Genomic DNA, 72,089 nt, shown 5'->3' with positions numbered 1-72,089 from the left:
CGTCGCTTTCAGATCCGCCTCCTTAGCTGGCTCACACCCATCTACTCGTCAGAGCCACGACGACTCGATCAGCTCACTGATCCATCCGAGGGCGCCCCCGGGGCCAGGGTACGTCATCGTACTCGTCCTACATTTATTTCATTGTTCTGCTATTATTCGATTGCTTATATATTTATGGGACCCACCTCGAGCATCGGGGTACCAAGAACCGAGGCAACCCTGTCGTTGGCTACAAGTACTGCTGACCAGAGGACTTCTGACGACTTGGTCAACACAGAAGACAGCTCACCATCCGGGTCATGGAGATGCGGTCAACATTCCAGACACATCGTTCCGATAATTCCGTCTCCTCAGATTCCTGACAGGAACATAATTGGCGAACCCTAATTTGATTGGGATTTAGCATCAAAACACAGAGTTAAGATTCCGTGGTTATATAGCAAAGGAATTAAGTTTCCGCCACTATTTTAGTTACAGAAATAAATATTCATCACTATTTTAGCGATGAAATTTAAATTTCCAACGCTAGCTAGCGATGGAATATAATATTTGTAGCTAATTAACAATGGAAATGAATATCCGTCGCTAATTCCTTTACTAAATACTGATTTCCTTGTAGTGTTAGCAACAGAGTCATTTTTGTTATGACCGAAAAGTAGCTAGAGGGGGGGTGAATAGCTCTTCGCGTGATCGTCGTGTGCTTGTCGTTGCTTGTCGTTGCTTGTTTCTTCAAGAATGCGCAGCGAAAATACAAAGAAACAACATACAACGCTAACACGGTTGGTTTACTTGGTATCTACCTCACAAGAGGTGACTAGTCCAAGGATCCACACCTACACACACACCCTCCACTAATAAAACTCTCCTTTATAGTAACTACCAAGGGCGAAGAAGCCCTACAAGACTCAATACAAGAAAAAGGGGAAAGGTGATGAAATACAAGCTTACAATGAGTGCAAAACCCTAACCCTAGTTTCTTCTCCTTGCTTTGATCCGCCTCTTGACTTAGAAGAACCTCCAAGAACCTTCAAGAACTGGCGATCTCGAGCTTGAGAAGAGCTGTGGAGGAGCTGGTGAAGATTTGAAATGAATCGGTGAAGAGATGCCAAAGACAACGCTCGCCTGCGGCTCAAATACGACGCAACGGTCGAATCCCAATCGATTCCATTATTCCCAATCGATCGGGGAGGCTTTGGATCGATCCAAGGATCGATCCAGAGCGCCTCTGTGCTCTGGAAAAATGCCTGGATCGATCCACGGATCGATCCAGGGCTTATCGCGCGAAGCAGCAGCGTCCCAATCGATCCACTGATCGATTGGGACCTCTGGATCGATCCACTGATCGATCCAGAGGCTCTCTGTTCGCTGGGAAAGGCCTGGATCGATCCACTGATCGATCCAGCTCTTGGTTTTTACCCAAAACCAAGTCCCAAGCCTCTCAAACCAACATCCGGTCAATCTTGACCTGTTGGTACATCATGCCTAGCATCTGGTCACTCCCTTGACCTGCCAGGACTCCCCACCAACTGTCCGGTCAATCCCTTTGACCCACTTGGACTTTTCTCTTCGTGTCAAGTATCCGGTCACTCACTTGACCTACTTGAACTTCGACCAGATATCTGGTCAACCTTGACCCATCTGGATTTCCTCGTGCCAAGTATCCAGTCAATCCTTTGACCTACTTGGACTTCCCAACACCAGATGTCCGATCATCCTTGATCCATCTGGATTTTCCCTTGCCTGGCTTCACTCACCAGGACTTTCACCTAGCTTCACTCACTAGGATTTTCCATCTGCCTAGCTTCACCCACTAGGACTTTCACCTAGCTTCACTCACTAGGGTTTTCCATCTGCCTAGCTTCACTCACTAGGACTTTCACCTGGCTTCACTCACCAGGATTTCCTTCTGCCTAGCTTCACTCACCAGGACTTTCACCTAGCTTCACTCACTAGGATTTTCCACTCTGCCTAACCTTCCAGTTAGGACTTCCCAGTCAGGTATCGGGTCACTCTTGACCTACTTGACTCTTCTTCATTCACACTGATCAAACCCTGATCAGAATCTTCCCACATGAACAACTGCACCTGCATTGTCCATGTGTCTGCATGTATTGTCAAACATCGAAACCATGACCAAGACTCAAGCTTGGTCAAACCAGTCAATCCTTGACCTAAGGGATATTGCACCAACAATCTCCCTCTTTTGATGTTTGACAATACCTTTAAGTTAGGACTACTCTGAGTTAAGCTAATCTCATAGCCTTAACTCTCTTCATGCCAAAGTATGAATGTTGGTTCCCTTCATCCTCCCCCTATGACCTCCCCCATAGGTAATGAAGGCCTAACTTAAACCACACATTCTCCCCCTATTGGCACACATCAAACAAACACTATCTCTCCCCCTGAAGAGATACTCATCATTGGTTACAACTGCACTCGTTGAACCTTTATCCCTTTTTAAAACTCTCCCCCTGAAGAGTTTCTCAAGGTTGTAATCAACATCATAATGAAGGTCTCATACCCTTCATTTCCCCTACATTCTCCTGCAATGTAGACAAATGTCCAACCTTGAGTATTTTTCAACCACTTGAAATAATGAGGATATCCACTCCCCATATCAAGTTCAAATGGTCACCCATGAGCATTTTCTCTAAAGAAGGTTAACTACCCTCCGAGGTTCATGAAAAATAATGTTTCATGTCTTTAACGAGTCCCTCCCCCTGAAGACATGGTGGTAACTTCTGTCATTGCACCAACAATGACTTGGAATCCCTAAACTTTTAGGAAATCCAAATTTAGAAGTTTTGAGGTTCAAATGTTCAAAATTTGAAACAAACCTCAACCTAAACTTCAATTTAGTCTTCCTTAACCAATCCATCCTTGTTTTCAACATGAAAATACCCTTTTTATGTATACAAATGTATTTTGAGAGGTTTGGAATGGTTACATAGACTAAACAAGGTTCAAAACACTGAAATCAGGCTTTCTCAGCCAAAATCAGCATCCTGGATCGATTGGAGTTGGGTTCCAATCGATTGACCCTGCTGAATCGATCCACTGATCGATTCAGGATGTATAGATCGATCGGCTGATCGATCCAGCGAGCTTCTGCTTGCGAGAATGTCCTTCCGAATCGATCCACTGATCGATTTAGACACTCCAATCGATCCATGGATCGATCGGAGCTCTGATAGTTGCTGAATTTCAAATTCAACCAACTTCAGAAACCCCTAGAAAATTCTACAAAAATTCAAAAATCATGAAATTTCGTGTAGACATTATTTAGGGCATACTTTATCATGGAAAAATAGTTTTATATGAAAATACATAATATTTTCAAAGATTGACATAAGCTTGAAAACTTGCTAAGACTTTAGCATTTTCTTCAAGTTTGTGTCTAACTATTCAATGGTGATTACTATCAAAAGATAGTCTTCACCAAGGTTTGCCAAAAACATTTTAAAATAATTTTCAAAACCAATATCCCATCACATTCCTTGGGCTTAATGCACATGACTTGTACATTAGCTTTCCCAATGATGGGAAAACACATAACTGTGTTCTGATGAACCTAACACTCAAAAGAATGCACTAAGTCAACATCTTGAGTTTTGTTCATCTTCCTAACATCTCACTTGTATCTAATGTACACTAAAACACAGACAAGTCATCTTATAGTCCTTGTGAGATGTGAGATTTTGGTTTTGCCCTATTCTAGGGATCATGCATATCTATCTAGGCATTTTAGAGATATTAGACATCCACTTAGGATGTCACTTGTTCATAAGTGTTGTTAAATGTCATTTGTCCTTAATTACAAGGAATTAAACTTAATGCATGATTATGTTATGGCATACATCAAAAGGAAATAATTTTCAAAAGAAAATATCCTATAACTACATGATGTATGAATGTCATGACATGGTGTCTTTGGATTTTTCATAATAAATCATGAGTGTAAAAATAGACATGATGTCATGGCATATGATGGGCAAACAATCATGGCAAGGTTAGCTAAATAAAATATACCTAGATTACCTATCTAAGTATCCTTAACCACTTAGCTAACTCAACATATACCACTTGTTTTAACTTAAAAACGTTAAACCTAGATTGCCCTAAATGCTTCAAAGAAATGCCAAAACCTAAGTTGACATTTCTATTTCTCTTGATTTGTTTGTGCCTCTTAAGAATTAAGCATATCCTCAAATGTTGGCATATTTCATTTTTCTTCAAGAGCAATCACATAAATCAAGGCCCGAATTGCCTTAAATTTCTAAGAAAATACCAAAATCCCAACTTGGTATTTCTCTAGGTTTTCCCAATTTATGTCATTTTAAGATAAAATCAATTTTTCCACCATTAGGCACATTTTACTCTTTCAAGGAGTAAATAATAATTCCATTTCTTTTTCAAAGGTTAACAAAAACCTTGAAAATGCTCCTTGAGTGTCAATTTCCTCAAAGTTGGGTTAACTACCCTTCTAATCGGAGTTGACACTCTCTAACCCATCTATGGGGTAGAGAAGATGCTCCTAGGAACCCAACACCTATTGGTGCTCCTTGGATACTCTAGGTACTCACTAGGAATAACTTCCCTAGATACCCTCCTAGTGACCTTGTTGGGCTTCTTAGAAGCCTTAGTCACATTTTCTAGGTCAACTCTAGGGATAGCCTCCTTTGTGACCTTGTTAGTGACTTTCTTAGACTTCTTAGAAGTCTTAGTCACTTTGGTTGCAAAGATACTTCTAGGGATATCTTCCCTTGTATCCTTGACTTGACCTCTAGACTTAGAGTTTGTTCCATAACTATATGGAACCCTATGATAACTAGGCACATCCTTTTTAGCTTTGGGTTTGTATCTCAAACCTTTATGGCCATTGGATGACTTTTGTACCCCTAAACCTAGGTTATGCTCATTTTGCCCTAATAGGATATTTTCCAATCTTTTTAGGGTCTTTTCTAATTTATCAAGTCTTGACCTCAAGACTTGATTTTCCCTCACTAAGTCCTTAGTATTTGATTTTTCATTTGATCCATGAGCATTTTTATTCTTGGGCTTGTATCTATTATCCTTAGTGTTCTTGCCCAAATGTCTATCTACCTTCCTAATCTTAGGTTGGGTAGTCTTGGCATGTAGGGTCACATGCTTTTCCTTAATGCCCTCATGCTTTCTATTCTTATGGTAAATTGCATTAAAATGATAAAAATTTGAACTATCATACTTTTTACCATAACGTAAAGGGGTAGACTCAATAAATGTTACCTTCTTCTTTACCTTGGAGGCTCCCCCTTGACTAGTGCCTCCTTGAGCCTTGACCATCTTCTTCCCCTTGGGGCATTGACTTCGGTAATGCCCTTTTTGTTGACACAAGAAGCACACAATGTGCTCCTTGCTCTTCTTTGTCCCGGGAGTGATCTCCTTGGGCTTTTCCTTGCCCTTCCCTTTTGTGTCACTTGACCCTTCTTCTTGGCCAAGTTGGGACACTTACTCTTGTAGTGCCCACTTTCCCTACACTCAAAACATATTATGTGATTTTTATTTTTAATTGAAACATTTATACCTTCTTGTGTAGGGGTTGCACTTGCTCCTCCATTTGATTTGGAAGAAAAGGCTTCTTCTTGATCCGAAGATGATACTCCTCCATTTGATTTTACTCGACTTGTGGAGGTGGAAGCCTCTTCCTCCTCTTCTTCTCTTGACCCGGATGTAGAAGCTTCTCCTTCTTCTTGATCTGGTGTCACCAAGGATTGCTCCCCTTCAATCCTAGAGGTGGAGGCTTCATCATCTTGTACAGGAAACAAGGAGTATGCTCCCTCCTTGTTCCCTTCATTGCATTCCCTCGAAGATGAAGCTTCTTCTTGGACTTCTTCTTCGGAAGTTGAGCATCTCTCAACCTCGGAGTCCTCCTCTTGGTCTTGCTCCAAAGAGTCACCCTCTCTGAATCTCTCTTGCTCTTGTACAGTGGAGAGGATCTCTTCATGAAGCTTGGCCAATTTACTCCATAATTCCTTTGCATCTTCAAATTCTCCAATTTTGCAAAGGATGGTGCTTGGCACTAAATTGACCAAAAGCTTGGTCACTTTGTTATTGGCCTCGCACCTTTGGACTTGCTCTTGGCTCCACTTGCTCCTCTTGAGAACTTTGCCCTTTGAGTTTGTTAGAGTCTTGAAGCCTTCCATAAGAGCAAACCATTGCTCTATCTCCATCATAAGAAAATTTTTGATTCTTGATTTCCAAGAATCGAAGCTCGTGGAAGTGTATGGTGGAGCCACCCCGTGTCGAATCCGAGCCCATCTCGGAATTCCATTTGTAGAAGTTGAGCTTTTGAATTTCTTTGACTTTGATAATTTTGCTTCAACTTCTTCACCCTCTAGCTCTTCTTGTTATGCTTGACCCTTCCGGCGATGATTCCGATGAAGAGCGGCCTCGCTCTAATACCACTTGTTAGGACCGAAAAGTAGCTAGAGGGGGGGGGGTGAATAGCTCTTTGCGTGATCGTCGTGTGCTTTTCGTTGCTTGTCGTTGCTTGTTTCTTCAAGAATGCGCAGCGACAATACAAAGAAACAACATACAACGCTAACACGGTTGGTTTACTTGGTATCCACCTCACAAGAGGTGACTAGTCCAAGGATCCACACCTACACACACACCCTCCACTAATAAAACTCTCCTTTATGGTAACTACCAAGGGCGAAGAAGCCCTACAAGACTCAATACAAGAAAAAGGGGAAAGGTGATGAAATACAAGCTTACAATGAGTGCAAAACCCTAACCCTAGTTTCTTCTCCTTGCTTTGATCCGCCTCTTGACTTAGAAGAACCTCCAAGAACCTTCAAGAACTGGCGATCTCGAGCTTGAGAAGAGCTATGGAGGAGCTGGTGAAGATTTGAAATGAATCGGTGAAGAGATGCCGAAGACAACGCTCGCCTGCGGCTCAAATACGACGCAACGGTCGGATCCCAATCGATTCGATTATTCCCAATCGATCGGGGAGGCTTTGGATCGATCCACGGATCGATCTAGAGCGCCTCTGTGCTCTGGAAAAACGCTTGGATCAATCCACGGATCGATCCAGCGCTTATCGCGCGAAGCTACAGCGTCCCAATCGATCCACTGATCGATCCAGAGGCTCTCTGTTCGCTGGGAAAGGCCTGGATCGATCCACTGATCGATCCAGCTCTTGGTTTTTACCCAAAACCAAATCCCAAGCCTCTCAAACCAACATCCGGTCAATCTTGACCTGTTGGTACATCATGCCTAGCATCTGGTCACTCCCTTGACCTGCCAGGACTCCCCACCAACTGTCCGGTCAATCCCTTTGACCCACTTGGACTTTTCTCTTCGTGTCAAGTATCCGGTCACTCACTTGACCTACTTGAACTTCGACCAGATGTCTGGTCAACCTTGACCCATCTGGATTTCCTCGTGCCAAGTATCCAGTCAATCCTTTGATCTACTTGGACTTCCCAACACCAGATGTCCGATCATCCTTGATCCATCTGGATTTTCCCTTGCCTGGCTTCACTCACCAGGACTTTCACCTAGCTTCACTCACTAGGATTTTCCATCTGCCTAGCTTCACCCACTAGGACTTTCACCTAGCTTCACTCACTAGGGTTTTCCATCTGCCTAGCTTCACTCACTAGGACTTTCACCTGGCTTGACTCATCAGGATTTCCTTCTGCCTAGCTTCACTCACCAGGACTTTTACCTAGCTTCACTCACTAGGATTTTTCACTCTGCCTAACCTTCCAGTTAGGACTTCCCAGTCAGATATCGGGTCACTCTTGACCTACTTGACTCTTCTTCATTCACACTGATCAGACCCTGATCAGAATCTTCCCACATGAACAACTGCACCTGCATTGTCCATGTGTCTGCATGTATTGTCAAACATCGAAACCATGACCAAGACTCAAGCTTGGTCAAACCAGTCAATCCTTGACCTAAGGGATATTGCACCAATAATTTTTTCTATCACTAATTAGCGATAGAAAAAAAAACCGACACTAATTTCAGATTTTCTTGTAGTGTTAAATGTGACTCCAAGGGACTGTAACCTACTACCAAAATACATTTTAAATCATCAAAGAAATTCATTGATGGTTCCTTTTGAGTTAGGGCCACTCTAGAAGGCCGATAAGAGAAATGATTCCGAGGGGACCAAGAACGTAAATGAAAGATAGTTATGAATGTAAACATAAAGAGGAAATAGACTTCCCTATGCTTTTGAAAACAGAGAATGGTTTCAAGTTTTTCTATTATTGTTAATGAGATTATTCGCATGATCTATTATTTTTGAAGAAAAAAATGTAGAGGTAGGTTAAAGGAATGGAATGTGTGATAAATATTCAAACTTTAGAAACTTGCAATAAATATTCTCATTTTAATAGTATGACACAAATAGTGACTTATGATTAGCGGTAAGAATGCAAATTAACACATAAAATGAGAATTTTTTTAGATTGATAAACATATCTCACGTGGTTAAGTTTAATTCTTATATTAATAATTGTATGAAAAAAAAAGAGTAACCAGGGTGGGTAACCGGTCCAACCCAATCTACGAAAATTTTTTACCGATTAACAGGATAAATCAAGAAGTATTTTCGATTAATCATTGCATGAAAAGCTTATATTAGTTGCCATGATAATTAGTCAACCTAATTTATGGTTAAGGATCTAATTATGCTCGAAGATTATAGACCAACCTAATAACATTTATCTTTGCATCCTCACTATGAGTATGTCCAACTCCCATCATAATAAGCTAGGAACTTCACCTTCACTTTTACGAATATGCCAAATCCTCCACTTAGTGCATATTGCTTGTGCTAAAAAACTTATGTTATTTTTAGTCGAAATTAGGTTAAACATCAAACCCTCATGACACATATGCAAAGAAATATTCCTTCCATATATATATTCCCTTTGAAATGTCAATTTTTTGTCCTACAACTTAAGGTTTATTTACAAAGGACAAGGTGAGTAGGTGTAAATAAATTATTCCCCACATCCACCTAAGCCTAGCGCTGGCTAGGTTTCCTAATTGGCCATAGATTTTCTTTTAGTAAGCAAGCAAAACCTTTTTCCTTTAAAAGAAAAAAAAAACTTGGCTAATTAACTAATAATACACAAGTTGCCAATTTAAACAAAATTAGTAATACCCTTTTTGGGGGTCATATAATAATACATGCATGTATGTCTCATGCATGCACATGCATGCATCATGTCAAAATTTTGACGGCATCAGCAGTGCATCCAACCGCTATATTTCTTCGCAAAAGCCTAAATATCCGAGGACAATATCTTCATGCTTCATGATGATGCCATGCATGGTGATGGTGTCCATAGGAGGCGCCAAATGCCATTGGACCACCTCAAAAGGTCCAATCCCATGATGCTATGCCAGTGAGACCGCATGCATGGAGAAAATTTTCACTTAATCACTCATATTTTCATATATTTAAATAATACCCTCATAATTTATAAGATAAGAGGATCTCATTCACTTCCTTAAATTTTATATTTTACATAAAAAAAAAATTCTCATCGTCATCTATCATATTCATTTCCTAATTTAGATTTTTTTAATAAATAGTACTTCATTAAATTTAAGGAATAAAATATATTTCCTAATATTAAAATATCATATAATTAGGAAAGAGAAAAAATTAAGGAAATGATAATGAAAAATAGATATTATATAAAAAATATCAAGCTAAATAAATTATAGGAAAGTTGATATATTATATAGTAAAAATTGAATATCAAAATTTAATAAAGTAATTTTTTATTCTAAATTTTAAATTTTGGATACAGAATTTGATACGGATGTTTTAAAAGGAAAGACACAGCGTTGAAAAGGCAAGTTATATGGATAAAATCTCTGAGAGGGGTAAAGTGAAAAATTCTCCTAATATTCTTTTTCGAGTGAATCTACGTTGCATGCCATGCAAGTATCTTACAGGCTTTCTCCCTCTGATTTGCTGTCATGCCTCAATGAATAAATATCTCCGTGACTTAATTTCCTTTTTTTTTGTAATTCTGAAATCCAAAAGGGGATTTAATGCCTTAGTTTTTCCTTGCATGATCATGGATTGATGGATCATAAATCAAAGTAATGCCTAAATTAACAAATTGGATTCTCTGTAAATCTATAGATTTCGGTGGGTTTAATTCCGTGGATCGATCGGATCCAACGCAGGAAGATGGAAGGCGAGGCATAAAAGGGAGCGAGATATTGGAGGGGAAAAAAACAGAGCAGCGACAGAGAGTTACCTTGCGAAGTCTGCGCTCGAGAGAATTTGGACGATAATAAGACAAGATTCAATCAAAACCTTCTTTGAATCCGACAAAATCTGCTTCCTTTTTGCTCTCGATTTAGATCGTCCCTTCCTTCTCTCGCGCCTCCTCCTGCAATAATCAATAAGACAGCCAGACTTCCTCTTCCTCTTCCCCTGATTTTTGCTGCCATGGTGGGCGAGGAGCGACAGCGCAAGTCGTCGAAGAAGAACAAGACAGAGAAGATCCCGCAGCGCGGCCTCGGCGTCGCGCAGTTGGAGAAGATCCGGTGCATGGAGGAGCAGCAGAGGATCGCCGGCGCGTCCTCCTCCGACTTCTCCACGCAAGGGTTGGGATTCCCGCCACCGCCTCTGACCACCGCCGCCGTCATGAAACCCCGAGCCGCCTCCACTTTTTTCACGGACTACCACCACCACCACCACCACCACCAACGGCAACAACCACCGCCGCCGCCGGGGTTTATTCCGATGGTCTGGAACGCAGCCGTCGATGCAAAAGAAGCCTCGCTGGTGAGGAAGATCGGAGTCCCTCTTCATCGTATGAAGCAACCGCCGCCGCCGCCGCCGCCGATCGCATCTTTGCAGGCGAATTCTCCCACATGTCACCGGATGGAGCCCCCTTCAAACCAAAACAACTCAAACAACTACGACTTGCTCTCTTGCTGGAGATCAGAACAAAACAAGGTGAGGAGAAGAACTCTGCGTAATGTTTTCGTTGCATAATAACGACTAATCACTCTTAGCTATGCTTAGAATTCAGTAGAGATGATGGTCTGCAACAAGCGGCCACCGCCGGCGGCGGCTTTTCATCCTGATGAGGTCGTCGTCGCCGGGAATCAGGAAGCTTATTGCCCTCGTAAGCACCCTTTCCTCTCCAATGAATGCTCTCGCGCTACCGGAAGTAACTTGGTTAGACTTCAATTCCAAGCTTCTAGGTACTCTTCTATTTGTTGATTTCTCCATGTTCAGTTCAAAGTTTATCATGCTTGCTCAAGTAACGTGGTTAATTAATCTCAGAGGAAACACATCGACTCCAATTGTGAACTCGACGAGTTCAGATCTCTACATTGATAAAGGGATCAAGGAAAATTGTGGTGTTCATGATGGCAATTTCCTTAGCCTGGCTTCAGTTTCAGCACCAAGTCTGACACAGTATGATCATTGTGATTTCAGTTTGAAGAATGCTCAGGCAAGACTTATCTTTGTCTTTTTGTTCTGTTCATCTGGAGTTACACTAAACAAACCTGTTTATTTAATTTGCTGCAGAAAAACACAGTCAACGTCTCTTCATCTAATGAGTTGCCATTCTATGATTTCTTGCTCATTGCTCCAATCAGAGATGAGGAAACAACAATGCTCGAGATAAAGGAATCACCTACTGGCGATATTGATCTCAACCTGAGACTTTAGGAGACCTCCAGACTTTTGGCTCAAGTGATTGTTGGTTACTGCTTAAGGGTAATGAATGTGTTCGTGTTTGACCTTCCATTGCTGTTCATTTCATATTTCCTACTACTTTTTGTTCTAGCGTTTGTATAGAAACAGAATTTTCAGTTTAGAAATTTTCGTTCTAGAGTATTCTTGTATTAATATTAATTAATCATACCACAATGTTATTATTCCATTGAACTTATTCAGTGTTTATGTTCTTGTTCATTTGATCATCCAATTGATGAGACTAACATCAACTAAAAGAAAACACATGTACAATGCAAGAAAACAATTGCATTGTGCTCTAGTGATTTAAAAGTTCCAATCACTTAAGAAATCAGTTAAATAGATTTCATTTTGAAATCAGTTCAAGAACTATATTAAAATTTTCTCACAAACAAAAAAAAAACATAATCAAGATACTCAATTCTTATACATAAGATTTCATACAACAACATTTCAATAATGCCAAAAGTTTCAGTAATGCCGGTTAGAAAGAATATTTAATGACATTAACTCTTCAGATTTTTTTTTTAGAAAATAAAAGTACAAACTGAAACGACTGTCTTGAGGCAGAATATTGAATGAGTTGTTAACCGAGCAGAATTGAAAGCTCCGGCGAAGTCACGTTTCTCTTGGCTTCAATCGCAATATTAAATGATAAGGAATTAATGGAGGCGAGCAGAAAATCGAACGGATCGATAAAATCGAAAGCGTAAGGAATTCAATTCGATTCAATCAAAAAGAGTATCAGCCCGCTTCCTCTGTTCTGTTGTGATAAGAACGAATGCCTCTTCTCCGGCTCCGATGAGTTCCTCGGCCTCCCTCCCCTTCTTCCTGTTCCTTCTCTTATCTCTCCCTCCGATGATCTGCTCTTCCAGCTCCAACGACAGAGGAGGAGACGTCAGGGGCCGCCAAGATCGTACTCACTTCCTGAAGCCTCGGCTGTGGGCGTGGCCTTACGCCGTCGACGATGGACGCTACCGGAGTTGGAGGAGGAACGGCGGAAGCACCGGCCGGATGAGGAGTGGGGCTTTGTCGGCGATGCTACCCAGGGGATTCGTGCCGCCGTCCGACTCTTCCGATGCCATAACAACTCGCCGGAGTCCGCTGAAGTCTTCTGCGTCCGGAAACCCAAATTGCCGGCGCCGGCGCCGGCGCAGCATTAATGCCATGATTGCATTATGTAATTTCTAGCAGTTTAATTGTTTTTTTAAACTGTTTTTTTTTTTTAAGGGCAAAAATCAAAGAGGGTGCTCCAATTTTTTTTATCTTAGAAATAATCTTACTTTAATCGCATCATAATTAAAATTATTAACACTTTTTAATAAAAATAGGATGGGTATTTTTTAATATATATATATATATATATAATATGTAAATTTAAAGTTTGTATTTTAATAAATATTTGTATAAGATGATGTCACTCTTTTTGTTTGGTTGTCTTTTTTTTTTTTTTTTTTGAAGGATTTTAAATTTTAAAGTAATTATCAAAATAGCTCAAAGCTCAACAGAGTCAGGTAGATTTCATTAATGCAAAACTATTTTTATTTTTTATTTTATCATCAAAATATGTATTTCAAAATTAAAAAATATTCATGTTCTTAAAATCGTGGAAATTATTTGGAAATATATATATATATATATATATATGATCCGGCAGTAAGAATGGGAGTCCCCATTTAGCAGAGTCAACGCCACGTGGAGGTTAAAAGGTCAATCAGAAGCTTGGCCGAGCGGATAATGATGGTGACGACCGACTGAAGCTTCCGAGCGGAAGCAATACACCCCGGCGGGAAGTCGGTGTTCCGACGCTCATGATGAACAATATAGTAGTGCCGAGCGGATGGCCCGCTCGGCCGAAGGAATAAAGTATCAACACTGCGAACAGTCCAGAGCACATGACCAGAAATACCCCGAACGGACGTATACCTTAGTCCGGTCGGACGTGAGGGGACTGCCGAGCGGCATGCCGCTCGGTGCGGAAACAAAAGAGCTAGAATGACAAGACAGAAGATTATGCTATCTCAGCAGAAGATTATGCTGTCCCATCAGAGACGTGCGCGGACTGTAGCAGTAAGGGGTCAGGCAAGCTCCTCTGACAAGCTCATACTGGGTATGGGCTGAGGACACATGTGTGCATCGGTATATGTGCATCAGCCTCCTCAGAGCTCTATATAAGAGCCCGCAGACTTCGCCGGAGGTATGAAAACTCTGATCTTCGGAGCTATTTCATCGTCTTCTTCTTGCCTGACTTGAGCGTCGGAGGGTCGTCGCCGGGGACCCCTCCCCGGCCCGACTTCTGTGCAGGTTCGTCGGAGCACTCGAAGATCCAGCAGGGAGCGCCACATCCCCAGCGTCCGTTGACTCCTAGTTCGGACAGGATCAAATTGGCGCCGTCTGTAGGAACACACCTGTATCCGAGCAGAGGCAATGGACGAGGCTGGAAGACTACATACCGTGACACTCTCACAAGAAGAGTTTGACGCTATAGTCGAGGCGAGGGCAGCCAAGATAGTGGCGCAGCAAAAGGAGAAAGCACAGGCTGAGCGAGCGCAACAGCAAACAACCTCGGCGCAAGCAGACCGCCCGGAATATGTTTCAACAGGAGGGTTCCCTCAGGCACTCTTCCGTACTACCCCAGAAATCGCGCCCGCTCACGGGGAGCAAGGATCTTCATCCGATGAGCCTCCCGTTCGGGATCATAGGAAAGGCAAAGCTCCCCGAACGAACGCACCACCCGAGCAGGTTCACCGACAGTTCTCTGAAGCCATACATCGGGATCCGTTACCAAAATACTATACACCACCGCCGATCGGAATTCAAGTGGGAGCAACGCCCGCCCCGATATCGGTCCGACGAGGAAGCCTTGATGAGTTTCGACAAGTATATATATTCTTCTCACTCCACGGGTATTCGGGAGTCAAGAAATTGGATCAGATCCCCTGCTGGTCGGCAGGAGTGTATTAGCCGAGCCAAAGGCTCGATGGGAAGCCTGTGCCGCTCGGCCAGGATCATATTAACCGAGCCCCGAGCTCGATGGGAAGCCTGTGCCGCTCGGCCAGGATCATATTAACCGAGCCCCGAGCTCGATGGGAAGCCCGTGCCGCTCGGCAGGGAGTAAATAAACCGAGCCAAAGGCTCGATGGGAAGCCTGTGCCGCTCGGCCAGGATCATATTAACCGAGCCCCGAGCTCGATAGGAAAACCCGTGCCGCTCGGCCGGGAGTAAATAAACCGAGCCAAAGGCTCGATGGGAAGCCTGTGCCGCTCGGCCAGGATCATATTAACCGAGCCCCGAGCTCGATAGGAAAACCCGTGCCGCTCGGCCGGGAGTAAATAAACCGAGCCAAAGGCTCGATGGGAAGCCTGTGCCGCTCGGCCAGGATCATATTAACCGAGCCCCGAGCTCGATGGGAAGCCTGTGCCGCTCGGCCAGGATCATATTAACCGAGCCCCGAGCTCGATAGGAAAACCCGTGCCGCTCGGCCGGGAGTAAATAAACCGAGCCCAAGGCTGGATGGGATAAATCCCGTGCCGTTCAGCCGGAGGTATAGTATCTGAAGGCCCCGTGCCGCTCGGCCGGAGGTAAATTATTTGAGCCAATCGCTCGACGACGAAGACCCCGAGCTGCTCAGCCGGAGGTATAGTATCTGAAGGCCCCGTGCCGCTCGGCCGGAGGTAAATTATCTGAGCCAAGCGCTCGACGACGAAGGCCCCGAGCTGCTCAGCCGGAGGTATAGTATCTGAAGGCCCTGTGCCGTTCGGCCGGAGGTAAATTATCCGAGCCAAACGCTCGAGTATCGAAGGCCCCGGACCGTTCGGCCGGAGGTAAATTATCCGAGCCAAACGCTCGAGGATCGAAGGCATCGGACCGTTCGGCCGGAGGTAAATTATCCGAGCCAAACGCTCGAGTATCGAAGGCCCCGGACCGTTCGGCCGGAGGTAAATTATCCGAGCGAAACGCTCGAGTATCGAGGAGTATGTTAGCCGAGCCCCGAGCTCGAAAGCGAAGGCCCCGAGCCGTTCGGGCGGAGGTAAATTATTCGAGCAAAATGCTCAAGGACGAAGGCCCAAGCCGTTCGGCCGGGCGTGCGATATCCTTGCATCGGCATAAAAAACCGAAGGCCCCGTACCGTTCGGACGGAGGAAGCAAAAACGATGAAGGATGGCAAACAGTTTCGCCGGACGGCAGAGTACAAATTAGCCTCAAAGGCCGACGAGCTCCGTCGTTAAAAATCGAGAGCCGCGCCGACCGGCTATAAATATCCGCGCCGACGAGCTCCGTCGTTAAAGATCGAGAGCCGCGCCGACCGGCTATAAATATCCGCGCCGACGAGCTCCGTCGTTAAAAATCGAGAGCCGCGCCGACCGGCTATAAATATCCGCGCCGTCGAGCTCCGACGTTAAAAATCGAGAGACGAGCCGGCGTCTATAAATCCCCGAGCGGAAGACCGACGAGCTCCGTCGTTAAAAATCGAGAGCCGCGCCGACCGGCTATAAATATCCGCGCCGACGAGCTCCGTCGTTAAAGATCGAGAGCCGCGCCGACCGGCTATAAATATCCGCGCCGACGAGCTCCGTCGTTAAAGATCGAGAGCCGCGCCGACCGGCTATAAATATCCGCGCCGACGAGCTCCGTCGTTAAAGATCGAGAGCCGCGCCGACCGGCTATAAATATCCGCGCCGACGAGCCCCGTCGTTAAAGATCGAGAGCCGAGCCGATATCGCTAACGAGCTCCGTCGTTAAAAATCGAGAGCCGAACCGGCGTCTATAAATAATCCGCGCGGAAGACCGACGAGCTCCGTCGTTAAAGATCGAGAGCCGCGCCGACCGGCTATAAATATCCGCGCCGTCGAGCTCCGACGTTAAAAATCGAGAGACGAGCCGGCGTCTATAAACGTCCGAGCGGAAGACCGACGAGCCCCGTCGTTAAAGATCGAGAGCCGCGTCGACCGGCTATAAATATCCGCGCCGACGAGCTCCGTCGTTAAAAATCGAGAGACGGTCCGGCGTCTATAAACCCTCCGGCCGGGAAACCGGGAGACGAGCCGGCGTCTATAAACGTCCGAGCGGAAGGCCGACGAGCTCCGTCGTTAAAGATCGAGAGCCGCGCCGACCGGCTATAAATATCCGCGCCGACGAGCTCCGTCGTTAAAAATCGAGAGACGGTCCGGCGTCTATAAACCCTCCGGCCGGGAAACCGGGAGACGAGCCGGCGTCTATAAACGTCCGAGCGGAAGACCGACGAGCCCCGTCGTTAAAGATCGAGAGCCGCGCCGACCGGCTATAAATATCCGCGCCGACGAGCTCCGTCGTTAAAAATCGAGAGACGGTCCGGCGTCTATAAACCCTCCGGCCGGGAAACCGGGAGACGAGCCGGCGTTTATAAACGTCCGAGCGGAAGACCGACGAGCTCCGTCGTTAAAGATCGAGAGCCGCGCCGACCGGCTATAAATATCCGCGCCGACGAGCTCCGTCGTTAAAAATCGAGAGACGGTCCGGCGTCTATAAACCCTCCGGCCGGGAAACCGGGAGACGAGCCGGCGTCTATAAACGTCCGAGCGGAAGACCGACGAGCCCCGTCGTTAAAGATCGAGAGCCGCGCCGACCGGCTATAAATATCCGCGCCGACGAGCTCCGTCGTTAAAAATCGAGAGACGGTCCGGCGTCTATAAACCCTCCGGCCGGGAAACCGGGAGACGAGCCGGCGTCTATAAACGTCCGAGCGGAAGACCGACGAGCCCCGTCGCTAAAGATCGAGAGCCGCGCCGACCGGCTATAAATATCCGCGCCGTCGAGCTCCGACGTTAAATATCGAGAGACGAGCCGGCGTCTATAAACGTCCGAGCGGAATGATAAGGCAACGTACGGCCGTTCGACTCGCTTATCAAAAATACTTCGACAGAAATCCCCTTTCGAGCACAAGAAAGGAGGGACGATGGCGTTGACGGAGGCCGTAATTACCGCCTCATCGGCCGAGCGGATAATGATTTCTTGGAAGAGCCGTTCGGCGAAACAATAGTCCAGTCAGTCGGACTAATCGCCTCCTTCGACTAGACTTGAAGGGGAGGCAAGTGATCCGGCAGTAAGAATGGGAGTCCCCATTTAGCAGAGTCAACGCCACGTGGAGGTTAAAAGGTCAACCAGAAGCTTGGCCGAGCGGATAATGATGGTGACGACCGACTGAAGCTTCCGAGCGGAAGCAATACACCCCGGCGGGAAGTCGGGGTTCCGACGCTCATGATGAACAGTATAGTAGTGCCGAGCGGATGGCCCGCTCGGCCGAAGGAATAAAGTATCAACACTGCGAACAGTCCAGAGCACATGACCAGAAATACCCCGAACGGACGTATACCTTAGTCCGGTCGGACGTGAGGGGACTGCCGAGCGGCATGCCGCTCGGTGCGGAAACAAAAGAGCTAGAATGACAAGACAGAAGATTATGCTGTCCCATCAGAGACGTGCGCGGACTGTAGCAGTAAGGGGTCAGGCAAGCTCCTCTGACAAGCCCATACTGGGTATGGGCTGAGGACACATGTGTGCATCGGTATATGTGCATCAGCCTCCTCAGAGCTCTATATAAGAACCCGCAGACTTCGCCGGAGGTATGAAAACTCTGATCTTCGGAGCTATTTCATCGTCTTCTTCTTGCCTGACTTGAGCGTCGGAGGGTCGTCGCTGGGGACCCCTCCCCGGCCCGACTTCTGTGCAGGTTCGTCGGAGCACTCGAAGATCCAGCAGGGAGCGCCACATCCCCAGCGTCCGTTGACTCCTAGTTCGGACAGGATCAATATATATATATATATATATATATATATATATAACTTTTGTTTCTTTATTCTTGCTCTTGGCGTTTAAGGTATGGAATCATATTATTTAAAGAATTAGTGGCCGAGGAGCGTAGGCATGTGAACTATTTGATGAAATTTTAAAATTTTATATTTTTAAATCAACAAAAAATAATTTCTTGATTATAATTTTAAATTTTACTAAACAATTGACATGCTATTGTTTTATGACTTCATGCTTAGATCATGCACACCGGGCATAAGGCCTTTCAATTATTATTTACGAAAGCAAATGCCGGATTCCCAGATCCACAGGAGCTATATTATACCCTAGTATTGCTGCACAAGAGTAAGGTGCCAATACAATGTCTTAAATATTTATGGTTCTATATTATAGGATATTTTTTTTAGTAAAATAATAAACATGAGAGGTTAGATTGTTGGAGTTATATTATGTCCTCGTATAACTGTATAATAATATTATAATGTCAATGCAGTCTATAAGTATTTATAATTTAATTCTGTAAGTATGATATATTATAAGATATTTCCTTTCAATAAAATAACAAACATAAGATGTTAGTGTGTTAGGTTGCTCACTATAAATAATACTTTTGAAAATAATCAATGAGAAATTTTTAGGGATCGAGTCGATCATTCTTAGGATTAATCAACCTGAGATAGGTGGAGAATGAGTTACCGGTCAGATGTCATTGATGTTGACTAAGTCATCATGACCAAGATGAAGATGAGGCTATCAAAGGAGCCTATAAAGCTATAAAAGAAAGTAGCCGAGTGTTGCAGGAAGGGTTCGATCTCCTAGAGAGCTTGCAAGGAGTAAAAGAGTGAAGAATGGGGTTAAAATAGAGATGTTGTGAGAAAAGGGCGATGATGGTGGCCTGAGAAAAGGGGGTCTCTCGGTGAGACGACGAGAGAGGAGAGGTGGTCGCGTCAAGGGAAGAGATGTGATCCTTTTTTCCCCAGCAAAAAGCAAACCTTCAAAAAAAAAGGGTTGAGGGGAGTTGATGAAAAGCCCCAAAAACCCTCCTCTCCACATGGTTTTTCATCTACTCCACATCATAATTTTTCCCCTCAAGTCTAATCGAAAGAGACATGAGTTCGAGTGACTGAACTGTTATGTTATCGTGGGATCAGTGAAAGAATCATCGAGCCTATCATAAGATTGAGTTGCTTCCGACTAAGGAGTCACGGAAAAGTCGTCGAGCATGTCCTAAGGCTATCTGAGCCTGTATTAAGGTAATTCGAGTTTGTCGTAAGGCTGAATGTCTTCCGACCGAGGAGTCAGAAAAGGAATTGTCGAGTCTGTCGTAAGGCTAAGTGTCTTTTGACTGAGGAGTTGGGAAAGGAATTATCAAGCCTATCGTAAGACTCAGGGGCGGATCCAGTGGGGAGGCGGCATCAACGGTCACCCCCCCCCCCCTCCCCCTGTTAGCAGTGGAACCCCTAGTATTATGGGATTCTACCGGTAGAAATAGAGGATATCGCCTCTTGTTTCACATAAAAATCGCCCCTTGAATAGTCAAGAAAGGAATCGCTGAGCATGTTGTAAAATAAATCGCTAGTGCGAGGCTCCAAGCCTATCGTAAGGCGAATCACTAGTGTAGGACTAGGGGTTCCAATCATGTCGTAAGGTAATCTGAGTCTGTCGTAAAACAGTCCGAGTATGTAGTAAGGTGATCCGAGCTTGTTGCAAGGCGGAGTTGGAAGAGAGTAGGCCGACACTCATTGCGCTCGATCCATGACTCTCGAGTATTCACTGAGTCAAGAAGAGGCTTACTGACATCGTGCTCAAGGGAAGCTTACTGGCATAGTTAACATCGAGCTTAGGGGAGACTTATTGGCATATATGAGTTCAATCTCGACTATGTCTAAGTTGAGAAGAGAGTGAGCTTTGAAAATGACAATTGCTTATGGAGACATCACAGGTCCAAGATGATAACTATCATTTTGTCACTGAATTTAGATTGTTTTTTTATCTTCTCCTGTGTTAATTTCGTATTATATCATGTATCACGAGTTATATCCATTTTAAACCTTTGATGCAAATTATATCATATTTACGGTATTTGATGTTAATATTTGAATGTGATTTTGTGATGATCAAAAGGGGTGATGATCAAAAGGGCTATGGACTCGAACTAGATCGATCCAAATTGGACTTAATTATGAGATTAATTGTGAAGATCAAACTTTAAAGAAATTTAGGTCGTCCATATAAGTTTGAAGTGATATGAGTCGTTCAATAAAGATATGGTACATCACAGCCAAGGGAAAATAGATCATCATCGTTGATTTAGATATGAACTTTTGGATAAGATTTAGATCAAATCTCACTATTGGATCAAATCCGAAGGTTTTCTGGCCATTGATTTAGATCTAATCAGATTTAAAAGACTTGGGAAGCTACAACAGTGAGGGGGGATTTTGACGAAGGAAGATGCGCGCAAAAGCAAGGAGCTTCTTCTTCCTCCGATCGCCGACCATATCCATAATCACCAAGAGCTTCGATGATCTTTACTTTTCCACCGTTGGTCAAAGTTTCATTCCCTTTTCTTCATCCAGGTTTGGATAGGAAGTTCTCACCATCCCGATCATATTTGGGACATGATAAAGCTCTCCACCGACGCCTACCTCCATCTTCTCCCTCTCCCGATTAGGAGAGTAAGAACCGACCACTCCATCATCTTCCTCCACTCCCGTGGTTCCTCCATCTTCTTCACTGCATCAGATCTGAAACTCCAATAGATCAACCCACATTCGAACTCCATTACAACCATCTGAAGCAAGCTTGGTTCATTTTGTTTGATATTTGATTTGATCATCTACTTCTTTGATATTGATTGCTTTCTTGAGTTTATGTTTTAATGCTTGTATGAATTCATTGTTGGTTGAATTGTAATAAATATAACTTCACATGTTTTAGATTTTATATACATAACATTTGATTGGATATGCTTGCAAGATTTTGGATGGAATGTTTCTTTGAGAAGTTCGACTTTAGTTTGACAATTTCTTTAGTTAGTTGTTTGTATTGTTTTGTTAGTTTTGAATTCATTTTGTTTGTACCCTTCATTTGAATACAATTAAGTTAGATTAGTTTAGGTTTTGCCACATGATATAGGTTTCATTTCATTAGATGTTTTCTTGATGTTGTTTTTAATTCGAGTGCAATTGTAGTTTAAATTAGAATATATTTTCATTACTCGTATTATCTTTCAATTAGTAGTCTTAAAATTCAAAATCCAAATCTTATGTTCGAATAAAATTACATCCTAAGATTTATCATACATTGTCTACCTTCTTTATAAGAGATGACCTGAGTCATCTCTATAGTGTATTAGTGTAGAGGGGTTTGATACTTAAAATTGTCTGTAAATATGTCGCGACAACACGTTTATTATGAGACTAGGATCGTCATGCTTGCTCCGCGACTATGTCTGAGTCGTGCGAGGTTTACTAGTATCATACTCAGAGGAGACTTATCGATAAATATGAACTCAGACCCGACTATGTCTGAGTCAGAAGAAAGTGTGCTTTGAAAAAAATAATTGTTGATGGAGATATTGCTGGTCCAAGACTAGGATCATAATGCTTGCTCTGTGACTATGTCCGAATCGGGTGAGGCTTATCAACATCATGCTCAGGAGAGGTTTGTCTGCAAATATGAGCTCAATTTGACTATATCTAAGTCAGGAAGAGAATGAGCCCTGAAAAAAATAATTACTGATGGAGATATTGTTGGTCTGAGACTAAGATCATCAGGCTTGCTCTCTAACTATGTTCGAGTCGGGTGAGACTTATCAACATCATGCTCAGGGGATGCTTATCGACAAATATGAGCTTAATCCCGACTATGTCTGAGTCGGGAAGAGAGGGGATGATGCATGATCAACTTAAAATGACCCTTGAACTTCAAATGACCATAACTTTTAACTCAGGACTCAGAATTAGGTTCTATCTATCGTCACATGTGCTGAATTTAAAAATCTATATTTGTTATATGAGAATCCATAACTGCTAATTTTTAGTCCTAAAATCTACTCATCCGAACTTCCGAAGATTTTATTACTATTTTTAGTCATTTTTATTTTTATGGTATTTAGGATATTTTTGGTATTCATGGTAATTATGGATCATAGATATTTTATTTTCTGAAAAGATCTATTTTTTCTACAAAATTGGAATTGAGTTTCATATATTAAGATTTCTTTCTTTTCTTTGTCTTAGAGTCTAGAGTCTGTATAAACATATGTCTAGTTATATAAGGATTTATTTCTCAATTAATAATAAAGGTTTTTTTTAGCAAACAATGGATTTTTCTCCTTATTTTCTTTCAGTTCTCTTCTTGCCTTCTCTTCAATTCCTTCTTTTCGTCAGCCCACGGGATAATCATTATCCTGCCTGACGTCAGTGGGCCCTGAAAAGGATAATTAGTGATGGAGATATTGTTGGTTTGAGAATAGGATCATCATGCTCACTCCATGACTATGTCCTAGTTGGGCAAGACTCACCAACATCGTGCTCGAGGGAGACTTATCAGCAAATATGAGCTCAATCTCGACATTGTTTGAGTCAGAAAGAGAGTGTGCTTTGAAAAGAGCAATTGCTGACGGAGATATAGCTAATATGAGACCAAGATAATATAAAAGCTCAATCTCGACTATGTCTGAGTCAGGAGAGGTAAAACACCTTCAAGTAAAGTTGTGAAGAAGAGTGATGATTCATATTTAAAAGAGAATTATATGCACTCAAACCTGATATGTAGTTTTGAGGTGACCCCACCTTTGCCCTAGAGATAATAGCTCTATTTCTTGACTTCCAAGTATCTATGGAGTTGAGGAGAGAATATAATAAGACTTAATCTAATTAAGGGAGAGAATAAACCACTCCTACTTAGAGAATGAATAACTCGATCCCTCAATTCCCAAATGCCCACAGAATCAAGGAAAGAAAATAATATGACTTAATCCTGCTGATGGAGAGAATAACCCAATCCATCGACTCCTGAATGACCATAGAATTGGGGAGAGAATCCTGTTGAGAGAATAAATAACTCGATCCCTTGACTCTAGAATGCTCATGGAGTCTGGGAGAGAAAAAAATGGTTCTCTCTTATCGAGAAAGAGGATAATCCAATCCTACTGAGAGAATGAATAACTCGATCCTTCGACTCTTGAATGTTCGCGGAGTAAGGGAGAGAAAATAATATGATTCGATCTTGTTGAAGGAGAGAATAACTTAATCCTACTAAGAGAATGAATAACTCGATCCCTCAACTCCCAAATGTCCACGGAGTCGGAGAGAGAAAATAATAAACTCAATCTTACTAAGGGAGAGAATAACCCAATTCGTCGACTCTTGAATGCCTCAGAGTTGGAGAGAGAATCATGCTGAGAGAATAAACAACTCGATCCCTCATTCAACTCGATCCCTCGACTCCCGAATGTTCACGGAGTTGGGAAGAGAAAATAATATGACTTTATCCGGTTGAGGGAGAGAATAGCTCGATCCTGCCAAGAAAATAAATAACTTGATCCTTTGACACCCGAATGCCCTCGGAGTCAGGAAGAGAAAATAATATGACTCGATCCTGCTAAGGGAGAGAATAACCCAATCCTGTTGAGATAATGAAAAACTTTATCCCTCGACTCCTGAATGCCCTCGAAGTCGGGGAGAGAAAATAATATGACTCGATTTAGCTATGGGAGAGAATAACCCCAATCCCGTTAAGACATGAATACTTTGATCTCTTGACTCTCAAATGCTCGCGGAGTCAGGGAGAGCATCTCACCGAGAGAATGACTCGATCCCTCGAGTCCTAAGTGTCCGCAGAGTTGGCGAGAGAATAACTTGATCTTGTTGAGGGAGAGAATAACTCGATACTGTAAGTATCTCGAGATAGTTTTGATGTGATTAACCAAGTTAAGTTAGGTCATGTGTATTTGATATCTTATGTTTGAGTGTACAGGGATTTATGAATACAAGAAGTCGAGCGGAAGACGTAGAGAATGAGAAGAATGGAATGGAAAACTAGTCAACAGGCTCGGTGTATCCGAGAGACAAGGAGATACGGAAGAGTACACTGGTGGACGAGAAGGGAGTGCGCAGCACATCCGAGGGACGAGAAGTCGAGGAGGAAACTTACTTGAGGAGAAGGTCGGAGTTGGGTTTGGATGAGCTCAACTCCAGACGACTAAAGCATCACCCAAGCAAGCACGAGGAAAAGAATGGTCAATATTGTAATTGACCATTCGATGAACAGTGCTAAAGGCGCCTCCAATATCTTTGGAGGTGCCTCGAGCATCGGCAACGTCTCTGCCAAAAGAGATATTGAAGGCGCCTTCGTTGGACTAGAGGTGCATCGGAAGAATAGTATCCGAGACACCTCAGATAAATAGTGCCTGAGGCTCCTCCAGATGATAGAGGCGCCTTGAGTGAATAGTAACCATAGAGTTACCGTTTGTTGAGGATAATGTTTTATCCTCTTGGATGCCCCTTGAATGTCTTTGGACGCGTCTCTAAGCCACGTCAGCATAATGATAATTTTTCTTAGAATACTATAAATAATACCGTAGAGTTAGGAGTTCAATAACAATCATTGTATTCATTTCTTAAGTATTTCTTGAGTTTTCAAAATTTGTAAGAGGCTACTTCGCCTTCACGAAGGAATTATTTTTCAGAGGAGCTTATAACTGTCTTGGATTAACAACCCACCTAGGCTGTAATCAAGTAAAAAAATCTTTAATCTTCTTACTTTTGTTTTATGTCTTAAATTTTTTATGTCTTTAATTGATTAACTAATATTATATATCCTTTCTAAGTTCAAAAGTCAGAGATTGATTCTGACTTTTAACAGGGCTATTCACCTCCTCTAGCTAACCGCCAATGATCCAATAGATATCGTTGAGGGAGAAAAAATAATAGGAAACCAAGCTCGATAATGAAGGTGAATCACCAAGTCAATCCATAAAAAATCACAATGATCGACAAACTGAGATATATAAAAACCTGACATATAAAATTTGATTCAATTTGGACCTCTTGAGCTGACCAAGGATTTCGAGAGTAAATATCTCATTAGGTTGAAGGCCCATGGACTTTTGGAATAGTGTTGAATGAAAATAATGCTTAAGAAATTCTGCTCTCTTGTTCCTATACATGGTAGTGACGAGTTTATTGAAATCCTCCGCCATAGTGATGGTAGAGAATTTTTCAGTATCATCCATCTCAACGTCTCAGTTTAGGTATATTTTCCCATATACGACGACAATTTAATCCTAACTGAGATCGTCAATGAATGAGCCACTGATGAAATGTTATTGATGTTGACTAAGCTGTCATAATCAAGAGGATTGTGAGGCTATTAGAGGAGCCTATAGAGTTAAAGAAGGAAATCGCCGAGCACTATAAGGAGGGTTAGATTATTTGGAGAGTAATAGTAAAAGAGCTAAGCAGGAGATTAGAACTGAGATATCATGAGAAAAGGATAGTGGTGGCGGCCTTAAAAAATAGGGGCCTCTTGGCTGAGGTGGTGGTGGAGAGTAAGGAGAAAAGGTGTGATCATTGTTTTTCCTGCCACAAGCAAATTCTCAAGAAAAGGGAGCCGATGAAAAAGCCCCCCAAAAAAACAAAACCCCTATCCACGTGACTTTCCATCAACCCCGAATCAATTTATTTTTAAGGGTTACATTATTGCTCTTTATCCTGAAGGACGAGCAAGGTATTTATCCTGAAAGACAACGAAAAAAAAAAACAAAGAGACTTTTCTTTACTCAAAATATCACGAATTTGAATGCAATTTAAATTATGATTTAAATATAAATTTAAGACTAAACTATAATATTAATAATAATAACATTATATTTTTGAAAAGCAAAAAAATATTTAAAATATTTTAATTTCAAAAAGGAGAAAAAAAATCTTATCTCATAAGGAGAGTCTCCCGATAAGAGATATTATCAATTATCATATAATATTTTTTAAAAAATAAAATAAAATGTGTCACACAGTTCAAGGATACGAAGTATCTCTTGCCTAGATGACACCAAAAATAAGATCATCTTTTGCTACCGACGTTGACAGGGACTTGAGTTAAATTAACATAAACTTAAATGTAATATCTCTTCTTATTAATTTAATATATGATATTAAAAATTAAATTAATTTTTTATTAGGAAGGATTAGATACAAACTAGTAAATTTTAAAATTCTCACGATCGTTATGATGCATTTTTAATACTGACCTTAATTACATAAATTTTTTTTAAAAAAAAATTTGTGCCAAATTAAGCTTAAACTTTTTAATGAAGATTTGTAAAATATATGGTTAAAATTTTTTTAAAAAGTTTCTAATTATTATTAGAATTGTCAAAATTCTATTTTTAAAAAATATATCTTGCCATCATATTTTACATATTGATTGTTATAATTATTTTAATATTATTGTAATAACTATGCCGTATAATAAAGCTGTTGTAACATATAACTTTTACAAAGTAACTACTATACCATCTAAAATAAATTAATTCAATTTGATTACAAAATTTATACATAAAATGTTTCAATATAAAAAAAATTCTTTAATAATTTTAAAAAAACATACTCAAACTCATTAAAATGGTTTCAATATAATTAATCTATCTAAAAATATTGTAGTAACTACTGTAACATTTAGCAATCAATTAATAACTCTTGTAACATTATAATAGCTAATCAATCATATTGTTACGATAGTTTTAGGATGACTTTGACTCGGCTGAAATTATTTTGCTCAAATTTGAATAATTTTAATTAAATTAATAATTAATTATATATAGAGAGAGATAGAGGGGTATAGAATTTTTGAATAAATTTATTTTACAAGTCATAATAGTTACACTATGGCTTTTATATGCATCTATATCATAGCTACTGTTGTAAAAATTTCAACATGGAAAATATAATAGGACAACCTTTTTTATTTTAGAAAAATGCACAAGGATTTTGCTATTGATAATTAGGGGCGTTCTGTTTTTTTTTAACTCAAATATATAAAAATGATACAATTTTAGAAATTTATTAAAATACTTTTGAAAACCATTATTTTTATTTAAGCTTTTAAGTTGTACTCAAAATATCTACTTATTAACGGAGAGAGATATTTAAATAGTAAAGCGAAGATATTAGGGTTTGTAATAAAGTCATAAGAATATTTAAAAAAGAAAGCTATTAAAGCTTGAAGATATTTTTAAAAATTATTAGGTTGTTAAACTTTGAAGGGTAAAATTCAAAATTATGTAAGAATTAGGACGACACAAAAATTGCCTAACAAATTTTCAGAAAAAATCATATTTGATTAATTCGGATGATTAATTTGGTATTAATTTTCTATAATATTTTTTATTATTATTTTAAATAAATTCGGTTAATTTTGTGTTAATCCATATAATATATTTTTAATTTAATTTGGTGAATCTGATTTTAATAAAATTTTGATTCGATTAGATTAACTACCATTAAATTGATTTTCAATTAATCCAATTAATTTATATACCTAATTATGGAATACTCTAATAAAAAACGATAAACAATACGCTGTTCAATTCCAACAACATTCTTTTATAACAAATCCACGGTGGCCATCATCGGGGTCCATCAATTCCAGCAACATTTTTTTTTTTGTTTGTCTTCATTTTCTGTTTATAAAGATTATAAAAATATTTTTTTTGGTTGAAAATTCATTTGTTACCATTTTGTTCTTCTCGAACAAAAATAAGCTTTCGGAGAATAAAAAGCGTTTTAATCCGAAAATATTAATGAATGATTTTGGAAAAGAAACCTCAGTTAGGCTTGCGGTCTCGTCCTCATCTTCTCTTCTATTGCATCTCGGCATCAGTTTTTTTTCTTCTTATATTCGTTAGATTTCTAAGAGAAAACTCTAGCCCAGCAATGGCGATCGTAGTAGATTGTTGATGATATTTTTGACTCGATCACTTGGGTTTCCTGTTCGTTTTCGATCAAATTATTCCGACGATAGTTGATCGGTTTATTGCTCGCGTTTTTTTTTTTTTTTTGGTATTTTTGGATGGCGGCGGTGGCGGAGCAAGCAATCGCGGCGGAGGATCAGTTCGCCCGCTGCGAGAAGACGGCGCCGGAAGAATGCGAGGACGAGGTGGGGGCGAAGCTCTACCACTTGCTTTCCAAATTGAACCCGGCCGCCAAGGAGTTTTTCCCTTCGAATTATGCTTCCGCCGGCGGTCAGAAACCCCACGATCGGCTTTCCTCCGGTGCGCCCGTTTTTGTGGCGGCGAGTTCTTTTCATGGATATGGACCAGCTAGCAATGATGGCAGCAGTAGGGATTCCAGTAGTGATGGTTCGGCGAATAATCAGCCTAATCGCCGAGTAATTTCTTTTATTTTAAATCTTTTTGGGTTGAATTCATGTTTTATTTCGTATCCCTTATTTCGAATATCTACGATCGAAGCAATATTTTGTTTGTGGGTTTATTCGGTTCCAAATTGCTATTTTTTTAAAAAAAAAACTCTGTAGTTTTAAAGAAGTAAAAGAAGGTAGATGAGGTTGAATTTTGGAAGGGTATTTCTTCCTCTCCAATTATATAAATTTATTGCACTATCACGTTCTCTTAGTTGCTTTTATATAGAACAACAGAGTTTTTAAACCTTTTTTTTTTTTTGATTGAAATGCCCTGCCTTTTTCATTCTTGCCAGAGGAGGAATGGTTATGATCAAGGGCGGTGGAGGATGAATGATAGATCTAGAAGAGCTGAAAGGGAAGATAGCATTAGGCGAACTGTTTATGTATCGGCCATTGATTATCATGTGAGTCAGTTTTCATAAAAAATTTGCTGTTAATTTTGTCATTGATTAACGTCACATTCTTCTAGTTATCCCATTATGATCATTTCTCAAAGGATAGTTTCTTTCTATAATTGGTTGTTCCTAATAATCTAATGGGGACTTTGGCAAACATATATCAGGTGACTGAAGAGAAGCTTGCTAAAATATTTTCTAACTATGGCGAGGTCTGTTTCTCAAATTACAGCTATCTGAAACATTCTTGAGTGCGCCTTACATTTATGTTGATGTGATTTAGTAAATTATTTCTTTAAATATCTGCCTATGTTGGAATCTCAACGGACCAATTTTTATTTACATGTACATCTCTCTATTTGCTAACGACAATGTTATTTTCTTAGAGTCACACAGTGATGCAAATTGTTGACTAAACACTTTTGGATTAATCATCTCTTAAATTAGTATAAAACACATTTTCTTATATTGCCAAGTCTGATCAAAGATTTTGATAGTGCCACTACATGAAACATTTCTTCAATGTGACTTACATCTAAATGTAGATGCAATATAGTAAGCTATTTCTTTATTTATTTTCCTGTAGGAATCTCAAAACAATTTTTTTCCCATGACCATCTCCCTTTATATTGATAACAGCCACATTATTTTGTTAAGAGTTACATAGTGATGCAAAATGCTAACTAGCCAATTCTAGACAAATGATCTCATCTTAAATTAGTAAGAAAAATCAAAATATATTAACATGAATAAGCAACTAACTTGTGATATCTAAGGCATTTTTCAACCAATAATATTCTCATTCTGTATATACACAAGCAAAATCTAATAAAACTGAAGGTCGATAAAGAAAGACTAAAGAAAAATAAAAACTCAAATGGCTTGTGTAATATTTGCAATATAGAGTTACATAGAGCTGGATGACAAGATAAGGTCTAGGCTATACTAAATAGTTGTGACATATACCTTGTTCTTCTATTTTAAAAGGTACATTGTCTTAGAAAGTGATTTATTGTTACCTTTGTTTAGCTTAATATGGTTGGCACTTGTAATGAATATTATATGTTGTTGAATAAAAAAAAAGGAATAGCCCAATGCACGACGCTCTCACCAATGCGGGTCCCGGGGAAGGGTTGGACCACATTGGGTTTATTGGAATTTGGACGCAGCCTTAATAAATTGAAATACGTAGGAAACTTGAATCGGTTGGTGTTTTGCAACTGCCAATTAATAGAACAATATAGTTAATAGATGCAGTACAATTTGGTCAACTTAATTAAGGAAGTCACTTATTCACCAGCATAAGTTGGTGCAATCTAATCTAATATTTCCATTTTATTCTGTATCATTCTCAAGTAATTAATTAGGCATTCATCCTGCTAATTTTCGTTTGTGTGCAATAACTTGCAATAGATTATTCAGTTAAAAAGTGATTTTTTTCTTTCTATTTGGCAACTCTGAATTGACAAATAAAATAAATTGTAGAATTTTCTAATTGATGTAGGTAATATTTTCAGTCAGGAGTCTTGTGCAACTGTCATGTGCCTCTTAGGCTAAAAGATATGTTTAGTAAGATTCGGGCACAACTAGTGGAACTTTATGCGCAACAGTTAGGAAATAACACATACATGATATTAGTGTTGTAAAGATGAGAATGCAAAAATTTAAAAATACTACTATTTTGGGAGGGACCAATTGGTTATACAAGTAGAGGAAACATATTGACATGCTAGAAACATGTTTAGAAACAATTATTGTTTTATAGGTAGGGGATCTACCTTTTTAGAAACAATTATTGTGTACTTGCATAAACCTCCCTCCATATTCGTGGGGCCGACTCTAGGGGGCTGTTAAGGTAGCGGATCTACCTTTTTAGAAACAATTATTGTTTTATAGGTAGACAAGTTGAGTTGATTAGAATCAAAATGTGAAAAGTTATTTTTTTTTAAAACAAATCCTACTTAACACAATGAAAAATGATTCAGAATCTTGATATAAGTAATAATATAGCCTCATGATAGTTCAATGACAGGATACGATTCATGTAGCATTGTAGCAAAATCCAGAATAGTTGGGACTTAGGTTAGTATGTAGTTGTTCATAAATACGTTAAGCACAGTAGCAGTCTCTCTGTCCACAAATTGGAACAGGAGTTTAACTACTGAGATTTTTTTATGAAATAACATAATATATTAGTTTGTACTATATCAGTTACTTGTTTGTTTTACCTTCAAATGGTTGATTACGGATGAACTTTCACTCTGTTAAGTCACTCTTCTGATTTTCCTTACCCATCAACTTTATTCTCCTTAAGATACCCTCAATATTTCAGTGTAGCAATCTGTTTAAAACAGTTTCAGCTTGAAAAAAGTGCACTTAAGGAATGCACTCCACTGGCAATTGTTTTCTCCTTGCTGCAGATTTAGATAGTTTGAATACTTTTGATGCCGTTTTGGTCAAAACCATAATAAACATACATTCCACTAATCAATGTGCAAAGAGAGATTGGCATATGAAAAAGAAAGCAGTGTCCTTCACACATCTAGTTCTGTTTAAATTATTATTTTTTTAAAGTTCGTCATTCATGTTTCTTTATTGCCTCTCATTGTAGACGTGTGAAGCAAAATGAGTGGTTCTACCACATCTTTCTTTGACTATTCTAACATTTATGTGCTTTTCAGGTAGTTGATTGTCGTATATGTGGTGATCCTCATTCTATTCTTCGCTTTGCCTTTATAGAGTTTTCAGATGAGTGTGAGTTCATAAATTCTATTTCTTTTCATGGAAATACATGTCACAAAGATGTTAAACCAATGGATATTTGTTATTAGATGGTGCAAGGGCAGCTTTGACCCTTGGTGGTACTGTGCTTGGTTACTACAAAGTGAAAGTTTTACCTTCAAAGACTGCAATAGTACCTGTCAATCCAAATTTTCTTCCTAATGTAAGTTGGTTTTCATTCTTTCTCGCCTGAACTTAAAGTTTTTTCCTCCAATATTTTCTAGGTTGCACAAAAATAGAAATGTATGGATTATTAATTTTCTTGAAATTTTACCAACTGTTGTGATATCAAACAGTCTGAAGATGAAGAGGAAATGGTCATCAGGACAGTTTACTGTACAAACATTGACAAAAAGGTATAATGGATCTGCTCCCTTTATTTCAGTGTCAAATCATCTTGTGCTATTACAGTTTTATGGCATGAATGGCTTAGCACAAACAAATTTTAAACTTAAGTACTACATTTCACTAGAATAATCTTTCCTTGAGTATAACTTTATCTATGGTTGCAGGTAACTCAAATGGATGTGAAAGCTTTCTTTGAACAACGCTGTGGTGAGGTCAGTCTACTTCCATTAAACTGGCATTTTGGATAACTGTGATAAAGGCTACCATGATAGTGAGTTAATCTGTTTCTGTTCAGGTTTCTTGTCTGAGACTCCTTGGTGATAATATACACTCAACTCGTATTGCGTTTGTTGAATTTGCTCAGGTATTTATTTATTCATCTAGAATTTGAAGATTAGTTTTAATGTTCATTCCATTCTGTAATGTCTTTTGTTCTATCACTCTTAAGTGACTATTGATATTCTGTATTCTTTTGTAGTCTTCTCAGCTGCTTTAATAACAGAATTCCTTGCCATTTCTATCCAAAATTTTGCTTGTTAAATATTTCTTTTTTGCTCTGTTGTGGTACATATTATTTAACACAGAAAAGGTTATGATGACATCTTTTATGGTGGGTTGTGGTTGTGGGAGTCAGTGACACAATAGAGTATAATGGTAGAGGTAATTGCATTCTGTGATAATTTCATCCGCATTGTGATAATGTGCTTGCAGCAGGCTACTCAAACCAATAATAGACCATTTAGGCTGTATTAACAAACTTAAGCTAAGTTAAACAGAAAAAGACCTTAACCACTGCCAGATGATCTAAATATGGAATCAATCTTCTCACCAACATCCTTTTACCATCCCATACTAGTCTTCTGATTAGATTATGGTGGTTCTCGTTATATTAATATTTAGTATTTGATATTTTAGTAAAATTGGCCTTCAGGTTCATATTTAATACAGTAAAGGGAACATGATTCATGGAGTTGAAAAACATAAAATTCCTGGCGGCTTTCTCTTTCCAATATGTCAATGATATCTTGCTATTCTGTCATGACAATACCTTCAGAGATGATAAACTTAAAACAGGTGCTCAAGCTATTCAAACAGCCATTAACCTGCAAATTAATTTTAAAAAGGCAAAATCAGCCCTGAGGGACCAATTCAGACAGCCAAAGCCACCATTTAATATCTTTTGATGCATTGTGGATGAACTGCCCATAATAACTTTTGATTCATCTTAATCGCGCAAAAAGCTACAGCAGAGTACCCACCTAGCCACTTGGAAAGAAACTGTTCTCAGAGGCTAGTAGAATTTTTTTATTTAACCACATTATCTCTGCTAGTAGAATTCTCTGCATTGAATTAAGGACAACTGTTTTTTAATGATCAGATACCTCTTTGTCGTATGGGAGGCACAACTTTCAGCATTGGACACATGATATTTTCCTATTTTCTCACAATAGCTTCTGTTGGGTCATTGCAAACACCTTAGGTAGTTCTTTCATGGTTCAGAATATTAGCGAGACAAAAACATTTTACAGATATTATATTGGGTTTACTAAATAGAGATATTCCAATGCTGGCATTCTATATGAAAGTTTATTTATTTGCTTCATTTCTTGACTCGATCACGTATGCCAGTATAGATCAGACTGCTTGCAATCTAGTGTCATGACTTTATGATAACTCACTGACACTGGCATTGAATTACTTGTAAAGGATATTTAACAGAAGAGTAAGGCATCACTGATATCACTTCTATGCATATCTACTTTCCTGATCACCTTTTGGTTTTGTCAGAAAAACATCAGGAAAATTCTACTAAGGTCTTGCAAGTCATTGCAAGATTCCTTACTAGTATTATTACTCAGTACAATCAGAAAATTTCTTCGGTGGATATGTTTAGTAAATTTCTAATAAGTAGGAAGTTTTCCAACAGGTCATATGTCTTACTATTCTTGGACAAGCTTCACAAATCTTCTCTCTCCATTTAGCTCGACACAATAGCATATTGTTAGTTGTACTCAGGACAGCATTGCTCGTAGTTAAGGAAATTTCTAATGGTCCCACTCTATAATGTTCACCATATATAATCGTGTACAAATAGATCAAGAAAAAAAATGTCAGTCTGTGTTTATGTATCATTCTAATGTGATGAAGAGCTCAGGTCAAATTGATTACGTGTATTAGGTATTATGTTGAATCTTTTACTCTTATTCTCTTGAGATTTGGCAGCACAGATCTCATTTTTTGAACACATTTTCAATTCTAAATTTGTGATTTGATGGAATTCTTATCCCACCTCTTTTGCAATAACAGTAAGTCATGAATTCCGGTTATTTGAGTCCGCTCCATGGAATTTCCACCTCTTATACTCTCCATTAATAGCAGTCTACTAACATATTGGAATTACTATTCTAACTCCAACTTCATGATTCAAGAACAAGCATAAAACATTTCATGTCTTTCCACTGTCTAGGCCCTCACAAAGTGAAGGTTTAGCTTGGAGGTCTTTCATATATATGGTACGAAATGAAGGCATTATCAAACTATGTTTGGAAATTATATTAAGAAATTAGTATATGATCATCTGGATAAAGCTGACTATTCAGGAAAAAAAACATTCAAAGGGCAGGATAGATTTGTTGAGTTTTAGCTAATCTAGGGAAATGAATGACAGCAACGATGGAAAAAAGGTAAAAAGAATAAAATTCTTTTAATTGTTGTCATATTTAAGTATCTTGAGGATTTGAAATAGTTTACCACGTATTTTTCAAGCAAAATATATTGGATGACATGAGTGCATCATTTTAAATGTGTTTACTTAGATATATTCAACAAAAACTATTGAGAAAATTCTTTTGCAGGAATTTTTATTTTAGTATTAACTACTGAAAGCTTACTACTAATAAAAGACCTGAATATCCATATATGAAAACGGTGCGAAGTATTATGAAGGAGTGAATGGGTTTTTGGTATCTGAAGTAGAATCGAAGAGATGAAATTCCTCTAAATGTTACATATTTTGCTATTACTAATTTACTATTAGCATACAGGAAAACTGTAGTTCTTAAGTTAGGTGGAATGGTGGACAGATGGCATCATAGGTTTTGTCTTATTCCATTCGTCTCTCGGAATAAAAAAAGCAACTACAGATACTGGAAAATTCCTTAATACTGAACCAATAGTATTTCTAAGTTAGGAATATTCAGATACATCTATGGATTCCTAGAAAGAATAAAAAGAGAAATTTCATGTAGCTCTAAAAGGTAAGATGAAGAAAGCTTGTTCTGAAATCATACTTAAATGTAAGAATGATAAATATCAAATGCATGGTAAATCTTCTGTTGACGTCCAATTTTGGATTGGCAAGCCCTCATCTTAGAAGATCTGTGGTTTTCCAAAAGGGTTGATTCTGAATTTGATACTCAATACATCCAACGATGTCTTAGCATTTTCCATACTACATTCATCTAATAGTGTTACTAAATTGGAAACTACATTTATGCATTATCCAAGTTGTATCAATCTTGTTCATGGAACTATGATTATTACTTTTTATAATTTTTGCACTTTTTGTGCCAAGAATGTTCATGTTCTCTCTAATGACTATCGCAGGCAGAAAGTGCAATTATAGCTTTGAACTGTAGTGGCAATGTCTTAGGAACTTTACCCATCAGGTATATATACTATTCTTTTTTATCTATCCTAATACTTGCCACCAAAAGTGGTACCTTGAAACATCTTACATTAAATTCTGAATTCATGAATTGATTTCAGGGTTAGTCCTTCAAAGACACCAGTGAGGCCACGGATTCCACGATCTACCTCAAATCGAGTTTAATTGTATTCTCAAGTTGAATTATGTTTCCTGCTTAACTTGAACAATACTGTTTTACTGCTAGCTTCTTTCTCCTTTGGGTTGTTCCTTTTGGCTGTAAGAGCCAAAGAAATTTAGTAGACACCAGTTTCGTAGCTAAACATATATACCTAGTCAGAACCTCTAATTGATCTAGGAAACCCTTCGAATTATTGACGTTCTGTTGGAACATGTTGCCTTGGCCTTATCTATTACAATCTTTGGTGTCTACTTGAGGATGACAATTTATATTATTCTAATTTCCTAGAAAATAAATTTGCACAGTGTTTTAGTGTCGATGTACCTTCGACTCTAGCAAAGTTATTGATTGATGATAAAATGGATTTATTTCTAGGTAGAAAATTCATGCCAAACTTGAATCTCTATGGCTAATATTTGTTAATGATTTGAATTTTTTTCTTACTACCAAATTTCCCCTTGTTCATTTGTTCTCAGTAAAATTAAGAGTCGAAGTTTTTTGTCATTTATATTTTGCAGTAGAAAATGTTCTTTTTCTCTCTTAAGAACTCTCGCACAGGGACTGGCTATACTTTTTTTTCCGAGTAGAAAATGTGGCAGTCTTTTGTGTTATATGATTTTTGGTCAAAATCTTATGCATAAACGGTTTAGGATTCTTATGATCCCTTTGAAATCTATCACTTATACTTCAAAATAATTTATATAAAAATGATACTGAATTTGTTGAAATTTAGATTTAGAATTTATTATTTATTTTGATTCAATTGGAACTTAGACCGAGATGCATTAGACCTAGATTATATAGAATATTTTTACCTTTTTTATTTCAGTGATAAGATGCTGTGAAAATGCATTAGAACTAGAGAGCCATTCTGTTTGTATGCTTTGTGTTTCTTGTCACTTTTCGATCCTCTTCATCTTCGTAACCAGCTTTTAGTATGTATTCGTGGCCCATAAGTGCATCCGCAATAGTTGAGAGTATTTCTTTCAAATATTTATGGTCTCTATTTCCACATCACTTTTCAAATATCCTATTATTTAAATATCTCAAATCTCACAATGAAATATCTCACCATCCAAATATTTATGGGTCTCACTCATCAAATATCTCACTCTCAAATATTCTCAACTTCATAATTAAATATCACACTAATTAAATATTTATGGGTCCCATGATCATTTTATTAACTTACATATAATTTTATATTTAAATAAAATTAATATATATTTTTAATATATTTCGTCTATTATTTATTCATAAATATTTTTTTTGGACATTTATTCAATATAATTATTTTAATATTAATATTTTATTTAAATGAAAGCAATATAACATTGGGCGTACACATTTTTAAAAAAGAAACTACAACATACGAGTTCAAATATTTCACAAAATTAAAATTAAATAATTAAATATTTCATATATAATAAATTAGTTATTTACTCATCACGATGGCATGTTTCCCAAATGTGTTCAACCAAATCATGACGAAGTTGATGATGCACCTGAATATCACGTAACTCGGAATTTCTTCGAATATATTCAGCAAATTCACCGATTGAGCCATGATTCGCTATGATAATATCTTGTTCTTCACGATCCCAAATCGATATTACATGACCTTCGTCCTCCACAATCATGTTGTGTAAAATAATACACGTATACATGATTTCTTTACATTTATCCATTAACCAATGTCGCCCATGGACCCCTTATAATTGCCCAACGAGCTTGGAGTACCCCAAATGCCCGCTCGACATCTTTTTTTGCAGCCTCTTGTCTTTCCTTGAATTTCATTCTTTTTGGATCCTGAGGGCAGGAAAAACTCTTCACGAAAGTGGCCTATTCCGGATATATATCATCTGTTAGGTAGTACCCTTTTGTATATTGTGTATCATTCACAATAAAATTAACTTCCGGTGCATTTCCTTTCAAGACGTCATTAAAGATAGATGATTCATTAAGCACATTAATGTCATTGTGAAATCCAGCAACTCCAAAAAATGTATGTCATATCCACAAATCGACAGATGCGATTGCCTCAAGCACAATTGTTGGATAGCCATGATCGCCTTGTGTGTATTGTGCCCTCCATGTAACCGGATAATTTTTCCAAGCCCAATGCATATAATCAAGACTTCCTAACATTCCAGGGAAACCATGCTTTTGTTCATGCATTTTAAGCAAACGAGTGATGTCAGTTGCATTGAGTTTTTTGAAGTACTTACCTCCGTATATTTGTATCACGCATTGACAAAAGTTGGATAAGCATTCGAGTGCAGTTGTTTCACCCATTTGCAAGTACTCGTCAAATTGGTTCGCGGAACCTCCATAAGCCAGTTGACGGATAGCCGCCGTGCATTTTTGAAGTGGCGACCGACCTTTTCTCCTTGTTGCATCTTCCCTCCATTTAAAAAATCCACTAGGATGAATTTCCAAATCAGTAACTATGCGCAAAAATAACTCTTTTCTCATTCGAAATCGTCTTCGGAACATATCATCGGTATACACAGGCTCAACACAGAAATAATCATTGACAAGTTGAGTGTGTCCAGCTACACTGTCTCTGTTAATTGTCCTTCTTTTTTGTGTACTCCCATGATAATCTTGCGCGAACTCAGCCACTGTAAATTGATTGCGCACTACCATCATGAATAACGTTTCACCGGGATTTGATATTGTAGGGGCCGTTGTGTCTTCGGGAATATTATGACGAACTTGAGAACTTTCTTCATTAGAATTTTCGTCGATATTTGAAGAGTTGAACAAATCCCTAGAATAATGATCGGAATTATTATCCATTTCTCTTTAAATTTTTTGTATATAATCAGTGCGGAATTGATGAAAATAAATGAAATGAATGATGTATAAATAGGAGAAAAAACAAACGTTATCTAACGTTCGAAAAAATGAACGTTGATTAACGTTCGTTTTATTTTTCTAATGTTCATTTTTTATTTATTTTTCTAACGTTCCTGTTTTTGATTTTTTTTCCCAATGCTTATGTTTTCAAACGTTGGATTTTGTTTTTTATTCAACATTCATTTTTTTATAAGTTAGTTTGTTTTAATATTTTTTAATTTAATTAAATTAAAAAAAGGTAGCCCACCATTTTGGTGGGCTCCACAAGAGGGAAATCACCGGGCACTAATCAGTGTCCGATGATTTCCAATCCCCTCTCAAATATCTCCTACAATGAAGGATATTTGAGAGTGGGGGATATTTAGAAAAATATCCTTTCTAAATATCCCACATTAGAGATGCTCTAAGATAAGCGGATCTGTTGGATCGAGACGTGCTAGAGGGGGAGGGTGAATAGCACTCGTGACTTTCACAATCCGCATTCGAGAAACGTACGAGTAAAGCAGCGAAATAAGAAAACAACGCATACAAAAAGACTCAAGTATTTACTTGGTTCGGAGTCTAGGACGACTCCTACTCCAAGGTCCACGCTCGTTGAGCGTTTACTTTAGACAATCACTATAATATCGTAAATACAGTACAATTAATGATTAAAAATAAATGCACTATTACCAACAACAAGAAATCGTAAAATCGCAGCTCCAGTTTGTCGGAGACTTGTCGTAGCTTAGCCGGAACGTTTCTTGAGCAGCACACGGGTGAAAGACCACTTCAGAATTGTGTGTTCAAGCTGTTGGTCGAATACCCCTTATAAAGCCTGCTGAGGGCGCCTTCAACCTCCTTGAAGGTGTAACGATCCAATTTTTCCTATTTCAAGTTCTAAAAGTCCATAAAAATATTTGGAAATACTTTTAAAATATTCTAGAGATTTTTAGGAATTTTTAGAGTATTTTTACGTAATTTTTGAAAGTCGTTTAGTAGGTTTACAAAAAGAAAGAGGTTTTGACAAAAAATTTAAGTGAGACTCGAACCCACAATCTCGACCCGAGCCGAACCTCAGCCGAACCCAGCCAACCAACTGAGCTGCGGTTGATTTGTGTTTAAGAAGGGGAGCAAATTTAATTAAGTTGTAGTTGGAGCAGAATTTAAACCTAGTTATAAGTTTTCCTTTTTCGCCGAAAACCCTATTCGCCTCTCCCCGATCCCGACTGCGTGCGGCGCTCCTGCTCGGCGGAAACGAAGAAGAAGTTAGGTTTTGTGTCTCCGGCGCCGGCGAAGCTTTCTTCCGGCCAGCCCTCACCCGTGGGTAGTCATCCCGACAGAGAAGAGCTCGCGGGCACAAGAAGAAGCCGGAAAATCTGCAAACCCGAGCCCTCCGAAAACCCTAAGAGCCTTCTCCTTCCTCCTTCTCGGTTGTAAGTACTACTCACCTGTGGTAGGAGTTGCTCCGAACTTAGGGTTCTTGCTTCCTTGCTTCGGTTTTTGCTATGCCGAGTAGAATTATATGCTAGGGCTTTATTTTTCCTTGCCCTGTTTATCAAGCCGAACAATGCCTTTCAACATTAGAGATTGTAAACTTTAGTTTTGAACCTGAGTGTAGCATTTAGAATTATGATACTGCTGTGAGAGAAATCTTTACTTAAAAGCCTTCGGATTAGATTCAAGACAACACTAGGCATTCATTTGGCTTGCTGTTTTAGTTCTTTGAGTTGTGTTTTGTGCTTGAATTTCCTTGCCATTGAAGAGCCTGATTAATTACATCTTCAAGCATGTCTCCTTATGTTCCTTATTGAGGAACAGATTTAGTTCTTGGCATTTCAAGAGCATGAACAGCCGTAAGTTCCAGCATGCAAACATTAGCATTTTCGTTACGTTTGTGCCATTTAGCAAGATCAAATTAGTTTTCTTTTGCTCCATTTTGTAGCATGATTAGCAAGATCAAATTAGTTTTCTTTTTTGCTCTATTTTGTAGCATGATTAGTAAGATTAGATTAGCTTTCTTTGCTCTTATCACAGCATGTTTTAAAAGTTCAAACTAGCTCTCTTTTGCTCTATTCTATAGCATGATTAGTAAGTTCAGATGTGCTTTCTTTTCCTTTGTTTTACAGCATGTTTAGAAAGTTCAGATTTGCTTTTCTTTTGCTTTGTTTTATAACATGCTTAGAGAGAGTTTAGATTTGTTTCCCTTGTATTGTTTTTATGTAGCATGCTTAGTTAATTGTAATCCTACACTTGTTAGGTATATCTAAAGGATTCCAATAAACTCTAATAAAGGATTATGAGAAAAATAAGTAAAGAAAAAAACCAAGGTCTAGTTAAAAAGAGATAACTAGTAAATTAAAGTAAGAGGCTAGTACCCGACTTCCAAGGTTGTCGTTAAATAAATCCAGGTGACCAATTCCAAGGTCTTGGCCCTGGTAAGACCAAGGTCTTTACCTCATAGGACTAGAGGCTCGCTACCTCAGTCACTATTAGAGAGCGCGCAAAACAAAGATGGTACTAAGCCTGGGCCCAAAGAAAAGAAAAAAAAGAAAGAAAAGAAGAAAGAAAAGAAAAAGAAGAAGAAAGTAAAAGAGAAATTAAAAGATTAATTTCTGGTATAAAGATATAAGAAAATGAAACAAGTATTATGCTTAGAACTAATAGAAGTTAGTTTCTTTAATTCTGAGCCTACAGTAGTAGTTTCATTATTTTCCTATCAGTTAGTGAGCATGTTTAGTATTCAGTTTTATTTCTGTATACCATGAGTACATGCAGCTTTGCTTTTAGCATTTCAGTTTTAGTGTTGTTGCATTCTTTTTATGCACTTCGAGTTTTTGTGAGATAGATTAGTACTTACTAAGCGTTTTCGCTTATAGTTTTGTTTTCTTTCCTTCTACTGCAGATAAAGGAAAAAGCTAAGATATGAAAAGGAGGCGACAGGGTGGTGGTGGTGATGAAGGTGTGTGATGACTGGACTATGGAGAGATCCAGAGAGTGCTACCAAACCTGCAGGACCTATTTGATTAGAGTTTATGCTTTAGTTATTTTCTTTAACACTATTATGAAGTTTGTGAGATTGTAATTGAGTTTATTTCCGCATATGCATTTAGTCACTTTAATTATTTGTGGAGTGATATAGTTAGTTGTTTTTTTTTGGAGTAGTTCTTTCTTTTACTGTTTGTATTATGGATTTGGTCACCGGTACAGGGGAGACTTTATCGAAATTTTTCGGTAGGAATTCCTCTAAACCGTGATAAATCTAATTGATTCTAATAATAGCGTCAGTGACATTAGTAAGTAGAGTAGTAGTTAGGTAACGGTCGTCTTTAGAGAGTAGTAGTAAGAAGGGTGGTCGTTACAGTTGGTATCAGAGCAGTGTCCCATTCTCCATCATCACACACACATCAGCATCATCCTCGCCGTCTCCAAGTAAGAAAGTATTTAAATCATTTCTTTATTATGCTTTTCTTATTATTAACTGCAGTATAGAGTACTTATTTTTTTGAGTACTAAAGTAAGATAGAAGATTTAGTTCCCTTTTCTTTATTCATATTTATGTATGATTAGAAAGGTTAAAGTAAGATATCAAGCCTTTACCCTTGGATAATTAGATGGCAAGAGAGGACGTCCCCGTACTGCTCATACTGAGGAACCAGCTCGAGAGAACGAAGTGCCTAGAGCAACTGATCCCAACCTTTCTGAAGTGGTTGCTCAGCTCCAGAGACAAGTAGCAGAGCAGCAGCAAGTGATTGCCAATCTGATGGCAAACCAGCAAGCAATTCCTCCCCCTCCTCCAGCTATCACTGCAGAGAATCCAGTGGTAATTGAGACTCCACCAGCTACCCAGGGAGCCGTCACAGCACCTCAGAGACTAGAAGCTTATCTTATACAGTGGCTGAAGCTGAAACCAGAGAGCTTCTCAGGCACGACTGAGCCCTGGGATGCCCAGGCTTGGTTTAAAACACTGGAGAGCACTATGGAGCTTCTTGACTGGCCAGAAGTCGAGAAGGCCAAGTGCGCCTCTTTTTGCCTGTCTGGAGATGCTCGTATGTGGTGGGAGAGGATAAAGACCAAGAGAGCAGCTGATCAGATGACCTGGGCAGATTTTCAGTCAGAGTTCTATGAAGAGTTCTTCCACCTGCAGATTACCAACCAGCACTACGAGGAGTTTATAGAGTTCAAACAAGGTGACTTGTCAGTGGAGGAAGCAGCAGAAGTTCATCAGACTAGCTCGTCTGCCCGAGCTAGTAAGTCAGAGAAGGAGCGAGTCGGTGATGCTCGAATCGAGACCACGAGATAGCAGAATGTGAGCGGTGGAGCTCATCGCCCCATGGTGAAGAGTTGATTAGTAGAGCATTAATTGCTGAACACTACCGAACCACATCAAGGCACAACGAGCAACATAAGCCGGTGAAGACAGAGGACAAAAGCAGAGAAGCCGTAAATCACGGTCAAGTAACAGCTCGAAAGGCAAAGGTAAAAGGAAGCGGTGGAACACAGGAGGTAGCTGAAGGGAGGACCAGAAACAAGCAGACCAAGTTTCCTCCCTGTCCCAAATGTGGGAGAACACATCCAGAGTCTGTCTTTTGGGTAAGACTGGATGTTACTCCGTGGTCGAGAAGGACACATGGCTAAAGAGTGTCCTAACAAATTCAAAGCACCTCACCATACCATTGCAATATGGAGGCCACCTGCACAGTTGCACCACATGGAAGCAGTTGGAGGGACCTTATATCGATCGAGGAAGGTTGGAAGCTCCACGGTTCCGCCTTTGATGGTGCGAGTATTCTCCTCACCAAAGAAGAAGTGCTAGTGCCTGGCGGTCAGTCAAGTAGTTATTTTCCAGACATAGCTACTGATTATTGACACCTGGGCGACCCATTCTTTTGTACCGATACCTTTTGCCAGTAGTTTACAGGTGCCTACAGAGAGTACGAACTCCAAGTTCCTGACGACCCTACCTTCTGGGGAATTCATGGAATCCAATCAGTGGCTCCGAGCCGTACTGGTCAGTTCAGACCGAGAGCTATATGTAAATCTGATAGTTCTCGCCATGCAGGATTTCGATATCATTTTTGGTATGGATTTCCTCAGCAAGTACAGTGCTTCAGTGGACTGTCGCAGAAGGAAGGTGGTTTTTAGTCCAGAAGGTGAACCAACATTTGAGTTCACAGGAGTGCCAAGGAAGAAGACCCAGAAACTTCTCTCATCTCTAGCAGCTCACCAGATGTTAGCTAAAGGGTGTGCAGGTTTTCTTGCATACATAGTAAAGGCAGAAGAGCAGAAGGGACTCAAGCAGGAGGAGGTCCGGGTAGTATGCGAGCATCCAGAAGTATTTCCAGAAGAGCTACCTGGACTACCTCCCAACAGAGAAGTAGAGTTTGAGATTGAATTGGTTCCTGGTACCGGTCCAATTTCAAAAGCTCCGTATCGCATGTCTCCAGCAGAGTTGAAAGAGTTACAAGCACAACTACAGGAGTTACTTGACAAAGGCTTCATTCGCCCTAGTCACTCACCTTGGGGAGCTCCTGTGTTGTTAATCAAGAAGAAAGATGGATTTATGCGGTTCAAAGTTAAATAAAAATATGACAAAATTTAAATATGAAATTAAGAAATTTAAACATGAGCATGAATGTAAAGATTTGTAAAAATATGACAAAATTTAAATATAAAATTAAGAAATTTAAACATGAGCATGAATGTAAAGATTTGTAAAAATATGATAAAATTTAAATATGAAATTAAGAAATTTAAACATGAGCATGAATGTAAAGATTTGTAAAACTTATGCTCCTCTTATGTTTAAATACTTAATTCTTAATTTTCTTTAACTTTGACTTTTTTCTCCCCCTTTGACATAAATAAAAAAGAATAAGGAGAAAAAAATATTTTATGTAATTTGAAGCTCCCCTAATAGTAACACTTAGCAAAATTTAGCTTTGGAAATACTTAACTAATTTAGAAATATTTTGAAAAATATCTAACTTTTTCCAACAATAATTTAGAAACTTTTATATCTTTTTCGAAGAACAAACTTAGCTAAATTTTCAGCTTTAAAATTGATTGCGTTGAGAAAACACCTTGCCAAATAGCTAAGTTTTAAAACATAATCTAACTAAGTTTAGTTTAACAAACTTGATTAAGTATTTAGCTTAAAGGTTTTTTACTTAGCTTAAAAAATACTTAGCTCTTTCAACAAAAAACTTGGCAAAACTTAGCATTTGAAAATAATTGCCCTAGAAAACACTTAGCTAAATTTGAAAAGCCTTTGAAAGATTTTGACAAGCCCTTAAAAGTATTGATAAATACTTAACTTTTAAAATAATTTTCTTGATAGAAGTTTAGTTTAAGTACTTAACTTTAAGAAGATTTTCATAAAAACTTAGCTTAAGTACTTAGCTTTGAAAATATTTATATTTTCAATAGAGACTTAGCTAAATTTTGAAAGTAAATGTTTTATCAAGTACTTAGCTTTCAAAATTTAACTTAAAATAGATTTTGATAAAAAGCTTTAGCTTAAGAAAAAATTTAATAGAATCTTAGATTTAAAGTTAAAAACTTAACTAAAAAATATTTTCTTGAAAAACTTACTTAATTAAGTAAGTGCTTTGAAAAATACTTACTTAAAGATTAATTATCATTAAGACTCTTAATATAATTTAAAAATTAATTATTATTAAGATTTTGAATCAAATATGATTTGAAAATTAATTAGGATTTAAAAATTAATTATCATTAAGACTCTGAATATAATTTAAAAATTAATTATTATTAAGATTTTGAATCAAATATGATTTAAAATTAATTAAGATTAAGATTTTGAATCAAATATGATTTAAAATTAATTAAGATTAAGATCTCGAATCAAATATGATTTGAAAATTATAATTTTGTAAATAATGATTTTGAAATTTGAAATTATTATGATTTATACTTTAATAATAATTAACTTTTTAAGAAATAATTTAAAAATTAATTATAATATGAAGTGAGATTTTGAAATTAATTATGATGTTTAAAAATTAATTAATAATTATCAAAATTTCAAATCGACTAAGATTAATTATGATTCTTAAAATAATTTTCAAATTGAGTGAGATTAATTATGATTTGAAATTATAACTCTAAATAATGATTTTGAGCTTTGAAAATATCAAAAATAATTAATTTACTTTGGTTGAAATTAATTAGACTTTTGAAATTAATTAAAATTTTAAAATTTTTCATAAAATTAAATGAGATTTTGAAAGTAATTAAGATTTTAAAATAATTTTCAAGTAAATTGAGATTTTGAAATTAATTATGATTTTTCAAATAAATTGAGAATTTTGAAATTAATTATGATTTTTAAAATAATTTTCAAATTAATTATGATTTTTCAAATAATTTTCAAATAAATTATGATTTTGAAATTAATTATGTTAAATTTATTAAATTGATTAAGGTTGATTAATTAGATTAAATTAAATTAGGTCGATTTTAAATTCAACTAATAACAATCTAGATCCATCTCACCCGATTCTAAGTTGTCAATCAGGGAACCTTATGTATTTTTATGAGATGGTTAGCTTTAATTTAGATTATATCTAAGGATTAATTTATATTTGAGTTAGACTTAGGTTTCCAATTAGTCAATTAAATACACATTTCTAAGATTAGCTCCTTGGCTGTGGCGAGACACTAGGCCTTCTTGGGTATGGGATCATCCACCACTTCTAGACAGAGCCTTTCAAAGAAAGTATATATTTAATTTCCTTTTTGAAACCCCTAAGTTTAACTAAACAAGTGTAAATTACGTCTAAATCCTTAATCTAGCCTAATCTAAACATATAATAAAAGCAGTAAAAAAACAAGCATCAAACAATTCTATTTTATAATAAAAATGATCTTTTTATTGGCTCCCCCTGGATCATAGCCTCGATATGGTCTATCAAGGTAATGGACTTGATCCTTGGAGACCCAATATAGGCCAAGTCCAACTCGATTGATCAAGTTAGACTTGGGGACCCATGCTTGGACTATGTTTCTATTTGATCTATTTACAAGTGACAAGCAAGACCGATATTTTCTTTTAGCTTTAAACCCTAGTCCAGATCGATTGTATACGACTTTCTGTTTTCCAAAAATCAGGTCAAGATTCTTGGAATCCAGTGTAAACCGTTCCAATGTAATCTTCAAATTCTTGACTTGAGTTTTCAGGCTGAAATTCTCTTCCTCAAGCTTTTGGACTTAAGTTGAGGTTCCAATCTGAACAGGTTCAGTCAAGGATTCGGAGTTAGTCACTTCTTTAAGGGATGTTACCTTCTTTAGAAGTGATTTGATCCGAATGTTGAATTTTGCTAATTTATGCATTAAATAATTGATTAAAATTGTATAAGTGAGAAACACTTACAGAGGGGTTAGGCCATTCGGAAATGGATATGGATCCGTGGCTTCTCTCGGACTCAGCTTCCGATTCGTTCTCGGTTTCTGAATTAGACTTAAATTCGAACTTAGTTTCGACAATATTTGCTTGAATCGGTAGTGCGAGGAAGCTTGCTTGTTCTTCTTCATCGGACTTGTCTGATGATTCAGACCATGTTGCTTTTAATACCTTCTTTCTTTGTTGCTTCTGGTTTGAACAATTCGGCTTGTAGTGTCCCTTCTGATTGCAGCCATAACATGTGACTCCAGTCTTGTCCTTCTTGGACTGGATCACCTTCTTGATGTCTTTCTTTTTGTAGAGCTTTCTTACTAAGTTGATGAGTTTTGCGGTGATCTCGTTGTCGGAATCCAGTTCTTCTTTTAGCTCCGGTTCGGTTCAGCATTTTGGTTTTGATTCGCATGCTCTGCTTGTACTTGCAATCAAAGTTATACCTTTCTATGTCGATTGGGCGTTAACTTGTTCACGCAATTCAAATACAGCGAAAAGTTCATCTAACTTAATTAAGGAGAGATCCTTAAAAACCTTGTAAGCATCTACCATGGATGGCCACAAGGTATTTCTCGGAAAAGGCGTTTAAGGTATACCTTAGGATGTCGCGGTTTTTCACTCTTTGTCCGATCGTGTGAAGCCCGTTGAGTAGATCTTGTATCCGGGCATGGAGCTGGCTAGCCGTCTCACCTTCCTGCATTTTAATATTGTACAATTTGTTAAGTAGTAAATCACGTTTACTTACCTTCGTGTCGGACATTCCTTCGTGCAACTCGATAAACTTTTGCCATAGTTATTTGGCGCTCGAGAATGGGCCGATGCGGTTCAACTTCTCCTTGGTTAGGCCGCACTATAGTATACAGGTTGCTTTGGCATTTGCTTCTACCTTCTTAATTATGCTTGCATCCCAGTTCACGCAAGAAACCAGTTCTCCAGAGCCGTCGAGTGGAAGCTCGAGTCTGGTTTTGATGATCATCCAGACTTCGAAGTTGGTTTGAAGGTACGCCTCCATCCGTCCTTTCCAGTAACCGAAGTCATCTTCGATGAAGAGCGGTGGGCGAACGGTGCTATAGCCTTCTTGGAGAGCCATTGAAGATCTAGCACAAAAAAATGAGAAAAACGAGTCCCAGGACTTGATCCTGGATTAGCAGTGTGGTTTAAGAATCGAAATAAAATACGATCTCGAGTGGTGTTGCATCTACTTTGAGAAAAGAATCCGATTATGAAAAATTAGATCGGAAGACGGCAAGAACACCGATTCCGATCGACTCCAAAAAATTGAAAAACGCCACGAAAAAGTGCTTGACTGGTGGTTGCACCAAATCGAAGCGACCCCGCTCTGATACCAATTGTTGGATCGAGACGTGCTAGAGGGGGGAGGGTGAATAACGCTCGTGGCTTTCACAATCCGTATTCAAGAAACGTACGAGTAAAGCAGCGGAATAAGAAAACAACGCACACAAAAACCCAAGTATTTACTTGGTTTGGAGCTTAGGGCGACTCCTACTCCAAGGCTCACGCTCGTTGAGCGTTTACTTTGGGCAATCACTATAATATCACAAATATAGTACAATTAATGATTACAAATAAATGCACTATTACCGACAACAAGAAATTGTAAAATCGCAGCTCCAGGTCGTCGGAGACTTGTCGTAGCTTGGCCGGAACGTTTCTTGAGCAGTACACAGGTGAAAGATCACTTCAAAATTGTGTGTTCAAGCTGTTGGTCGAATACCCCTTATAAAGCCTGCTGAGGGCGCCTTCAACCTTCTTGAAGGCACCCTCATCTGCATCGAGTTCGCCGCACAGATCAGATCAGAAGTGGTCGCAGCATATCCACTTGAAGGCACCTTCATTCTCCTCGAGGGCGTCTTCAAGCCTGTCCGAGGTGCCTCCAGCTCCTTTGAGGGTGCCTCTAGCCTTGCTGCGCGCGCTTCTTCTGCCTTTCACTCGAGGTGCCTCCAAGCTCCATGAGGGTGCCTCAGGTACTATTCATCCGAGGCATAATATGCTCTTTTGTCCTTGCAAAATATATTAGTCCACAAAACAATCATATATCCTGCAAAACAAAGTTAGCACATAATAAACATGATAATAAAATATTTTGACAGTCTCCGGACTGTACGGTTCTGATTTCAAATTTCCGACCGGAAACCTTAGGTTGAACCGACGCCTATTGTTCCCTCTTCCGGGGAACGCGCCTTCACCTACTCTACTCAGGAGAAGTTACCTTTTGCCAGTTCGGTCCTCCAGACCGACTGGGCTTTTGCTCGACGCTCGAGTCTTCTGGTCTTCATGCTGGACGCCCGCTCCACGACCTGTTCAGACTTCCACCTGGTTCGCGACACCAGGATTTTCACCTAGGGTTACCACCCCCTAGGATTTTTGCCCCAAGCTTTGACCCGCCAAGATTTTCCGCCTAGGGTTATCACCCCCTAGGACGTAGGGTTACCGCCCCCCTAGGGTTTTACCTTTGCCTAACCGCAGTTAGGACTTTTGCCTAAATAACCTTAGGACTTTCCTGCAATCTCATTCACACACATTAGATAACAAAACGACTTAGCTTGAATCCTTTGACATAATCAAAACATAGGTTCAATCGTCGGATGCTTCTTACACTAACATGATCCACTTTTCAATAACTTTAACTAAGTTAACAAACTTTATTTAAATTAGTCTAATTTTATTTTATGTTATAATTGCTATATTAAAATAAATATAATTTTAGAATAATAAATATATTAACATATTATTTTAATTTATTAAAAAAGGATGTTTTTTTTTCAGGAAAATGATAATAAGGGCATGGTCTATTTGAATAAGGCAAAAGTGAGAAGGATGTGTTTTCATTGAATAGTTACTATTTTTTTATTTATCATCGAGACAACAATCTATTTGGTATGCTTTATTTTTAAAAAATATCTTTACGCTGCTATAGTACGGACTGATGTGAATCCAAAGAGAAAGATATCTCAAGAATCCACAACGAATGGAAGAAGAAAGAAAGAAAGAACTAAATCGATAAGATTGATGAAAAGAATCTCGACCCAATGCTTAGAAAACATGAACCTTGGTATAGAAGATGGTAGACGCTACAACCTTGGGATGGAGGTTAATAAGTTTTCGAACGCCATAAGGAAATACCTTGATAAGTTCTAATTCAATGAAGAACTAACATGCGAGAGCCTCACCGTGTTTTAGATTGAAAAATATGTCAAAGATACATGTGTGGACGTCACCCCCTTTATTTATAGCTATAAGGTGACCAAAAAATCCTAAAAGGCCAAAAGAAAGACCATTTAGTAAAGACCTATGTAGATTACTTAGTCATTTTAAGCTTATGACTTTATTACAACCTAAATAAAAGTAGAAATTGAGTCTAAATTAAGCTTATATATTCCTACTACATAGACATGAGACTTAAGTATTAATCAAGCTCATATAAGACTTGAATTAGGTAGACTATGTAGAATAATGATATAATTTATTTTAACTCTTTTAGAAATAAAAATAGATTATAAATGAAAAAAAACGTCCGTTTATGATTTTTTTCCCCCTTTGGATAATGTCATTTGTGTAAATAAAATAGCATAATTGTAGTAGTATTCAAAATTTGTATAGATCCTAATTTTGAATTTAACAGCTATCCCGTTGCCCTAGCCTTCTATCAGTTCATTTTCCTCCTCCCGCAAACTCGCCGTCGTTTCCTGGCGATCGACTCGCTTTAGTTCTGAGGACCTTCTTGCTTCCTTCCCTTACTCCTCCTGCTGCTTGGGGCCGGAGATCAACACTGCCCACCTTCCATCTGTTCGGAGCCGCAGATCGCTTGGAGCCGTCGTTCGTTGCCCTATCCACCTTCCATATATTTGGATCCGAGGAGATCTGCAACGGTGAGTTCGTACGCGACTGTTCCTTTCTCGTGTTTCTCCTCTTCATTTTTTTACAACTTGTTCACGCCTTCTCCGGTTCTTGAGTAGACCTTACCTCTTCGCCTCCTACCTTGCTCATCTTGAATACCTAGGCTCTTTCCTCGAAGTTTTGTTTCCTTTCAGATAGTGTTGTAGTTGTTTCCATTTGAATATCCGATTTCATTGAAAGATCCCTATCCTTTCCGCAGTGATTAGGGTTCTAGATTGAAACTTGCCATATTTGTTACTTTATATTTTTCATATTCCCTGGTTAAGTTAGTTTGTCATCGTTAATTCACTTTATATTATACTTGTTTACTTATATTTTCTCTTGTTGTAGTATGATAAATTTGTTAGCAAGAGATGGTTTGAAAAATGACGAAGTTGAATACGGTTGGGTAGCAGGAAATTTATCTTAAGGAAGTATCTTAACAGCAGTTAGACCTGCTATGTTATATGGAGCTGAATGTTGGGCTATGACTCGAGCACATGAGCAGAAGATGAGAGTTGCAGAGATGAGGATGTTAAGGTGGATGTGTGGACATACGAGGATGGACAAAATAAGAAATGAGAGCATTAGAGAGAAAGTAGGAGTTGCATCTATTGAGGAAAAACTCAGAGAGACACGTTTAAGATGGTACGGACATGTACTTAGACGACCAATAAATGCTCCAGTTAGGCGATGTGAAACTATGATAAACATGCATATAAAACGAGGAAGAGGAAGATCAAAAAAGACTTGGTTAGCAACAATAAAACAAGATAAAATTTATTTAAATATAGATGATGATATAATAGGAGATAGAGTTCAATGGCGTAAAAGGATTCATACAGCCGACCCCACGTAGTGGGAAAAGGCTTGGTTGTTGTTGTTGTTGTTGTTGAAGTATCTTAACAAAGGTAAGGAAAATTATTACATGTTGTCATGTCTAAACTAGATGACGTTGACTTGCCTAAATTAGATGTATGTGGATAAAGACCAATCTCTTGTTAGAAATTGTTATGGAGTGCATTATTATCTTTGGGGGGAGGACTAGATTTGTCCTGCCTCATTAGTATTTCTTTAAAACTATGTGTGAATTTTTGTGACTGATGAAATTTGAATTGAAAAACTTACTGATTGATTATAGTTGAGCTAATTAATTACTCATACCAGTATGCAGACATTCTTAGTTTTGTTTTTGCATGTAAGAAAAGATGTATTAGGAATATATAGACCCTAAAATATCAGAAACTAAAATATGAAGATAACTTTTTCAGTACCTTGCCAAACCAGAAGTCAGAAATCTTTCATTGTGGATGGAGTCAGAATACCACTAGCAAAGTCAAATTTTTGGTCGATTATTTAGAAGTATTTTACTAGGTTTTAAATCTCGACTCCTACTGAGGTTTTGGTTTCAAATTGGAATGATATAATTTCGTTATCATATATGTAGGATCGAGACACGTGAGAGGGGAGAGGGGTGAATCACGTGTATTTAAAAAAAATGTTTATCTTTTTAGCAACTAAAAAGAAGGTGAGTGCAAAGTGCAGTAGACTTAGAAATTAAACGAAGTAATAAATCAAAACACGAACACGAAGAGTTACTTGGTTTGGAGCCTTCGTCGACTCTTATTCCAAAACCCACGATCTCTCGGACGGTATCGATAGACAATCCACTATAAACCTCTTCCGGAACCGCCGGAACAGGAAATTGAATACAAGTACGAAAATTAGGAAAGTGTAATAGCCTACACTTTCCTTTTGCAAGTATAAAAGAAGAACAACAATACTAAATCGTTATCAACGCTTGAAGTGTAGAGTCTGAATAGGCTCGTGTGTCGGTGTCGGTTTGCCGGTAGCGGTCGGATGTCTCAAAGTAGTAACGCAGTAGTAGAGCATAGTTGAAGCAACAGAAGTGTCGTTGAAGCTTGTACAAGAGAGGTGTTGATGGCTATTTGACAGCTTCTTTTATTGATGATCCGAGGCGCCTCCTTCCCTTGGAGACGCCTCTGGTTGACCTGATCTTCACCGAAGACAACAGTTCTTATCTGTGCAGAGGCAGCTCCTTCCCACTGGAGGCACCTCGGTTCGCCGAGGCTTTATCCTTTGCAGCCACAAGCCTTATCCGCGCGGGGAGGCGCCTTCTTCCTCCTGAGGCACCTCCGCGCCTTCTGCACTAAGGCGCCTCTGCGCTTCCAGCGCAGAGACTTCTGCTAGCTGCCCCGAGGTGCCTCCAATCAGGTGCCTCAGGTGAATAGTATCCGAGACTTCTTTTGCTTCTAACTTTTGTAGAGACATGTTAGTGTACAGAAAAATAATAGACCCTGCAAAACAAGGTTAGCACATTTTTAAAAATATTATTAATTATATTCTATCTCCTCGAGACCATATCTAGTCATGGTCTCAGACTTTCAAAATGGATCTAAGTTGGACCAGCGTCTATAGTCCATCGGAACTCGTCCTCATTGGATCTCTCTTAGTTATTTACCAGACCTTACCAGACCTGTTTGGACTGTCTTAGGTGATCAACTTGATTTACTAAGACCTACCTACAACACTGAGTTAGCACAATAGATATAAAACAGTAAGGTAAAACAATGTTAGTAGTAGTCGGTCACACATGCTTGGGGTTTACTCCTCCAAGATTTTTTATTACCTAGGGTTACCTCCTCCTAGGATTGCCTAGCTCTACTCACTAGGATTTCCATTGTCTGACTTCACTCATTAGGACTTTTCCCACCTAGCTTCACTCATTAGGGCCTAGCTTCACTCACTAGGACTTCCATTGTCTAGCTTCACTCATCAGGACTTCCACCACCGAACTTCACTTACTAGGGTCTGACTTCACTTATCAAGACTTTCATTATTCAGCTCCACTCATTAGGGCCTGACTTCACTCACTTGGACTTCCACCATCTAGCTTCACCGACTAGGGTTTGACTACATTCACCAGGACTTCTCCTTACCTAACCTTCAGTTAGGACTAGTCACTTACTAGACTTCTCACCTGCCTAATCTTCGGTTAGGACTTACCTTTGCTAGTCATCTAGTCCTGACTAGACTTTTCTCTTCCAAATATCAAGTTATGTTGGATTAACCCTTTGTCAACCTGACCATATTTGGGTATATTGTCAAATATTGAGACTCTAGAGGTTGATTGCATTAATAATATCGTACCGTGCCGATACAGTTTTGATACTTTATATATATATATATATATATATATATATATATATATATATATATAAATATGTTTATTTTGTATTTATCTAATATATATAATAGAGCTTGGTTGTTATTGTATTAATGTTATGTAACTTGACAACATATCATTTGTCAAAACTTCTAAAATAAGGATTAGACATTCATATCAACAAAAATGAGCAGGGATCCTCTGGTCTAGGATTTCTGGTCCAATCTGCCCATTCATTGGTGGGGTGGACTGTACCCCACCTATTAAACAGGTGGGGTTCAGCTCACCCCACCAATGAGCTTGCAGGCCCAGAGGATCTGAGTCCAACAAAAATATATTTCATATGTTTAGGAATTAAGAATCTAAAAATAAAGAAGCTAAGTATGTTAATATTCATGATTTCAAATCTCAAATTGATTCTAAGATAAAAGAAATTATTATCTATAATAATTATATCAATTAACACAAAAATCACAATATATATAATAATTATATATATATATAGCGTATATTGAATTTAAAATCAATTTATTTAAAAAATTTATATATATTTTATTTTATTTTTAACAATTAATTTTTTAGAATTATTTATAAAATTTTAAAATTATTATAAAATTTTAAAATTATTTTAAATATTTTCATAAAATTTTAATCTATTTTTAATTTATAAAAATAATTTAAAGTTTGTTTTTAAAATTATTTTAAATTATCTATTTTTTTACTTTATTTTTTTTATAATTTTAATTACAATAATAAAAATATAAAATTGTATATTATAATTATATTAATTAATTAATAGTTTGTTTAATTAATTATTAATTTATAAAAAAACAGTCACTCGGTGCACAAAGCTTCCGCCATGCGGGATCCGGGGAAGGATTTATTGTGCGCAGTTTTACCCTGCTTTTTGTAAGAGGCTGTTTCCAGGATTCGAACCGTAACCTTTTGGTCGCAAAGCAACAACTTTATCGTTGCGCTAAGACTCCCCTTCTAATTATAATTTATATAATAATTAATTAGAAATTATAATTTAGAAATATAATATAATGGTTTTATTTAAAATTTTTAATAAACCCTAACTTTTTTCTCAATCTCGCGATTCCGCCTCCCATCACAATTTTTTTTCACGTAGCCACCTCGCCGCCGCATCGCCGAGCTAATCTTTCGCCGATGATTCCAGGTAAGTCTTCATCCCTAAATTGATCTTCTTTCTTCCTTCTTCCTTCTTCCTTCCTCCTGTTTGCGCGCGTGACACACGTGAAATTGTTGTGCGTGCTGTGCTGGTGCCGATCCCGCGTCGGAACGGTAAAAACCACTCGTTTTGGGTGCCTCGTTTCGGGTGGCATGGCTCGAGATTTCATTCACCAGTATGACTTGGTAATCACATTTTTGAATTAGTAGGTTTATAGGAAATTTTTTGACTAAGATTGTTAAAGAAGGTTGGTTTGGTACTTGCCTAAGTCGTTTAGTATCTAGATCCAGACATTATATTGGTACATGGATATAAGGCATTTGCACCAAAGAGAAATGAAGATTCATTCTTATTTTATAACATTGATGGATTTTATTAGTCTTATGCATTAAAGTGGAATTTTTCCAACTCCATTCTAACTTTTTGCAAAGCTTCATAAGGCTTCATTTTTGCATCTTAATTGTTTCTTAACAAACTCATTTACTTGGGCTTTGTTATGTTGTTAATTTCATTATATCAGTGCGCTAAACTGATGCTCGTTCCCTTTGCTTTCTTTTTTTATCTTTAATGTTAAAATCATAGTTTGGCATTTCAAGGATTATAGTAGATGATTGTGTATTGTTACTTGTGTTATTTTACTTGGTTTTTCTTCCAGGCTAAGCAGAAGCATAATAATCATAAAGGTCAAGAGAGAGGAAAAAAACGGAAGGTGTTATCTAGTTCATGAAACACTCTTATCAAACTCTAGAAGAAAGCTCCTCAGATTCCTTCTCTTTCATGCCAGTAGGATTTACTATCCAAAAGACTGGTATACTGGTAGATATATCTGATGTTTCTGGCACTGTCAATGATGTTGCTGACATGGTTCAACATGATTTTGATGACAGAGATGCCAGTCCTATAACTTGGGACAGGTAGATCAGAGCTTCACTTGGCTCCTATCCACTTCCATTCTGCTGAATCCCCAAATTTGAATTTGGAACACCTGTTGCCAGCTTCCCCTCCTCTCTTGCCTGTCGTTTTTATCCTGCTCCGTCAGTCAAAGTCGAGCTTCTCAAGTTGCTGAAATCACCATGATTCACGGCGATCAAGTCACTGCACACCCGAAAATTGATGACCCTTTTGCTGGCTACTCTCTCATTTCCCTCCTCCCTCGGACGCTAGGGATTGGGCTCCATGCTGATTCCCCTTCATTGGAGAAACATGAGATGGACACAATCAAAGCTGTTCTCCAATCAATAGTAAACCTCCATCTTGTTCTCCACTCTCAGCATCAACTGTTTGTTTTATTTTCATGAGGAAGGGTCAGCTTTAGGAAATTTCTGCTCACTTCAGCTTAGATCATGACACCCAGGTTCTAATCAGGATGTGTTTTCTGTGCATCATCAGGTTCACGACGGTTCTGGGGATGTCACAGAGCAGGCACAAACTATCACCGAGAACTGCCAAAACATGGTACACTCTTCTTTAGATGGGGACAATACTATTCCTGCAGGCGGTATGGGTCAACCAGTTGGAAGGAGGCCAGTGCTGGGCCACAGGTAAAACAACTTTTGACTACTATCTCTGACTCTTAAAACAAACACTTGAACATTCTGCCTATCCCATTGTCTAAGCCATAAAGGTCTGGAAAGGATTATTTTGCATAAAATTATTAGGGTTGTGATAAGAATTTGTGTGAATTCTTGTAGAATTTTTGTCATACAAATGCTAAAAAGTGTTATTAACAGTAATTCTGGTATGGACATCAATTTGAATACATTACATGATCCAGAGGAGTTCTTCAGGACAGCTGAGCTACTTGAGAGTAATCCTTCCCTATTCTCACATGATTCTTCCATTTAACGTTTTAGTTTTACTGCTCAAGTCCCTTTTGTTTTGATGAAATTAGAAGCAGATCAAATGCATGAAAAACTGAAGGGCGTGGATCTCACTGAATTGGAAAAGGACAAACATATCACTTGTCGCAAGCGTCGCTCCGGAATTTTTCCTGAGTATGTATAATTTAGTTGATCCATTGTCTAAGTTTGCTGTAAAAAGAGTGAAGATATGCTGTGCTTGGATGAACAATGCTTTTTAACCTTTTCATGTGGTCAATTTAAACTTGTTTAAGAAGCTTGATTGGATTATTTTGGATTACTTGTTCTACAATGAGTTACATAAACAAAAGTGAATGCCGATGACTTGTATGCCTGGGACAAAGGTTCACAGATTAGTGTGTCATTCATATAGATGATTAATCGTCATCACATCATTACACAATACAAGGTTACATACTGAAGTTGCTTCTTACAACAATTAGGTAATAATTTTTTGAGCTTCAATATTGCCTCGTCTTCTTGTACCATTTTATGACCTTCAAGATGTTTGCAAAACTACTTGGTTTAGACTGAATGTAATTTTGAAATTTTAACATGCCAGATATGCAGTCCTTCCTATCAAGATAGCAAGAGATGCCAAAGTCATTATATCATTTTTATACGCATTAATCTCAAGATTATTTATAAAATCATGAAGTGTTTAAATTTTTATGGAGTGTTGTTGAGGTAATTACCAGTAATGAATGTTTGCACTCTTGCAATAATTATGTAGTGTTATGAAAAATTTAAGAGATCATTTTTAGTAATTTATTAGTTAACTTTCCTTCAATATAGTGGCTTATTTGACGACTTGATCTAATGGACAAGCTGAAACCACTTTAATGCTTAAAGAGTTGAACTGGCTTTGAGTCAACAGATAATATTTGCTATTATGTATTTCTGGAAAAAACAATTTATCTATTATGCTTGTCAAGCATGCTACTTTGACTGAGGTAAAATTTCCTGGATATATTCTATTTTATGTTTTTGCTTCCTTTCCTTGTCAGGAGAACATATTCGATGAAAGGGTATAATGCATTTGAAGATTTTGATAAAAGAATAGCTGAATCATCAATGAAATATATCCACAGGTACCACAGCTTTGTTTGATTTTGTTCACCTTGATTCTTGTTTCCTTTCTGATTGTAAACATCTCAAAATGCACATCGTCTTTTCCATTACTTTGTATTCTTGATGACAAGTATGGGTGTTTTCATCTTTTTTTTGTTTGTTTGTATGAAATACTAAAGCAATTATCAACTCGTTCTACCACAGTGATTGCGTTAATGATGTTGATTTTTCTGAATTGGACCATATATGTGATCCAGTGGAGTTCTTCAGGACTTTTGAGCGGCTAGAGAGTAATCCTTTCCTGCTTAAAATATTATACCATCGTTTAATTTTTTTAATCACTCTGTTTCTTCCCTTTTGTTTTGTTGACATCAGATGCTGATAAAGTGCTTAAAAAACTGAAGGCTGAGGTTCCTGTTGAATCTGCAAAGGATCAGCTGACTGGTCACAAACACTGTCCAGAGTATGTCTAATTTAGCTGGTCTACATGATTCCTTTTTTTTCTAAATGACATTGTAGAGACGGTTAAATATGATACACAGTGACAAACCAACTACATTTTAAAACTTCGCCCATATACGTAATCAATTTTATACATCACATTGTCTGCTTGATTTCATTATTTTGCATCATTTATTTGTTCTATGATGCTTATGTGAAAAGTAAGCCTTAAAAATGATAACATCATTGTATGCTTAGGACAGAGGTTTATGCATTAGTAGGGCATTCATGTTACTGAGTTTTCTTGAATGCAAAATTTCATACAGTAGTGAAATTGCTTATAAAGAATGATTGGATAATCAAATACAACCTCATCTTGTTGGACCATTGTTCGACTTCAAGTTATTTCTTCAAACTACTTAATCTTAGCCCCAAATATTTTATTGAAATGTGTGATTATTCCAATCATTTTAAATGAGCGACATGATTTTAGATTCGCTAACAACTAAGGAACAATATTTGCAAAAATCTTGAAGAGTAGGATTTGAATTGGATTTCATATCCTCCTTATCCATCCCCATTTATTAAATTCATCCCTATACTCATCTCCATACCCATCGGGTATTTAACTTTCATCCCCATACATGTTGTAGGATCGGGTATCCATATCCTACCCATCACCCTATTACTACCTCAAATTTTTTTATAAAAAATTGAATTATTTTAATGAACTTATGAATATTTATTAAATTCTCTTCCTCGTCTACTCTTCCTCGTCTTGCACTCCTTGGATCGGGTGAGGAGTTCTTGTGGAAAATAAGATAAGATACGTGTTGGTGACCGGGTAAAGAGGCAAATTAAGTTGTTTTTTCCTGAAGCGGGTTAAAGTTTTTTCTTTCCAACAAAAAATAAGGCTTTATATAGATTGGGTATCGGGTAGGGTATGAGTAGAATTTTACTATATCCGCCTCTATACCTGAATCTGAAAATATCCATACCCGAATACTCGATTATTTAATTGAGTCTAAAAATTCCCTCCATATCCTACTCCATTCGGGTCGGATATTGGATTCCCCATTGAATTCGGGGGAAATTGTCATCCCTAGTCATGGGCGTTTGTACTTTTGCACTAGATATTTAGTGGGCATTTGGTTCTTTCCTAGGAATAAGAATCGGAATGAGAATCATTGTATTGTGGAATGGGAATGGGTATGAGCATGGATATCACTCTTAAAAGTAATGTTTGGTTAGTTACATATTTTCTATCGGAATAAATCAAAATTTCCTTTTTTACTCTTAAAGGAAAATAAGAGAAAAAAATTAGATGTGAGAGAAAGATGAATGTGAGAGAAAAATATGATGAAAGAGAATGATGAGAGAGAAAGTATGATGAGAGAGAAAGTGTGATGAGAAAGAATGAAGAGAGAGAAAGTGTGATGAGAGAAAATGAGAAAAGAGAGTGTGATAGGAGAGAGCATGATGAGAGATGAGAGAGAAAATATGATGTGAGAGAAAGTATGAGGGGAGAGAAAATGTAATGAGAAAAAAAAATGAGGAGAGAGTGTGTGATGAGAGAGATTGAGGAGAGAGAAAATATGGTGAGAGAGAAAGTATGATGAGGGAGAAAGTGTGATGAAAAAAAAAGAACAGTGAGTGTGATGGTAGAGATTGAGGAGAGAAAAAGTATGATGAGAGAGAAAGTGTGTTGATGGAAAAAAAGGAGGGAGTGTGATAAGAGAAATTGAGAAGAGAGAAAGTGTGATGAGAGCGAAAGTGTGATGAGAAAAAAGAGTGTGATGAGAGAGATTGAGGAGAGAGAGAGTATGATGAGAGAGAAAGTATGATGAGAAAAAAAGGAAGAGAGTGTGATGGAAGAAATTAAGGAGAGAGAAAGTATGATGAGAGAGAAAGTGTAATGAGAAAAAAGAGGAAAGAGAGTGGCATGAGAGATTAAGGAGAGAGAAAGTGTGATAAAATGATGAGAGAGAACAAGGAGAGAGAAGTGATATGAAAGAAAAAATAAATAAATATATTTTGATATTTGATATTAAAGGAGAAAATTTTACTTTTAGTTCAAGGGAATTTTTGGAATAAGGGAATATTTTGATTGATGAAAATAGGGTAATGACTCATTGAAGGGGAGGTACATGGGAATGAGTTATTATCCAATTTCAAGGATTCATTCCCTTATTTGTATTCCTATTCCTATAATCCAAACATTAACAATAACAATCAATGATTCTCATTCTCATTCCCATTCCCCACTCCTATTCTCCTAAACCAAATGCCCCTTTAGTATTTTGGAGCATTACATTTTTATTTCTAAAATAGTCATGTTTTTTTTCCTGTATCAGGAGTTCCATTAAAGGCTGCAGTGCATCACAACATCTTGCTGGGAGAATTGCTTCATCATCTAATGTTTCAAATAAAATCACCACCAATGAAAACCATAAACCTAATTCATTGGATCAAGGTAGTCTAGACATCTTTACATCTACACTTATTGCGAAAGCTTGTTCAAGAACCTTACATGGGAGGAATTGCTATTTATTTGTTTGTAAATTACAGATGCTGCAGATGATAAGGAGATAAATACCAGTGATCTTCTTAATAAGCTGATGACTGTGTACCAAGATTTGAATATTGCTGATGGGACACCTCCGGTGAATGAGATATTGCAGATTGAGACAATTGAAGTTGGGAAATTACGGCTACCTGAGTGGCGTATAATTGAAAAAAATGATTTCGAAACATCCAAAAATAGAGCAATGCAAAAGACATCTGGAGACCATCAAATTTCTCAATCTTCACCAACCCAAAAAAAAATTCCACCTCCAGCTATTTCAGTTTTGCAGTTGCCGGTTTCAGTTAATAATTTGTCGGAGAATGCTCACATGTCTCCTCAGAATGATGATTCATCAAATGGAGATTCTTGTCTAGTCAGCTGCCAGCAGAAAATGCATCTTTCACCTCCTGTTGATATCAGTTCTCTTAATAAAAATGGTTTCCTTGCTAGAGATGCTTCCATTACACCAATTTCAGATGGTGAAAGATTAAGCTTCAGTCATAAATTGCAAACTCCAAATAGCAATGCAAGTAAAACCACTCGTAATATTTCAGCAGAGGCAGAGGGAGCAGAATCGGCATGCCGTCCATCTGAGAGTACCATAAGAGATAATAATCATTCGGAAGGGTTTAATAAACAAAAGGATGATAAAGTAAGCTATTCTGGCACTGGGAAAATTCATATTGCTAATATCATATTCTAATATTCTCAGATATGTTTTAGGGTGAAGATATGCAACTTGATCCACTGCATGACCATCTTGATTTTGGAGTTAGGGATCCAACTCCTGGTGGAATGATTAAAAGAAGGTTGGCTTGCACATTTGAAATTTCTGATGAGGAACATGTGGTATCTGAGAGCGGTGTTGATGCTAATAGATGTGGTCACAATGAAGAACTCCAAATTCAGGCAAGTCTTTTAGATGCATGGAGTTATGATGGTGTTCAAAGATTTAGGATTTAGGCTGCATAAATTTGTAAAGGATTACACACATATTTATTGTCTTAGGAAGCTCGTTTAGCGTTCATTTTCATCTCATTACACACATATTTATTGTCATAGGAAGCTCGTTTAGCATTCATCTTCATCTAACATTGGCAACTAGATTATTTGTTACGTTTATTTCCATTTTCATCTTCTGTTATATTTCATTGGTGTTGGGTATATACTTGTTCAAGGAATATTCACTGATGCATCGTTTGAGTATCAAATCCTGCAATATCTCATTCTTATTTACTACTGATATTGCTTTGCTGTGATGATCCTCATATATATATATATATATATATTATTTTTTTAGCTTCATGGACATTGTGCAACTTCTGGGATGTCTCAAAAAACAGAAGAGAAAGAAATAGTTTCAGGAAGAAACAAAAACAAGCTAGAGAAAAAAATGTCTTCAAGAAGAAAGAGTCTTGCAAGTAATCTTTATCTGTTTGTTAATATCATTTTGTAAATTAAGTCGCTCTTGAAACTTACTGTTTACAACTTTAGATGATGGCATGAAATGGGAATCCGGTGTAAGACGAAGCACAAGAATTAAGCATAGGCCTTTGGAGTATTGGCGTGGAGAGAGATTCTTATATGGACGAATTCATGATAGTAAGTATCGGTTAACATCTATTATAACTCATTCGTTATTGTTTAAGCTTATTTAATAATATATCCCAATTGGCATATTTTTTTTATTACTAAAGGTTGTTACAATTAATGAATCCAATCAACACCATTTAAGGAATTTTAGACCCTGCTTAAATGTATTGGGTTGATTTGAGCACGCCTTAAATAATCTATTTGTTGCTGTCTTAGTGAAGATCTTGCTTTCGATAAGAGTAGATTTTTCTGGATCTTGCTGTAGTATGAGAGTGTGATGTGCTTTCATCTCCCTTCTTTTTGCCGAAATGTCATACTTTTATCTGCAATATATTACTGTTCCTGTTAACAAATATATTAGGGTGTGTTTGGCATGGTGGGATGGAATGGAACGAAATTAGAAATGGACTTTAATGAGATGAAAAAGGAATTTTTCCATACGAGTAGATTTTTCTGGATCTTGCTGTAGTATGAGAGTGTGATGTGCTTTCATCTCCCTTCTTTTTGCCAAAATGTCATACTTTTATCTGCAATATATTACTGTTCCTGTTACCAAATATATTAGGGTGTGTTTGGCATGGTGGGATGGAATGAAACGAAATTAGAAATGGACTTTAAAGAGATGAAAAAGGAATTTTACATTTCTTTTTTTTGGTTGTAATAATGGAATGTGATAACCAGTTGAATGATCCATTCCTTTCTTTTGTTTGCTTGTGATAATGCAGTGCTATAACTAGTTGAAAGATTCATTCCTTTCTTTTGTTTTCTTGTGATAATGCAGTGCTATAATTAGTTGAATGTTCACCCAACTTGATCCATTCAATTTAAGATCATTTGATTCTTACGGTCAGTGTGACTTAATAGGTTTGTCTAGTTTGTCTGATGGCCCAATCCAACTTGCTTGTTGGGCTCAATTGGCTTGGTTGGTTCACCCAACTTGCTCAATTTTGTTGTCTCAACTTGATTTGTTTTCTTATCTTTGACTCATCAGTCTTAGTGTGACTGGTTTGCCCCGACTCCAGCTGTACACTTGACTTGTTTTACCCGACTGGTTGGCTCGGTCCATCTAACATGACTTGCTTGCCTCCCTTTTTTGTATACATTTTATTTATCTTCATTTTTGTTTTGAAATGATAACTTGGGAACGGAGATTTCCCATTGCAATGGTAGGAATGTATGAATCATTTTCATTCCATCCTAGTAAACACACCCTAAATGTTTCTCTTAATCTCTTACATAACTCTATATATTTTGGTTGAAGAGGCTATTAGTAGAACTTAATGCTATCTTATATTGTTTTGAGATCTGATCCATGACATTTATCCAACACATGCAACCAATCCACAGTTCTTGCAGTAAACATCTAAGAAAAAGTTCAAGCCACTTGAGATATTGTTTTTTTTTGAAAATGATGAAACTGATTATTCTTGAAATGCTTTTCGAAGGCTCAACTTCTAGTTTGGTTCTTATGGTTTGATGTATTTTAGACCTTTGAGGGCTAGAAGGTTATAGCAAGTTTAGGTGCTTCAAAGATCAGTTTGGACTCCTATGGATTCATATTTATGTATTTGCAAGCCTTATAGTTCAGATCATTCATCCAATGCATCCTACGATACTGATCTTTTATATATATATATATATGCTAATTCACATGCAATTTCTTGTATCCGCAATATTGAACAAACTGACATTTCTTAGGTCTGGCAACGGTTATTGGAGTGAAATATGCATCACCGGGGAATGATGCGCTGAAAGTTAAGTCATTTGTCTCAGCAGAGTATGCAGAGCTTGTCACCCAAGTAGCATTGCATTGACATCAAGCCTTTTTTAGGGGGGCATTTTGGTTTATTATCATGTTATCCATCCAATCTTTTTGGTTGGACATGTATGCCTCTCTTTATTGAAGACGTTTATTTTGGAAATGGGCTTGCCTTTTGAAGGTAAATCTGATTTAATCTTGATATTCTTGGGTGTATAATGATCAAGTTTCTTCATACATTTGTATAAATCCTCAAGAAATGAATGTCGAGGGTTGAAAAATTGCATAGAATTCTGAAATTTGTATTGATGTTATTAGATTAGTGTTCTATTAATTCTTCGTTGACATTGTAGGTAGCACGGCTTCCTAAGGTTCCAATTATGACTAGTATTCACATTGTTAACTTGTGACACTATCTGATAGATATATTCAATTTAAGGTAATATGTATTTAAGGTAATATGATATCTGTTTAAGTTTTATTCATGATATGCTTTTCAAAAAGGACGTCAACTGATTGGTTAAGAATAAAGAAACTACCTATGAAATATCAATGGATCAACTTTTTTCAAGTGGATAACCATTTAGACTCATCAAACAGTTTTAATTGCATTGTGTTAGGAGTTCATACTTTGTCCATACTTCTTTTGAAATGAAAGTATGCAAAAGAAGTAAAGGTGTGGAGAAAATGCCACAATACTTTTAGAAATATATTTGTGCCTCTTAAAATAAGGATCCTCACTCGACCCGGTCAAGCACTCACGGTCTAGCTAGATGGAGTAAAAAGCAAAAAAAAAGTTCGCTATCTATTTATTTATTTATTTTTTACTTTTTTAAAGAAAGAAATAAAATACCATGCACCACCTGATAGTGTTAGCGGATATATATATACAATACTGATATTATACGCGCCCTCTTTTGCGCTCCTGTGCGCGTCAAAGCCAGGTGGATATATTTTTTTTTCCACCTCTCATATTTTTTTAACCACGTCATTTTATTTTTTCCTTTCCTTTTCTAAAACCTAACTTTTCCTCGCCCTCGTCTCTGTGTTCCCCGCGACGTCGTTTCCTCGCCTCGCCTCTGTGTTCCCCGCGACGCCGTGCTCTGCGATCCTCTCTCGCGACGCACCTAACTTTTCCTCTCCTCGCTCGCCTCGCCTCGCCTCTGTGTTCCTCGGCGTTTCTCGCCGCGACGCCGTGCTCTACGTTTCGCGTTGCCGCGAGGCTGTGCTCTACGATCCTCGCTCGCAACGCCGTCCCTACCGCCATCTATCGTTGCCGCCGTCGTCGTTTGTCGAGAGCCGCCGACGCCGACCTGTCGCCACGACGCCATCCCTACCACCGTCCCTCTCTGTGAGAACCCTCCCTATTTTTGCTATTTGCATTTTAAATTTCCTTCCTGAATCATCCCCTAATCACTCTGTTGAAACAATCCAACCAGCTAGCATCGGCTTTTGCATTGTGATGTTGCTTGTACTCAGTTAACCATCATTCTCCTGCGGCATTAGGTTTCTAAATCCCTTCTCTGTTGCTGCCTTGAGCAATGCGATTATAGGTCTAGCAATAATTGATAACTATGATTATGCATTTTTTCTGTATTTAGTTGCTTTTTGAGCTACTATCAATTTCATTGTCACTCTTTCCATCTTGTGGTACTTTGATAGGTTACCTTTTGTCCAATTTTGAACATATTGCTACCCAATTATTTTCTATTTCTCTTTTCTTGTACTTAAATTGTATTTGGCTGTTAATTGGACTCATGACTACTATTTCCATCCGTTTACCTTTGACAATACATGCTCTGGATTTATTGGTCTGGGAAATAGAAGTGTACAATCTAGTTTTTGCCGGTTACCGTCTAATTTTTGTTTCTGTTTGGCTTCTTCTGAAAAAGAATCCAATGGTTAGCTTCAGAGTTTTCTTCTTGGGTGGCTTTTACATACTGCCAACTAAATCTAATTACTTTCATGTGGAAAATAAAGGGGCTTATGATATTTTTTTAAATATACAAATCAGTATTCTTATCACTCACCGTTATGGACGAGGGCGAGGAAAAGTTAGGTTTTAGAAAAGGAAAGGAAAAAATAAAATGACGTGGTTAAAAAAATATGAGAGGTGGAAAAAAAAATATATCCACCTGGCTTTGACGCGCACAGGAGCGCAAAAGAGGGCGCGTATAATATCAGTATTGATATATATATATAGACTGGTGATATGCTGCGCGCCGCACAGTCCGGACTGTGTGCGCAGCATATCAGACTTTTCTATTTTTTTTATAATTTGAATTAAAAAAATCAATATTTCTATATATAAATCCTTAATATATAAATATATCCCCTAAACACATTGTAATATTTCATAAATATTTAAATTTATTTCATTTTTAATTTTTTCTTTTTACTAAACATTATAACCCAATTAGGATGTCTGAACTCTAGAGGTAAAATCTTTAAAAAAAAAAATAGCTTGAAAATTATAACCGAATTGGAATGCATGAACCCTAAAATAAATCTTAAAAAATATTTTAATTAATTTTTTTAATTCAAAATTTTATAAAAATAATAATAACAAATAATAACATACGATATCTATTATTTCGATTTTGAATTTTAAAAAATCAATATTTCCTTATATATAAATCCTTAATCCATGTTTATATCCCCTAAACACATTACAATACTCCATAAATATTTAAATTTATTTCATTTTTAATTTTTCTTTTTACTAAATACTATAACCCAATTGAAAAATCTGAACCCTAGAGGTAAAATCTTTTTTAAAAAAATATCTTAAAAATTATAACCCAATTGTGAACATCCTAGAAATAAAAATTTTAAAAAATATTTTAATTATTTTTTAATTCAAAATTTAAAAAAAAAAAGAAAAAAGAAAAAAGTGTTGATATCCTGCACAACGCGCATATATATATATATATATATATATACTATTTTATTAAAAATCTCCCCCCTTTACTAACTAACTTTGGTGAAGTCTAAAATGAATTTACGTTAATATCCTTTTCCTATTCACACTAAAAATAATTCCAAGATTTATTAGTAATTCCACAAGCTAAATAATCAGTGATCTAGAGTTCGAGGCTCAGCTGAGGCGTATTATTATGAATTTTTCTCATAATTAATTTTTTCTGGTTGTTTTATATAAAAAAATATAGTTCTCTTTAGTCCTACATCTTAGAATTGACAACACTATGATCAAAGAAACTTCTATAAATATTTTAGGCCGACAATATTAAAAAATATATTTTTCTTAGTTTTTTTACTAAGATAAGTATAATATTAAATTAAATTAATTTTTTTCATAGGGAAGCCTAGTTTGTTGTTGGGATTATCTAACGTTACCCTTGCAATATTACATTATTGCATGGACCTGACGAATCTTATCCAAATAATTAATTCTTGATTCTGAACGTAAGGGTGACACTCAAAAATTCAAACAATTTGAATTTTCAAAGACCCAAATAATTCAGATTTTCAAAAGTCATGACTCTACTAATGACTCTACTTTAGTATTTTAATGCTAAAATGATTTAATTAATATAATTTCATTATAAAGGATCAATGTGATTTCAATGTATTATATCGCACATGCGACGCGTGTGTACGATCACTAGTATATATAATCCAAAAGTACACAATAATCAAGTGCTAAAAGTGATTCATGTATGATAGATTATCAAATATGAATATACTTATAATGTCATGTATATATGAATTTGCACACTCATATAAACCCTCTCATAATCCAACTAGCCATCACAAAAAAATCTACTGTTACATCCCCTCCATAAAAGGTGGATCAAAAAAGGTAAAGCAAGATGTCTCGCCTTGTTAGTAGTCATCCACATATATAATACCATCCAAAACCCCGAAGTATCCGTCGATAGGTGAACGGTAGGTGGGCACCTCATGTCCCATGTACATGTAGTCAATCTCTATTCCTCCTTCATAAATCCATGATAAATTGACATATAAAGAATAGATGTTCCTGCGTCTCCTATGTTTGTTTACAAAAAGTATAGTATTACCGATCTTTAGAATGCATTCTCTTGATAAACCACACAATGCATTTTTCATCTCTTACATAAACATGCAAATAAAAGATAGGAACATTAACATTGTTTATATATAGAATGGAGCAAAGGTAAAGTTGAAGAAAATACCCTCCCACATGATAACTTACTTCAATTTTCTAATTTACTCCCCTAATATTGTGGAGTAGTAGTGGGACCTAGGGTAACAGATTTTACATTTTGTATAATATCATAGCTATTTTACATTAATTAAGAATAATAAATTTATATAAAATAAAATAAAATTTAAATTAGATAGTGGAACCTTATATGAAATCTATATTAAACTTATTTCAATGGAAATAAATGGATTTTATTAAATTATCGATGGATTTACTTTATCGATTTCTGATAAAGTAAATGATTGGTCCACTCACATGGGCAATCATCTCTGTTTGTTAAGTACAAATAGGGGGTAAGACCGTTACTTATGAAACAGCTTACGTAGCTAAAATTATGAAATTAGAGACAGATTCATAAGTTGAGGTTGCCTTGATAATTGTGTCAAGATGAGATCATTTATGTGTAAATAATGATCTAAGTAAATGAACCCACCATTTACTGAATCTGTTGAAGGCCAGATTAGAATTCATATGTTGAATTCAGGATTAGACGTTAAGTATGTCTAGATCAAAATCTGTACGATGTTAAATTTGAAGACAACATGCGCTCTTTTTAGTAAAGAGAATAACATCGTAGCATGTGATTCATACCACATGTGCTATTGTGACAATAAAGGTAGTAGGAGAAGAAATCACTATTTCTTTACTATGTGATACCTTTGAGATTATATGTTAATCTCAATTTTTTGCCTTAGTGACTATTTAGCTGTTTACTTGAAGTTTTAATCAGTGTCTGCTACTTTAGCGTGTATCCTATGACTATGGATGATTCAGTCTATGAAGCATAACTAGGAAAGCGACTAATTAAAATGAATTGATTCTAACTAAAAAAGAAGATTAAATATATTTACATCTTTTGTTGTTATTCACTGGTCGACCCATTTCTGTTATGTACGGAAATGAATGTGAATATAGGATATGGAGCATGCTCATGACATAATGGTCATTATAAGGGATTAGAGATGTTCATATCGATGTAAATGAAAATTATTTAATCTGGGTAAATAGCAAGACATGGATATCTCCAAGATAATGGTTGTGTGTCACTTGGAGATTGGATGGATCCTGGATAAAGGCTATGGCTAAGTGTCATAAAGAGTGTGTCTCTAATTTATTTGAGCAGCTAAGTAAAGTGTAACAACTTTATTAGCATTGATTGCTCAAAGAGCGGCTAAGTCAAGGTGTAACAATCTTCTTAGCAACTATCGCTCAGTGTGTTTGCTGTCGCACGAACCATTTTCTCTAAGTATGGATTGGATGTTCTCATATGGTGTGTGTGACCAAACTCTCTAATAGTCTATGTGACTTATTAAGTCTTTGTGACTTACCTGAATGAAAAAGTCTTAGTGGCTTACCTTGGACGAGTGGGAGATGTTGGAAATGGGGAGAGTGGGGATATGGGAACATAACCCATGCTCCCCACTACTCATAATGGAAAAGTCTATTATGCCCCTGGTTTATTTCCCTATATAAAGGGGGTGCGTCCAAGGATTAAAGAGAGGGTTGGAGACGAGAGTAAGCGAGGAGAATATTCAAGGCGGTGGAAATTGGTTTGTGGAATTGCGGAGGGCTTTCCGATCCTATGATCGCTCTTCCGACAGCGAGTTTCGCCATTGCCGATTATGGATATGCGGGAGATCGCTGTAAGTTTTTACCGCTTTAATTTTATTCGTCTTTCATGCATTTAGAATTATCTACAAATCCATACCATGATAGAATCGTATGTGATAGTTTATATGATATAGAAATTGTAAACATAGTACATTCTGAATATAAAAAATTTCTTACAATTTTTTTTATTGTTTAATGATAGAGTCATGGTTTTCGTCAATAATTTTTGACGGAAATCCAAATTCTATTGGTAAATATCGATACTGAATTACAATATATTTCCGACGGAATCAAAGGTTTCATTAGAAATCATCGATAGAATTAATAGTTTTGTTGGTGATTACTGATGGAATCCATGTTTTCATCGGTTATTTCCGACGAAATTCATGATTTCGTCGGTATTATCCGTAATGAAAATATATTTTCCGATTGTAAACTACATCAGAAAAAACTATTCTATCATTTATTTTCGACCAAAAATAATTATTTCGTCAATAATTTTAATTACAGAATTTAAATTATATCAATAAAATTCTTCTAGAAAATATATATTTCATCGACAATTAACAATGAAATTTATATTCCGTTAATAATATCCTCCTATGATTTAATATTTTATAATATCCCAAATTTAGTCATTATTTAATCATTAAATTTAAATACTAAAGGAATATTCCGTTTATTTTATAGCGATAGATAAGCATCTAAATACTAGATGCTATCTCCGATAAGTATTTCAAAAAGTCTATTTACAAAAAGTACAGTAGATGTCCAGATTATATTATTTAACTCCTGAGTCTTGATGGACCAGACAATGTATTTTTCACCTCTTACGTAGACATGCAAATAAAAGATAGGAATATTCACACGATTCAAATGTAAAATGGAGTAATGGTCCATTTCAGGTGAAGCGTTCGAAATATTTTTCCATATCATAACTTAAATTTTTTGATTTATTCTCTCTTAATGACATGGGACAATCGCCGGGATCATAAGATAACAAATTTTATTATTTAGAATATCATAACTATTTACATTAACTAAAAATAATAATTTTATAAAATAAAATAAAAATTAAATTTGATAGATATTGTGTTCGTACCTTATACCAAATGGTTCTTAAACTTCTTTC

The 72,089-nt window shown here is 37.5% G+C and overlaps 3 protein-coding genes across 6 annotated transcripts; all 3 read left to right on the top strand.

Moving 5' to 3' along the window:
- The first annotated feature begins 10,355 nt into the window (after positions 1-10,355).
- Positions 10,356-11,951, top strand: LOC122003650. The gene is made up of 4 exons (XM_042558731.1): positions 10,356-10,990; positions 11,060-11,241; positions 11,324-11,495; positions 11,573-11,951. The coding sequence occupies exons 1-4, from the start codon at positions 10,478-10,480 to the stop codon at positions 11,714-11,716; spliced, it is 1,011 nt and encodes a 336-aa protein (XP_042414665.1). The 5' UTR covers positions 10,356-10,477; the 3' UTR covers positions 11,717-11,951.
- Positions 11,952-28,388: 16,437 nt separating this feature from the next.
- LOC122005568 (polyadenylate-binding protein-interacting protein 9-like) lies at positions 28,389-36,565 on the top strand. Its single transcript, XM_042560648.1, has 10 exons — positions 28,389-28,930; positions 29,257-29,367; positions 29,526-29,570; positions 32,040-32,112; positions 32,190-32,302; positions 32,436-32,495; positions 32,652-32,699; positions 32,783-32,851; positions 36,094-36,155; positions 36,256-36,565. The coding sequence occupies exons 1-10, from the start codon at positions 28,613-28,615 to the stop codon at positions 36,317-36,319; spliced, it is 963 nt and encodes a 320-aa protein (XP_042416582.1). The 5' UTR covers positions 28,389-28,612; the 3' UTR covers positions 36,320-36,565.
- Positions 36,566-40,336: 3,771 nt separating this feature from the next.
- Positions 40,337-65,488, top strand: LOC122005566. Of its 4 annotated transcripts, none has more exons than XM_042560644.1 (16): positions 40,337-40,591; positions 56,503-56,630; positions 56,735-56,761; positions 56,843-57,088; positions 57,237-57,388; positions 57,578-57,654; positions 57,739-57,841; positions 58,714-58,797; positions 58,982-59,067; positions 59,153-59,240; positions 61,573-61,691; positions 61,787-62,436; positions 62,508-62,693; positions 63,085-63,205; positions 63,279-63,386; positions 65,076-65,488. In XM_042560644.1, exons 2-16 carry the CDS (start codon positions 56,571-56,573, stop codon positions 65,189-65,191), a joined length of 2,223 nt encoding a protein of 740 aa, XP_042416578.1. In that variant the 5' UTR covers positions 40,337-40,591; positions 56,503-56,570; the 3' UTR covers positions 65,192-65,488. The 4 variants fall into 4 exon arrangements, with proteins under 4 accessions (XP_042416578.1, XP_042416577.1, XP_042416580.1 ...); XM_042560643.1 differs by having other exon boundaries at positions 56,503-56,663; XM_042560646.1 differs by having other exon boundaries at positions 40,339-40,591; positions 56,503-56,655; positions 56,735-57,088.
- The last annotated feature ends 6,601 nt before the right edge of the window (positions 65,489-72,089 follow it).

This window comes from Zingiber officinale, chromosome 7B (assembly GCF_018446385.1).
Source record: "Zingiber officinale cultivar Zhangliang chromosome 7B, Zo_v1.1, whole genome shotgun sequence".
Classification (NCBI taxonomy): Eukaryota; Viridiplantae; Streptophyta; class Magnoliopsida; order Zingiberales; family Zingiberaceae; genus Zingiber; species Zingiber officinale.
This window is presented reverse-complemented; position numbering and strand designations above follow the sequence as displayed.

Bases quoted from the DNA above. Each gene is read 5' to 3' on its own strand.
- LOC122005566 (XM_042560643.1), top strand. From the start codon at position 56,571: ATGAAACACTCTTATCAAACTCTAGAAGAAAGCTCCTCAGATTCCTTC. The intron at 59,068-59,152 runs GTAATCCTTTCC...TGTTGACATCAG, and splicing joins GACTTTTGAGCGGCTAGAGA to ATGCTGATAAAGTGCTTAAA. The intron at 59,241-61,572 runs GTATGTCTAATT...TTCCTGTATCAG, and splicing joins GGTCACAAACACTGTCCAGA to GAGTTCCATTAAAGGCTGCA.
- LOC122005568 (XM_042560648.1), top strand. From the start codon at position 28,613: ATGGCGGCGGTGGCGGAGCAAGCAATCGCGGCGGAGGATCAGTTCGCC. The intron at 29,571-32,039 runs GTCTGTTTCTCA...TGTGCTTTTCAG, and splicing joins TATTTTCTAACTATGGCGAG to GTAGTTGATTGTCGTATATG. The intron at 32,700-32,782 runs GTCAGTCTACTT...GTTTCTGTTCAG, and splicing joins TTGAACAACGCTGTGGTGAG to GTTTCTTGTCTGAGACTCCT.
- LOC122003650 (XM_042558731.1), top strand. From the start codon at position 10,478: ATGGTGGGCGAGGAGCGACAGCGCAAGTCGTCGAAGAAGAACAAGACA. The intron at 10,991-11,059 runs GTGAGGAGAAGA...AGCTATGCTTAG, and splicing joins GGAGATCAGAACAAAACAAG to AATTCAGTAGAGATGATGGT. The intron at 11,496-11,572 runs GCAAGACTTATC...AATTTGCTGCAG, and splicing joins TCAGTTTGAAGAATGCTCAG to AAAAACACAGTCAACGTCTC.